This window comes from Lactuca sativa, chromosome 9 (genome assembly GCF_002870075.4).
Source record: "Lactuca sativa cultivar Salinas chromosome 9, Lsat_Salinas_v11, whole genome shotgun sequence".
Lineage (NCBI taxonomy): Eukaryota > Viridiplantae > Streptophyta > Magnoliopsida > Asterales > Asteraceae > Lactuca > Lactuca sativa.
In genome coordinates, this window is record NC_056631.2 from 218,158,067 (window position 1) to 218,230,155 (window position 72,089).

Consider the following 72,089-nt stretch of genomic DNA (forward strand, 5'->3'; position numbering starts at 1 on the left):
TTTTGTTTGATAATTTTTTTAGCAAAGGAGTTTGATTTATACTATCCCCTTAATTTTATTAGAGTATTTTATTTCCCATTACTAACACAATTGTTTGTTTTCTTATCATTACTTTCAGATTAGTTTGAGTAAGACCAAGAAGAAATAAGTAAAAAAAATGAACTCTAATTTCAACTGAGTATACATGTTAACTTTTTTTGTTTGTCAATTTTTGCTTTTTTGAACTCTAATTTCAGGTGAATCATTTGGAATTTTTTTAGGTAGTGTGTGGTGTTGTGCGAAAGCAGGATCTACCCATATGTGGCTGATTGTTGGGTCAAGAGTTGAGAATAAGCTCTGCCCATTAAAACAAGTATGTATATTTATCAGCTGATCAAAAATAATTGTGTGATTCTCCTTTGGTTCACTCTATTAGTCTCTTAGACGATTAGACGATATTGCCCCTATCCCAGTTTCATCTGTTATGGTGAATTCAACATCTTCCTTTAAGGTAACCCTACTTAACAACCCTATAGAGCTCCCAAGAATTTACCAATAATTGAATATCAAACCTTAGAGGAGTTGTATGCTTTTACTTTATTTTTCTGTTTTAGCTTTTTTTATCTATTGTTTGTATGTTTTCAAACACTTCTACTTTCTTCAGAGCAACATAGAGCAGCAGGTTGAAAAATTTTATGCATAAATTCTTTATGTCAAAGGAATTGGAGTAAAAAAAAGATGTGATAATGATTAACTCTTTAGTTGGAAAAATGTGAGGGGCGGATAATGGAGAACCAAAGTCACATGGTTTCTATTTATGAATTCAATGCAACTCATGTCTTTATTCTGTTAATTATTTTTTCAGGGTCGGTCCTGAAAAATGAAATATTGTTAAAGGCTCAGGATGAACAAGAAAAAAAATGATCCTTATCTTTACTTTAATTTTGTATTTTTAAATAAAAATATATAATAAAAAAAACTGGGCCATGTGCAGCTGCCCACTTTGCCCTCCCTCTAAGCTAGGGATGGCAAAAAAACCCGAACCCGACGGGGAAACCCGAAACCCGATTATTTTGGGTCGGGTAACGGGTCGTTATCGGGTTTTTTATCGGGTTCGGGGCAGGGAGTGGGTTATCATCGCCCCGACCCGACCTGCCCCGATTATATATATATATATATATATATATATATATATATATATATATATATATATATATATATATATATATATATATATATATATATATATATATATATAAAAGTTGTACGCATTCAAAGATAAAATACTTACTGTGGACAATCTTTTTAATTATTAACAATCCAGTGTGAATGATTATTTTTTATGTTTTGACGTAATACACTAAAATTAAATCAAATAATTTTTAATATAACGTCGAGTTAATTTTATTAAAGTGATTTATCATATTTTTAATTTAAAAGGGAGGCTAGAACACGTATTTTTTATAAGACATCAGGATACACTAAAACGGAATAAAGTTTTCATTATGAATTGTTGTAAACCCGATAAGATACCCGAAACCCGACGGGAAAACCCGAACCCAATGGGGCACCCTGATAAGATACCCGAAAGATATCGGGGCGGGTTTGAGAAACCATGCCCCGCCCCGAACCCACCCCATTGCCATTCCTACTCTAAGCCCCCTATGTATTTTTTGATTATGAAGATAAAATGATAACTATGTTTGTTTTTTATTTTGATTATTATTATTATTATACTATATATTAATTTTCTCCATATCCATAGCTACCCTAAATTTGTTAAGGATGGAGCAAAACTGATCCTTCTTTATATATACATTTGGTAAAATAGGTCCTCTGTTTTTTTGGGCAAAATCGGCCCTTCCTTTATGATTATCTGTTCTTTTTCAGCCTATTTTTGTGTGGAGCTTTTATGGCATTTTTCCTATTTTTTTATGGTCAGTTGTTGACACGTGTTTCTTTATGGTTATGTCCACCGTTTTTTCCCAGTCATCTTTGGGCTGTCCACCGCCAATTTCACCTTTCCACCGCTCAAATAATTTACCTTCCATCACCGGCTCCATTCGATGCTTCTCGATTCTTTAGAGAACCACCCCACCTCGAATTTCCTTCTCACCTGTCTTTGCTTTTGTCACCGGCGGTTTCCTCTGACATCTGCGTCGCCCGACCGTTGTTTTTATCCCTGACTTCACCGGTGGTCTCTCTATCCGAAAGCATTGAAGAAACCACAACAAGAAAACGGAGACACGAAACCTAGAGGCGCCAATGGATTCACCCCACCTCTTTTTCCACAGTTCATCAATCTCTTCCATCTACTGTAAGGTCTTCTAAATTCATTGAAGCGGTATGATTTTCTTTCTATTTGAGTTTGATTTAGCATCCTTCTTCACCATATGACGACCGTTGGATAATCAACTTACTCGATTCTTCTTCTCTCATCTCTATTTCCTTTTCAACGTTATTGCAGCCTATCCTTTACATTCGACAGCTTCTCCCTTTTCTTCTTCATTTGGATTTCATCGGCCATCCATAGGGAAACATCTACTGCGACGTATTCGAAGCCGGATGATCATCGACTTCATTCCCATCCATTCGTCATGAATCCGCTTCCATGATCGGTGCCTCAACGCTCTTCTACCACAGATTCCATCGTCGCACACAACAAATTGTAGAATCCGGTTCGATTCTATAAGCCCTACATCCAAAAATGGTCCCCGTTCCTCGAATTACCGTTTTCTCCAAATTAGGGCTTTCGTTTTTAGTAGTCGTTAGTATCTTTAGCAACTCTTTCATCTTTATTCCTTTCCCTGTTGTTCCTTTCCCATTTGTTGATTGACAATCGCTACTGAACCTTAACCCCTTCTTTCGATCGATTTTTCAACCACAGAAGATCACCATCTCTGCAAGGGACAAACATACAAAACCGATGGAGTGGAATGGCGAACCCCAAAATTCGACTTTTCCCGACAAATCAGGGATGTAAATCATTAACAATTTATAATTACATACAAAAACCATATATGGTAACTATCGGTTCGTATGGACTAAAACACACATCGCTCTCTTTGAACCCTGCTTTTCGTATGGGCGTATTTTTCAAATTCTTCTATATTTTCGTGTTTTATATAGTTTTAGTATAAGTTTTTCATTGTTTTTTCCCTTTGTGTTGGAAGGTTTACAAGGAGATCATAAACGATGGCATCAATGGTGGTGGAATTGAAAAAAAATCTGATTTGCATACCAAGTGTTTGTTAATTTGTCTCAGTGAACTTTAGTTACCTGATTCCAAAACTTCTGATTTGCATACCAAGTGTTTGTGACAGGTCCCACCTGGGCATACGGGGCTGATTTCGGAAACTGTGTTGATATAGAAATTCTCCAACTTCAGGTAAGCTTCCATACTCTATTCTTCCTTTTTTCTGTATGTATATTGGATACTGTAAGATGTCATCAGGTGCAAGAAAAGAAATTTTCTAAGAAATCTGGAAACTGGTCAATGGCAATCACTAGGTTTTTAGCTTTTCATTTGTTTCCTTTCTTTGTAATTTTTTGCTTTTGCTTTGTTTCATAAATTTTGCTTTTGCTTTCTTTCTTTTTTTGTAAGTTTGTTAGCCGTATTCATTAAATTTAGGGTTTCTTTAGGTGTTATTTAACTTCAAATGAAGTTATGTCTTAGATGAAGGTCTCTTTTTATATGTTACTATTGTAGTACTGTTCAAATCATATGCTTTAGATTGTACTTCGTAGTCGTAGCTGTATAGTTGTTACATCAACTTGGTATTTTTTTGGCTAATTAGCTAACATTTCTTCACAGACCACCATGCCACTGTGAAATGTGTATTTTAGATTTAGGTTATTTTAGTGTTATACTTTGCAACTTTATTGAATAGTTTATAGATTTAATATCTTTTACTTAAAATTCCCCTGTAGTGAAACGTGTTGGACACCCAGGCAGTCACGATTAGAACAAGGAAGTTCATGACAAGCAAGCTTCTATCCAGGAAGTAATACGCCCAATGTCCCCAAGGTTTGAACTTTTTGTTAACCCCTTCATATATGATTACCCCTATTACTGTTTTATTTGTTTTTATCTCAATTTTAGTAACCTTTATGCAGTATTCCAAGATTGTTTTCTATGTTCACTAAATTGGCTTGCTGCTTCTTTTCTTCTTGTGTTGAGGGTCAAATTGAAGGAGAAGTTGGCTAGAATATTCGTATGAGGTGAAAGATAAAAATTCCATCTTTGTATTCAACTTCAGGACTCATTTTGGTGGTGGTAAATCAACAGGTTTTCGTTTGATATATGATTCTGTTGAAAATGCCAACAAGTATGAGGCAAAATATAATAGACAGCGAGATGATAACAACCCTATGTCTATCATTTCAGTATATAATGTGAGTGTTACTCACCACATCATGGAATTTAAATCCTGTTTTAAACTATTCAGGGAATTGAAATGCTTTCACCTGGTTCTTTCAAGACCGATTCTATTCTGTTGTTGCTAAGTGGATTCTTTTTTAATAATATTTTATGTTTATTTATATGGTTTTCCAATAGATTTGTTGACGTCATCGTTGAAACATGAATGAATAGTAATTTGAAATCTATGCAAATACTTATATTTTTAGTCATCTAAAAAAAAAAAAAAAAAAAAAAAAAAAAAAAAAACTAACTAACTAAATTGCTATTTCCTGAAATTTACCTTTTTGTTTATTGATGGGTATTAGCAATGTGGTAATTTGTTGTTCTAACACCTTCCATTTTCGTCAGTTTAGTAATTAACCTTATATTTTGCTATGGAAAGGATCAAATGGGAAATTAAAAAAAAAAAACAAATCTATAACTAATACCCTTCATGTGCTTATGTTCAAGAGTTATATATTCTCTACACGTCAACTCTTTATCCTTATTTTTGCCATGGTAAGTCCTTTATCAGGATGTTATACATGTTGACTTTACTTGGATCATATTTATTTATCATAATATTGATGGACTGATTTAACACTTCATATCAGATACATGTGCACAACAGCAACAACGTTTTCAGCATGACATACTTCCAAGAAATGAAGAAACCATTTCTAAGCCACCACAAGTTGAACCTGTCAACTAATCAGTTGTAAGCTTTTTCTTTTTGCCTTCTCCTTTTCCCCGGAATCACCAATTCCTCTGTAGGGCAGAATCATTAATTCTGATCTTTTGTAGACTCCTTATTATGGTGCGATGATGGCAACTTATGGTCAACATTTTGTGAGAATCTTGATTATTTCTTCACTATAAGGGATTGTTGCATAAAAGGGACTTGATGAACTTTATCTCAAACCCATTTATATTTTGCATATCCAGTACCTTTTCATTTTGTTCAGATCTGTTCGGTTTTCACATTGACATCGACTGAGTAAGCATTTTATCAAACATATCTTCTTTTTATTTAATGTAGATTATTGTTTTTGTATTTAAGAGTTTTTGTATTTTTTTTTCATTTTCCATTTCAATTTTACGAGACATAGTCCATTTCATTCATTCTTTCTTTATAGTCCTATTATATGTATTCCACAAATTATTTGCTTGAACATTGATAGTATTTACACCTAACAGGACACAACATCTAAAGAGAATATCAAGGCAAATGATGTGAAAAATCATTCATAGCATTGGCACAGTCTCATGTAGATGATTACCGCAAAAAACCTAAAAACACCACAAACCTTTTGGAAATCGTTTAATCGAAAACGCGGGGTCACTTTTCTAGTTATTATTATTATTATTTTGTATTTTGTAGATTCTCTTGTAATGTTGATTATTAATGTTTTACGGATTTAAATTAATGTTTAATGTTAGTTTTTTATGACAATTTTTTGTTTTTTTTTCTGACGAGTAATGTCAAGCAAACATTTGAAGTTTCTTTACGCTTAGAGTTCATTGGGTTTGATATAAATTGTTTTAATACTATTTTAAAAATCCTAATAATAGATATAGTTATCATATCCTTTAATACTATTATTTTCCAAATAACGAAAAACACAAGATACATCTAGATTAAGTATTAATTCTTTAATAATTAAAAATATGGAGTAACAAGTTCACCATGAAAATGGAGATTGGAGAACATAAACTCTGTTCATACATATGGTAGCAATGTGCTACTTGGAAAGCCAAATTTAACGATAAAACTAAATAGCAACGTATGTTTATTTTAAAAACAATATGACATTAAAATTTTAAAAACGATACGACTTAATATTCAAAATTAAAAACTAACACCATTTTTTAAAAAGATGATAAAATATTAAAATAATTAAAATGAGCGATTTTTGACATAATTTATGTTTGTTTTGTTACAAAGTTTGACTTATATTTGATTAGATAGCTTATTTTTAGAAAACGTAAACCTTAAATTCTAAGTCTAAAATCCTAACCCACACATACGAAACATGAAATCTATACTCTAAATTTAGAAAATATTCATCGATACACAACATGTTCTTTGTAATTAACACGTTTCTGAAAAATTACCATTCATCGAAAGAGGACTACTTGCTAAAATAAAACTAACGTCCACCAAAGACGGACTAATTTTCGAAATGAATTATAATCGCCTCTAGAAACTGATTTATGAAAGAAGTAATTCACCACTTGTCGCTTGGCACGGGTAAATAGCTAGTATATATATATATATATATATATATATATATATATATATATATATATATATATATATATATATATATATATATAATTTAAATTTTTTATATGTAATTGTATTTTGTTGTATTATATATTAATTTTTATATATAAATAATAAAATTTAAAACCCACAACATTTAATTACCCAAACCAAATATTAGCTTATTTTGAATCCATAATTAATGTAAGGAATCTGTAGTGTGTATTTGGTCATGTTTAAATCACTCCTTGTTGTAGGCCTGTCAAAAAAACCCGAAACCCGTTCTACCCACCCGACCCGTTTCGAATTCGGGTAGAATGGGTCGGGTAGAACGGATAACGGGTATGAACATTCGAGTAATAAGTTAACCTGATAATAATATAGGTCGGGTTTTAGGTATGGATATTTATTTTCGGGTATACCCGAATACCCGAATTCATTTTTTAAATAATACCAAATATACAATGCAGTCATATACGCACACTTCAAATTAAAAAAACCCTTCGTTTCCTTCTTATGAACGACGGCTCGACAGTCGATGCAAACTTGCAAATGGAATACGACGTTGAAGCTGAAGTCCTGAACCGTCATCACAATTCTCAGTTTCTCACTATCGCACGGAATGGAATTAAAAAAATACATAACATTTTATAATGATTTGTATTGTTATTATATATATACTTGTTAATTGAATGAAGTATTTTCCTACCCGATTCTTTATTAAACCAACCAACATGTAAAAAAAATTATCAATAAGTGTCATTTAAGAAATTTTCGGATATACCCGATAATTACCCGACCCGACCTCAAACTCGAATACCCGAAACCCGAAAACCCGAATTACAATATAGGTCGGGTATCGGGTATTATTTTCTTAAGGAAATACCCGTTCTACCCGACCCGTTCTACCTGAAACCCGAAAATTTTACCCGTTCGACACCCCTACCTTGTTGAGCTTGATAAAAGTGACATTTGCTTCCACATTTATTGACAAAAGTAGTCTTCAACTAATAAAAAACATATCAAATATTTAATTTTTACGTTACCTGCTTGTAATGAATATGAATCTACACTTGGAAGAATTATTTTATTAACTTCAAAAATGTTAGCAAGTATGTTTTGTAATATATTTTTCTAATTTTTTAGCCTAAAATTTGATCTGATATGATTCGGTTAAGGTAGTTGGCTGGGTATGGAGATTGGAGATCCTTCCCCTATTTCAATTTGTTTTTCATTTGAATATGTATGTATGTATTCTTGTCGATTTAGCATGTTTAGCATATTCACTCACTTGTGCCACTTTTGTGGGCTAAAAAGACTTCAGATTTGCAACAAATATGAAATGACCCATCCAAGACTAGAAATCAATTAAGAAATTACTCTTTTAATAGTGTAGGTTTTTTTTCTAAATTAGTATAATGTGCTCGACTAAAATGGGCCTGAAAAACCCAAACCGTGAAACCAAACCGTTAGTAACGGTTTGGTTTGGTTCGGTTTTAATTTTCAACGGTTCGGTTTCGGTTTTCGCATGACAAAAATCGTTACTAACTGTTTGGTTTCGGTTTGACCTAAAAACCGAACCGTGAACACCCCTAGTCAAACCAATGAAAGAGATCAGTTTTTATTTTATTGTATCTCCGGCCTTTTTTTGTTTTTTCACAAGATTTCAAAACTTAAAGTTAACTGGGCCACTTGGCTTAAAAACTCAATTAATTTTATTTCCTTCATGTAATTTCTTTTTTCTAAAGTCTTGTGAGTTATTAATACATATGCCGATCCCTAAACAATACTACGAGTATCAAGACATATGTTTTTTTTTGTGAATTATGTATTTGACTTTATCTATCTATCACTTAATAGTTGTTACATATATACGATGCATATATGAATATTATCACAAAGAGACAATATATAAGTTTTGTGTATGTACAAAATATGCTTTTTCCTGGTTTCTTGTATTTGTAAAGATATTAGTCATCCTTGTGTTGTTTTACCTGCAAACAGCGGATAGTATGGTTATGTTTTCTAAGCATTTGTTAAAATTTTATAAAAAGAAATAACTATTTAAAGATTTTTTTCAGATGCAAACCCTACCCCCCAAACATTTCGACCAATATGCCTCATGTACATGAAAGGTAAAGTGATGCTCTTACTTGAACTAAGTGAGACATATTGATGGATTCCTACCTCATTACTAGTAGAGAAAGCATACAAAAACCTTTTGAACACACACATACACACATACCTTAGTATCCCAATCAATATGACCTACTTACACCTAAAATACCAAGTCACCATTCTTCAACTGTCATATATATATATATATATATATATATATATATATATATATATATATATATATATATATATATGGGTTAGGTTATTTTATTTATAGTAACTTTATGTGCTAGAATGCACAGGTCTAGACCATCGGATGGAATATAATCAAAGGTCATGATCTGAGGGTCTATGATAGTACAATAAGGTAACATGTATCATATAATCACACAAAGTTCAGCATAAGAGCATTTTAGTCAATTGAGACAAATTTAAAAAAGGAAAAATCGAGATGTGTAGGATAATTAATGATTTTGATTAAAAAAATCTGATTTTTTTTTTCAAATTAATTCAATTTCAAATGTAATTTGTAAGCATAAACCGATTTTATTCTATCAGAATGTTATTTTGTTAGAATGATATTCTGTAATTCTATCAGAATGGTATACAACTATGAACATAATATAATAAAAACATATTATAAAGACCAATAATTTTTAATGAATATAAATTTTATATAAGACGAAGTTTAATAGTTTAGTATAAGTAATTACATTCATTATTAAAGAATACAACTATAAACATAAATTATATTCATTCTTGAAATATCTTGCAAAAAAAATATCAGCCAGTGGCGGAGCCTCTTGAGGGCCAGGGGAGGCCATGGCCCCCCTGATTTTTGTCATGTTTAATACCAGATTCTGTAATATAAAATTGGTTTTATTTATTGTCTAATTCCTGGCCTCTCATCTTTAGTTGTAGAAATAACTAATCAACTATAAAAAAAAAACAAAAATATACATCTTATTTGATTTGATTATTTCACAGGAAATATAAAGATTAGGAAAGTAATAAATAATTAACAAGAATCCAAAAAATTACGGGATACATCCAAACGAACTCTAACGAAATTAAGATTTTTATAGATTAAGAAACAAAAATTCTATAAAAACTCATTCTAATATTCAATCTATTAACTCAATATTTAGAAAATACAAACCCTAGATCAATCTTCCGGAAAAACAATGCTTCTCACCGGAAAACATAATACATCTGTCGGACTTCTCACCAGAAGATATTGTTGTTGCGTGTTGCCTCCGCTGGAGTACTCACCACTCCACATCTCTCCGGTCCGCCATTATTGATTGATGTGGCTCTGTTTCTCTAGTCTATTGTTTCAACAACCTGCAATTCCGATGAACAACTTCCGACAGTCGGTTACTTCCTGTGTCTCCATTTCGCCTTCCGTCGAACTACAACTCCGACCAGCGACTCATTGGTGTTCATCGCTCTACTCAACCAGATTTGTGAGGTAAGTCTTCATCTCTATTTTTCTCTTACTAAAAGTATAGAACTCTTTTAAATGTTAAAAGATATATATTAGTCTGAAAAGTATTAAAAGATACACCAATTTTAATATTATTTAATTTATTAGTTTCTAAATATTTTAATCTAATTTAATGTATAAGAAAACTTATAAAAGTTACAGAAAAAACTCAATTAATAACTTATAATAATTTAATATATAGTAACCATATGGTAACTTTTTTAATTTTTGGTATTTATTGATTGTTAAAATGTTGGTAAATTTTAGTATCTTTTAATTACCTTTAATGTATAATTACAAACTGTATAAACAATATTAAAGTCAATGTAATTAGTGTGGTCAAAATGCAATTATAAATTGTTATTTTGTTAACTGTTAGTAAATTATATTTTGTAGTCTACATCAAAATAGAATAACAAAATTAATGAAAGAAAATACATGAATAGACACCATCTTTTTGAATGCTAATGCCTAGTGTTCATAAAATTTAACCAAATAATATATATATATATATATATATATATATATATATATATATATATATATATATATATGTTATTGTTTTAACATTTTGGGTTTGGCCCCCTTGGTTATAAAGCTCGAGTTCCGCCCCTAATATCAGTATTCTTGAAAGAATCATCATTCACTTTCTTGTTTCGTTTCTAGATGTCTTGTGTATGTTTGACCTCTTAGCCACTTCAAAATATGCTAGCATTCTATGAGATTGACATTTTATGAGATTGGCATTCTGTCAGAATTGTATTGCATGAGAATGATTTTATACAAGGAGCTACAGAATTGTGAGATTGGCATTCTGGCAGAATCATTCTTATGTGATTCTCCAAGATTATAATACTCTTTACACATTATTCAAATAGAAGAATACATTAGACACATAATATTCCAAAAGAATGAAATAACTATTCTTAAAGAATGAAACAATTAAAGATAAGAATAAACACCCAATGATGAGGAAAGAAAGTCATTCTCATAGAATTAGCTTAATTAGCTTAAACTGAAAAGTATTTCATCAATCGATCAACAATTGGTCCATCTTTTGTTGCAACTAGAAGCTTGATTAGTGATATTTTAATTAAAGCAATACAAAACATAAAACATAAGTAAAAAGTAGTTAGAATAACTATTATACAACATACATTAGAATAAGTAGAATAATTTTAAGTGAACATTTTACCAACCAACATACATAGAATAAATAAACGTAAACCACAATGCTTAAAATATTTAAGGTATACATAACTTACAATATCTAGAATAAATCAAAAGAAATCATTGTCACATAAGAATATCTAGAATGTTTAAGGAAGAATGATGCAATGTTGGCATTATGTCGAACACCTGGTGGGTGGAAGTTACACTTTCACATTACACATAGCAGATTAACATGTCAAAATCAACATCAGATTCAACAACAAGGTAAACATCATGTATAATTTCAGAAAGCAATTAGATTCAAGGTGCAAAATCAGAAATCAATTTCACAACCAATCAATCAACTCAAGTTGCAAAATTATAAACCAATTAACATCATATTCTAGACACAAAATCGATAAGTAAGACATAGAAAAAAAACTGAGATTTAAAGTTACGATTGATGTACCGAAAGAACTAAATCACCATCAAAAAACCAAAAAAAATCAAAACCGAAACAAAGATGGGTGAAAAGAGGGAAACGGGGGTGTCCATACCATACAGGTGCCGATCGGAGAACACTGTGATGGATGCAAAGAAGGAAACAAGCCCGATGTATCAAAGCGCAATGGTCGACGATGGCGCCAGTTGCCAAAGGGAAGAAGAACGGCGACTTGCTTGATTTCTTTAATGGAACCGATTTGGGTTTCAAACCTGTTGACGAGTCTTGATCGCAGTGGTTTTTGGAGTGAAAAGATGGAGGTCGGGGAAGATCGCGATTGTCTCTTGCTTCATATCAAGTACCAAAAATATCCTTGATCATAATACACTCGCTGGATGCGATTGTCTCCGATGAAGAAAGATACATCGGTGGTTCCGATTTGGTGTTTATCGACGGCTACTGTGGGGAAAGAAGACGTTGATTATTTTTGTGTTATAGTGGTTTTTGTAAGGTATAAAACCGATTGCAATTTTATAGGGATTTGATTGATTTTAATTTTGGAATTTATTTAATATACATGCAATATTACTAATTTACCCTTATTGATTTATTTAAAAGTTTAATTTGTGCTAAATTTTGATTGGTCCATATGTGCACATAATACTTGATACTTGTTGAAAATATTTGAACCTAGTTCATATATATATATATATATATATATATATATATATATATATATATATATATATATATATATATATACCTTAAGAAAACATTTAGCTATATTAGGACAAAAAAAGTTTTAATTTTAAATTGTACAAAATTTAAAGCATGAAATACAAACGTTTTTTTTTTTGCATAAATCAGATTAATCTTTGAACATCAAAATTAAATTATCCTAAATTAAGGAAATATAATCAGTTGAAGTTGACCACATATTAGTATAGTTTAATGGCCATTTTATCTCTTATTAGTATAGCATTATGTTCTCATTCCCATATAAATTTTTTAAATTTAAAGTCCTTATTTATACCTCTTTATCCCTTTATTTCGGCTCCATTCTACTATATATTGTAAAAAAACCTCACGATCACATTTTAAACTCTCTCTCTATGATGTCTTTCTTTCCCATTTCCTATGTATCTTTCATATGCAGGGGTCCTAATTTGTTCTTATTTTTGTGATTAGGGCTTGATGAACATGAGTAAATTTTCTAGCTTTGATTTTTTGTATTTTACTTTCCATATGCACTCTAAGATGCAGAATCTACAAATTGTTGTTTAATTTCCCAGGTTTGAGTTATGCATGGTGTGTGAAGGTTTGATTATACCATGAAAGGTAAGAAGAATGCGGTATTAGTAACTGCATCATCAATGGACAAGTTGAAGATTTCAACACTCACGGAGCTCTCCTCATCACCATTCATAGAGGGGGGTGCCGATGAAAGAGATCATTCCGACTCATCAGTAGATTGTTGAAGGCTACAATACATAATCATAAGGCTTAATCTCTCCAACCTTTCAAAAACGAGGACATCAACATCTTAGTACTAATGCATAAGGTGAGAGGTAGTTGGGTAAAGATAATTGATGCTTTAAAGGAACAATATCTTTGTTCCCTATTGCAAATTTTATTTCTTTATTTTCTACAATTTACTTAAAGAAGAAAGAACATCATAGGTAATGTTTTATTAATATGTTTTGCAGGTTGCATTGAGGTTGATGAAGATAAAGAACGGTTGTTTATTTATGGCATAAATCACTACCCATTCCCGACTTCAGTATCAATGATTGCCCCTGTTTTGCTGTTGTACTGCTTACTCGTTTCCATTCCATCTTGCATTTGAGGAACCGATAGCAAACCAACTTTCTCATTGAACCCATAAACTACAAATTAAGAATATGTTGTTAACTTTGTCACCTTCTCCAAGTTGTTTTATGCTCCAGTTGAAATCTTTCCTAATATTATCTGAAATCATGAAAGTTCAAATTTTGAAACAAAGATCAATGGTGACAATTTGAAGTTGTTGAAAAATTAAAAACATCACTTATTCATAATACACAAAGCCTAGAAATTTAACTCGACATTGTAACCTTAATTTTTTTTGTCTTTTGCAGCACAATGGCTCTTTCTTGGTGGTCAATTGAAAGTAACATCCATATTTCTATGGTTCACTGAAGGTGACTTTACAGGATTAAAATATTTTTTGGAGTAAATTATACGAATGGTCCCTATGGTTAAGGGTAATTTGCACGTTTGTTCCATAACTTATTTTTTAACTCGGAAGGTCCCTAAAATTTGTTTTTATTACGCGCTTGGTCCCTGTCTTACCTAAAAAGACTATTTTGCCCTTGATTTTTTAATTTATTTAAATAAACACACCCCAACCCCACTTCCACCACACATTACCTGTAGCACCTGGTTCCTGGTACGTAAAAATTTATCTATGTATTTTGCATTTTGGCCTTGGACTCGGCGAGTTGTAGGTCCGACTCGCCGAGTAGAGACGGGTTTGGGAGCACGCTTAAGTTGGCGACTCGGAGAGTCCACATTCTGGACTCGGCGAGTCCCCGCTGTCTGGTGAAACCCTAAATTTCAAGGGTTTGCACCCTATTTAAACCAACCTTATGCGCCCCAACCTCGCCCCCTTCACCCTTAGAGCTCCCAACATCGTCCAAACCTTTATTCCTGGAGAGATTGAAGTGTTTTGGTGTGTTTCTTGAAGATTTTGAGATCAAGAAGAGTAGATCAAGAAGAGAAGAAGGAGGCCAGACATCTTGGTGTTATTTCAAGTGATTCCCTTGAGGTATAACTCAGTTTCCCTCTGTTTTCATGCTTGTAGACCTTTATAGCTCCATTAAAGTCCTTCTTGAGCCAATTCCAAGCTTGATTATGAATTAGGGTTTGCAATAAGTTGATTAACCCTTAGATCTAGGCATGATTGAGCTCCAGGAGCTCAGATCTACTGCCTTTATGGATCCATATTGCATGAAAGCCCTAGATCTACTCTTTTAGTGCATTTTGAGCCCTAAAACCTTCATTGGTGTTTATTTACACGTAAAGTTGGAAACTTTACGTGTTGGAAACTTTACGTGTTAACCAGGCCCTAGAAACCCAGATCTATGTATGGCATGAGTTGGATCCAAGCAAAATCGAATATTTAGTGTTTGCATGCGATAGACTCGGCGAGTCGAGTCGCGAGTCCCCGAGTTTCCCCTTTTGTGTTTGCGGAGTGGAGTAGTGAGTCATGGGGTGTGACTCAGTGAGTCGGAAGCCAGACTCACCCATGAAGGAACTCGGCGAGTCAATGCCCTGACTCGGCGAGTCCAAGGAAACCTTCTTGCCTCAAGAACAGACTCGGCGAGTTGTTCATACAACTCGGTGAGTCTCAGCATAGCATGTTCTTCGGATGAAGATGAACTCGGTGAGTTGTTCATACAACTCGGCGAGTAAGATGAAGGACTATTGGACCTTGGATTAAAAGGAAAACTCGTCGAGTCAACGCCTAACTCGACGAGTAGAGACGAGGTTATGGTCAGACAAAAGGATAGGGACTCGGCGAGTTGGTAGGCCAACTCGGCGAGTCGGGTCAACTGGAAGTTGACTTTGACTTTGACTCTTGGCTCGGTTAGGGGTAAATGGTCATTTTACCCTGAGGACGGTTAGCAGTATTTGACTGGGTCTTTTGTGGGGATTTTAGCCGGAGGACTTTCGGGACAGCAGCAGCAGAAGACAGTCAATTCCCATGCAGATCAGCAGCTACTTTGAGGTGAGTTACCTTCCAGTAGCGGTGGGTCTACGGCCACAATGTCGGCCCACCAGTAGGAGTTGTATGTTAGATGATTGTCTATGTGATATCATCTAGGTTTGCTACTACCTGATATGTTATATGCTAGCATGGTATGTTGTATGTGATAGTAGTAGAGTTCGATTGTTAGGACCGAAGGGTAGTCAGACATCCCAGATACGTCTGACAGTATGTGACGATATGTTTATATGCTGGCATGTTATGTTATATGTGATATTGGTAGTAGGAGGGGAATAGTCCCCAACTTTGGTCGTTAGGACCGAAGGGTAGATCGGACACCCAGATATGTCTGATAATATGTTATGTTATGATATATGTGATAGTAGCAGTAGGGGTGAAATAGTCCCCGAGGATCGGTTGTTAGGACCGATGGGTAGTCAGCACCCCAAAATGGCTTGACATGGGTAGTCAGCACCCCATAACGGTTTGACACGGGTAGGTCGACACCCCAGAATGGCCGTACCGGGTAGGTCGGGCACCCTAGAATTGTCCGGCAATGTGTATGATATGTGATTGTATGGTATGTGGTAAGATGGGGGAACTCACTAAGCTCCGTGCTTACAGTTTTCAGTTTTGGTTTCAGATACCTCTTCTTCGAAAGGAAAGGAGCCGGCATGGTAGCGGTACATCACACACACGCTTTGTATTCCGCACTATGGGATCCTCCTGGGGTTTTGTACTCTGATAGTATTATGTTTTATGAAATGGTTTCCAGACAAGCAACATCTTTTATGAAATGACATGATCCGTGAATGTTTTATTTCTAATGTTTTGCAAATTGTATGTTTTAAAAATGAAATTTTTGGCTCCTATTTTTGGGATGTTACATTAACTTACCTTACTTATCTTATTTCTAATGTTTTGCAAATTGTATGTTTTAAAAATGAAATTTTTGGCTCCTATTATTGGGATGTTACATTAACTTACCTTACTTATCTTATTTTATTTAAATAAATTAAAAAATCAAGGGAAAAATAGTCTTCTTAAGTAAGATAGGGACCAAGCGCACAACAAAAACAAACTATAGGGACCTTCTGAGTTAAAAAAAATAAGTTAGGGAACCAACATGCAAATTACCCCAAACCATAAGGACCATTTGTGTAATTTACTCTTTTTTTTTTGCAAAGTTTCAAGCTAAAATTGTTTATCACTTCATAGTCATGATGTTATCTTTTTTCTTAATTCTTCTTATAGCTTTAGATCCAGATAAGACTAGACCCAAATATAAATTTAGTTACACTTTAGGTTGCAGTCTACTGGTAACCCCATTTTTTGTTCATGTTTGGCAATAAATACAAAGACATAAAAGATTAACATTTCACATTGGTTTTGGGACATGGTGTTAACGAACTTGCAATGTTGCAAATCAGAGATTCTCACATGTCAGGTCCATGAAATTGTGCTATAATAAATGGAAGTTTTGGTATTGTGACAACCGTTTCGATCCACTGTCTGGCTAGCCTTTTCTTCTTTATCCAATAGCTTGCAGACTTATTGGATTTCTTTTATAATGGATCACCCAAATTTCTATATGTGGTAATGTTGAGTATTCAACAATAAAAACGTATCACCATTTTAGTTGATGTGTAATTTTTGGTTCCTTCTGCCAATTACTTCTAATGGATGCACCAAAAATTAAAAGAATCCTAATTTTTTTAAACTTGACTTGTTACCATTGAATTTAGCAAGAAAATATGTTAATACTAAGAATCCTAATTTTTCTAAACTTGACTTGTTACCATTGAATTTAGCAAGAAAATATGTTAATTACTTGTTTTGTATTATTTAACCACCAACAAATTCCCTGGTTGTTTTGTATCTCAAGTATTTGACAACATTTTTTTGTACTCTGAGCAGAACGAAAAAGAATAAGCTGGGGTGAGAGAGGCTCGAACTCTCGACCTCAGGATAACTCAGAAGCTATGAGACCTACGCGCTAGCCAACTGCGCCACCACCCCAATTGTGTTTATTCCTAAGTTTTATCTTACTTAACTAAATTATAAGCAATTAAACATTATGCTAAATGTTCTGACGAATAGGCATAGGCATTTATTCAACTTAAAATGCTCGATGCATAGGCATTTTTTTTATTCACGAATTGTCAGATAACAATTCTAATTATGGCCAAAACACAAATATCTTTTTTATAATCCTTGTTACCGTTTTAATATTTCAATTTAAACCTTATATTTGTACATACTATATAGTATATGTCTACATTTACATAGCTATGAGTTAGTATCCTTGCAAATATTTATGAAGATAAAATGATCAAAGATCCAACATTACATAGATCAATGGTAATTATCATTTATTCATGTTAATCTCTACACCTTAAAAGATTAAAAAAATTAAAGTTTGTATCTTCGAAAACACTAAACTTTAAAGTTTGGAATTGGATTTTCACCTCTTTACTACTAGAGCAAACATACAAAGATTTGTTTAAACATGATTATATGTATGTACATTTTATGTTTGTAATACTATTACTTTATAAAAAAAAAAAAAACATGAATGAAGTCATTGACGAGACTCCTCCTCGATAGGAACACTTGTGTAGGTGATAGTATGATTCTCAGGCTCCACACCATTTCCTTTGTACTTAGTCCATGATATTTTCCATATTTGCAATAAGCTTTTCCTATAATAGAATAACATCAAATCCATGAGAGAAAATAAAACTTTTCAAACAAAGTCAGTTACCAGTTGCCAGTTACCAGTTACCAGAAGAAGATATACCTCTCGGATATAATATCTCTCTTGGCAAGCATAAGTGTCAAAAATACGGGAACCATTGCAGCAAATAAATGTTTGATGGTGTGTCCACTAACAATTTGATGAGTCCATTTGTAAATTGGATCATCTGCAGCTTCTTCAACCTTAGCTAGAAGATAAAACCCTGAAAGTTGTATATTAAAAATCAATATTTGAGATTATTTTATAGTGTTATTTAAAAGATGAAGTAGCAAAATATTAAACCTGCAGCCCATAACCAATATGAAGAATGTGTGTACATGGGTGGTAACAAGATGGCCATTGCAGGAATGGCAATACAAGGTACAAATTGAACCAAAGCATATGGTCGAAGATCATCATAAAACCTATTAAAAAAAAGAATAATTAATTTTCAAAAAGAAATGAAAACTAATTTTATGTAAAAGAATATGTTTACCTCCAGTAGAAAATGCTTACTACACCAACCAAAAGCAGGGGAATGATGGCGTATGTTCCCTTGCGTTCATCGATTCTTTCAATGATAAATATTGCAATTATAGAAGTGAATGCAATGGTCATCTGGTTCATTTAAATCAGAAAAAGAAAAGATAGAAAACATGAGTTTATTTATTTATATATTGAAATGTGATAAAACTATGATGAATGAGCAAACTTACAGGCAAACGATCCCAAACAAGGCGAGCATCATTTGGTTTGAGGTGATAATAAGAGGATCCAAAAGCAACAGCAGCCACACCAATGTAAAAGCATGTCCAACCACAAAGCTCACCTTGCAGACTTGGGTAACAAATATGCATAACATAAATTATCACTTGTAAAACCATGTCCAATAACTTAAAGATTCCCTGTATAACTTAGATCCAGAAGCATTACCTCAACTTAAAGAAGTTTCTATGATAGCAAAGCATGAGCCCTATGACACCAACAATGAAGAATGGCACATTTGAAATGACATTTAGAAAGTTAGGTATGCCTGAAAGTGAAAAACATCAAGTTTATAACAGATGTAAACAAACTATAAAGTGATAAACATTATGCAACTAAACACCAGAACCAAACACATAGGCTCGCATTTCCTTATCATTAATCTGGTGGAAGAATAAACTGTCTGAAGTCTAAACAATCACACCAGAATCCAACATTGTAAACAAGTTAAATTAATCATAAGTTCATAACTAAGAGCATACAGACCATATACAGCTGTATTAGTCCCCTTTTTCAGAATTTCCTTGATTTGGGATGTTAGATAGATGATTTTTCAACTTCAAATTTTAAATGGACTTCAAACTTTCTGATAAAAGTTGCAAACTCCATTGAACTTCATATATAGTAACACAGAACAATGTCAGAGTAATAAATACGCAAACAAAAAAAATTCCATACGAAACTAGGTCTGAACTTTTAAGCCCAGAGTACATTTTTTTCTCCGAACAGATTGAGCCGCATCTATCCGTGAAACGAACAACTGATAGATGCATCTTTACGATACTATCAACAAAACATAGCAGCATAAAATTAAAACGATAGAAATTATCGCCATGAAGTATGGCCAGTTACGAAACCAGACGAACAGAAGGAGTTGAATCCACTACTTAAACAGTATTCAAATTAAAAGTATTTACCGAAGAATTCACGTTGATCCGCGAAATCGTGGTAATCCTGATCTTGAGGGATGGTCGGAGTAACAAACATCAACACTACAAAGCATACTATCGCAACTATCCATACCAATACAGTCCGATCAGCCATAATTACTGCTACATGTACGAGTGTGTAATTTGGGCAAATAAGATGGCTCCAGCAACTGTTCTTGAGTCTGGAATAGTATTCGATTACCGGCGAGTTGGTTGTCAGAGATAGAGATTCGTCGGTGAATGTATCAGGTTTGACTGATCTCGTAAACCGGTGTATTAAAGGCAACTGAAGGGGTGAAAGTGTAGTTTTCAGTATTCGTTGGACTAAGTTTGTACTTTGGCTTGTCTATGTTACCATCCGATGATTATCGTAAAACCACCCTCCACTTTTAGTATGTTTCCTTTTGACCTTTTAACATCCCTATTCTAATAAAAGAATAAGTTGATTGTCCTTTTGACGTGTGTCATCTTATTAGACTTTATAATTAATGTAATGTCGTCAATCTACTGATTATCCATTTCAAATTTCAAAATTTAAAATTTTCACTCTAATTACATTAAATTAAATAAGATTAAATAAAATTAATACATATTATAAGTTCACATACTTATTTAAATTAACGATTATAATCTTATATAACTAAAAAAAAATAGTTTTTAATTAATAATTTATTTAAAATAATTGATTAATAATTTTGAGTTTTTACTATGAAAGTTTAATTAACTTTTTAACCGTGGTTCTCACGGGTTATAAACTAGTATTGTTTTATAACAACATTGTAGCATGGATAAGGATTTGCCTAAAGGTGCCCTTAGATATATGGATTTAAAAAAAATATTATCATTTCATATAGTTATATCATATATAAGCATAATTTGAAGTCCATGACATCATGATTTGGTGTCTCAATAATCCATGGGTTTTGATATAAGTATTTTATCTTCGAAATTAGTAATGACAGACCTCTTTATTCTAATCCAACTAGTAATCACACTCTGGAAACATGGATAGTGCATTTACCACAAGTGAAACACCTATCATACACATAGATGTCGCCCCAATGTTAGAAACACCAACTAGGAAATAAGACGAGAAGATGAAAGCCTTTATATATTCAAAAGCTTCCAAAAGATATATCATGGTAAAACAATAGTAAACCATGAGATAGAAGTTTTACATGTTGAAAAACGAACAGCAAAGCAAAAGCAAAAGTCTATTGTTATAGAGACAAGCTCAAGTTCTAACATGCGAAGGCAAAGCAAAAGCAACATAATAAGCCACGATATATAATATGAAACACAACAATTAGGACTAGAAATTTATTATAACATCCCAAAAAATCCAGAAAAAAATTTCATTTTTAATTCATTTCAAAACATCCAATAATCATGTCAAAACAACTGAATGTATCGTAGTGAAATAATATCAAAGTACAAATCATAAAATCACATAATGCGGAAAACATGGACGGATGCGGTGCAATCAATCTAGGCCCTTCCCTTTCAAGCAGGAAGCACCTGAAACATAAAGTAGAAACTGTAAGCACAAAGTTTAGTGAGCTCCCCCAAAATACCTCATACCATACATACATAATAGTCAAAACATAATTGGGTCTATTTCATCCCCATCTATCCTTTCAACTTGTAATGGGTATATTTCAACCCCTTCGGTCTCTTTCAACCGGTATTGGGTCTATTTTATCCCCTTCGGTCTCTTTCAACCGGTACTAGGTATATTTCAACCCTTTCGGTCTCTTTTAACTGGTATTTGGTCTATTTCACCCCCTTTGGTCTCTTTCAACCGGTATTGGGTCTATTTCACCCCCTTCAGCCTCTTTCAACCGGTATCAAGTCTATTTTACACCGTACAACTAGCATAGAATCATAACAACAAGAGTTACAAAGATAACATACAACATAGCAGGAGATTGTCACAAAGACAACTACCAACCTCTAGACATAATTCAGTGGGCCGACATTGGTGCCTTCGACCTACGAGCATAGTGAAGGAAGCTCACATCTCGGTCTAAACAAATAGATGAATAGGTATCGACTTCAAATATCAGCTCTACCCGTCACTTATTCTTGAAATAGTGACCAATCTCAAATATAACTCAAAAATAACTAAAATACTCTCAAGTCAAACTCTGGTCCAAGATAAAAGGTCAAAAAGTCAAAAGTCAAAGCCAACGTTAACTTTCCACGTCGTGATAGTCCTTCACCATGTCGTGGTCCCTAAAGGACAAAACAGACAATCTGACCCCCAGTCGTCACAACGTGGTGACCTAACACCACGTCATGGAAACGGGGTCCCAAACAGCTTAATTGATTATGTTGTTTTCTCTAACCTCTCGGGCTACAAAGCTTAGATCTCAATTAAAACATGATCTATAGGGATAAAGTTTCTAACTTTACCCTTAAGACCATCCAAAAGGTCAAAAACTCAAACCCTAGGTTCATAAGGTATGAACTTATCCATTAAGCACTTATTCCTTTAAATCTGAAGTCCATCTTCTCCATAAGAGTTTCTAATACTAAAATCGACATGAAGTTGGTGCTTTATAGACATGTATGCCCAAAACATGTCTAGAATCCAAATTAGGTCAAAATGGGTAAAAAGGTGACCAAAACTCATGTATGGGTGTCAAAACACAACCAAATCTCATATCCATGAGATATAATATTCTTGGGACCCTTATTTAGTTACAAAGTTGCAAACTTTATCTATTATATCTTGCCTAATGTAACCAAAAGTCCAAAATGTGCTAAAACTATAGATCTATGAAGATAACACCAACAAGAATGGATCTAGAAGGCTCACCAAAGGTCCAGAGAGTAAACACAAGGAGTGAGATGGATCTCTATCTGAATCTTGCACCACGCTTCCTTCTTATTCCTTCAAGGATCACCAAAAGCACCAAAATGGGCTCATAATGTGCAAAGGATGCAATGGTCAGGTTTCTGAGTGTTTGAGGGTGATGGAGGCTGATAAGGGATGAAACGCTAGCTACTACTTCCTTTAAATGGGGCTCAAAGTCCAAAAATTAGGATTTTTGCTCAAACAGCCGCCACCACGTCATGGCCAAATTTTTCCACACCATGGAAGGTACTATTTATACGTGTTTTTCCAGCACACTACCACGGTGTGGCGATCCATTCACCACGCGCGTGGCGATCCATTCACCACGTCGAGGTCAACCCAAAATGACAATTAAACTTCATTATTAGTGTAACGACCCAAATTTTCGAATATTTTTTTTCATTTTTAATTAACCAAAACATTCTCATAAAATATGAAATCTCAATGACAATCATTTTCAAAATCCATAACATTGACATTTTATTTCAAATATCAGAGTGTCCCATCAAAACAAATATTGAAGAGTGCATGACGCGCAATCCAAGCCTTTCCCTTGTGTCACAACTAGCATTTTAGCTAGGAAATTCTAGTCTCATGTAATCATTCAACTATTGTAAAACATATACTATAAGTAAATATCACCCAGTGCTCATTTAAATTCACCTTTCATGTTCAACAAAGAGTCTGAAAACCTTAAGAATCCCAGTTTGAGTCCATATTGGACTAGGATTTCCTTGTTGAGCCTAATGGACCAATAAGCATTCAATTCAACTATTTTGGGCTTGGAAACCCTATTTGGATTCTAAATGGACCCAATTCACAAATCTATAACATTTTGGATAATTTGGGTCTAAAATGATTCATTCTAACCCTAACGGGCCTTATTAGGCCATAACTAATCCAATTAACCTTAGTGAGCCATGAACCCATTCTTTTATTCTATTTGGGCCGTGAACCATATAATGATCCCATTGGGCCGAAAAGTAATAATTGGGACTCATGATTTCGAGTAAAGACAAGTAAAGGCCCAAACTACTCCACCCTATCTCCTAGCCCAAAATTATCGGCCCATGAGTAAAAAAATGAAATGGGGGTTGACTTTGGTGATGCCACCTCCATATTATTCACCATGTAACAAGACAATTGCATCTCATACTTCCATGCAAGCTTGTATGATCCAACATGCTTCAAGACTAGTCTCTTTCCCCTCTTCTTTCACTCTCGATCGAAGACACACACACACACACACTTCACTTACAAATTGCTCTCAAATAATCCCTCAACCACCCAAGAACACTCCTTCATTTCCTCTCTAATTTTAAAGATTTTAAGCATCTTCAAGAAGGTTTTCACCACTAAAAGTCATTATTCTCTTGGTAAGTCCTTACATATCCAAGAAATATAACTTCATTCTCATGTTAGATCACTCCTTCTAAGCAAGTTTTTGGTGATCATACTCCTAGAAACCTCCTAAGTTCGAGATTCACCCAAGAAATCTTGCTAGGATCAAAAATCTCTTCATCTCTTCTTCAAAACCGAGACATCAAAGCAAAGGTGAGTTCATACCCCCTTCTTTTCAGTTTTCATATGATTTTTGGGGGATAATTCAATTAAAATGTGTAGATCTATGTGTTATATGCATGTATTGTGTGATTTCTTAGTTTATTTTGTAAAAATGTGTTAGATCTAAACAAATATCGTCATTTTAAGTTATAACGACTTATATAGAGATTCAATACCAAATTTAACATTTCGAAGATTAACCCTTCAATTGTGTCAATACAAAATAACTTATTTAATGATACAAGAACCTCGACATTATTATAAATCAGAAAATATCGGATTTTCTGGGGAAATCTTCATATACAATTATCTAGGGTTGGCAATTCTCGACACGACACGCGACACGACACGAAATAAATGGATTTGGGTTGAGTTTTTCAACCCGCTAACCCGCCAACCCGTTTATTAAACGGGTCATATATGGGTTTCTAAAAAAATAAACGGGTTGACCCGCCAACCCGTTTATATTTTTAATAAAAAAGTTATTTTATTTTTAAATGTATTTATGTTTCAACTATTAATATTTAATAAGTATTATATTATATATACCATTGATTCATAGACCATTTGACTGTTTTGATATTTTGACTCGTGGTGGATGGTCTAAGGTCATAAGTCGTAACCTATAAGGTTAAGTCTGTAACATGTTTCTATGAATTTTTTTAATTTTCATTTGGATGTTTAAGAATTAAATGTCTAAAATTCGGACCCACGAACTCAAATCTGACCCACGAACTCGCCAACCTATGAACCCGTATAAATAAATGGGTTGGCGGGTCATATATGGGTTTATGTTCCAAACCCGCCAACCTGTGACCTGTATATTTAAATGGGTCGTGTTTGGGTTGACATATTTTGACCCGCCAACCCACGACACGCCAACCCGAATACGACACGATTGCCAGGCCTACAATTATCACTTACTTACAATACAAGAAATCTAAACTACATTCATATATGTTACAACTATGAAATTCACACATGCGTTTATACTTGGTTTTCACATCATTTTCAGACATTTTACAGAAAATATCGGATTTTATGGGTTTTTACGAAAGATACAAAGACTTTTACTCAAACATACTTATGAACTCACCAACATTATATATGTTGACCGTTTTCAAAATAATTTGTATTCTCATGTAATCGTTAAGCAGGAAGATTTTCAAGTATGTATAGATTTATTTTGTGTAACATCACTCATCGTATAATTAATACTTTGAATTTATGTAATTTATAACATTGTACTTAATGTGAACAATGTTGGTTGTTATATGTAATGTTGGTGGTGAATGTGTTATGTTTCATGTATATTCATTGTGATGATAATTCAATTGTTAGTGACGCGAGCCCCCGGACGTTTCTGCCGTTTGGTTCGGGGTGTGACACCTTGCCCTTAGGCTCATATGTACCTGAAACAAATCCACAAATTGTAAGCTAATGTTTAGTGAGTTCCCCAAAGCATGCCCCACACAATCACATAATCCATATTAGCTATAAAAGCTACATAAACCATATAAGCCATGCATACAACATATAAGGATGACATGGAAACCCTTCAAGGTTTTACACCTAGTGCCACTGGAAATCCCATGTGGTCTTAACTACCTGTCATGGGAACCCCTACATGGTCTTCCTGCCATGGTAACCCCCACATGGTCTTCCTACCATGGGAACCCCTCACGGTCTTTACTACCAAGAAATAACATACAAGTTACACATGCAAATATACTAGTTAGCCATGGAAACCCTCCAAGGTCTTATACATGAGTGCCTCGGGAACCCACTGAGGTCTTTCATGCGAGTATCACAAATAACTAGCATACCATATATCTCATAACCAACTAGCATATCACATAACAATTAATAGGCCGACATTGGTGCCTTAAACCCATTGGTATGGTGAGGAGACTCACATTCTCAAAATGCTGAACTCAAAAGATAAGATCGGATAAGTCCCAACGCGCAACTCCAACTCAGCTGCCTACAATCATCATGTAACCGGTCTTGTCAAAATCCCGAAATACCAAAAATACCCTCAAGGTCAAACTTGGTCAATCATGGTCAAAGTCCAAGTCAACAGTCCTTGTTGACCCCAACTCGTCGGGTGCATCTAGCAACCCGTCGAGTTCCTTTAGAGTCTAGAAAATCGAGACAAACCCTAACCAACTTGTCGAGTTGTCTCATCAACTCAACGACGGGGAAACCCGATCAATTCGTTGAGTTGCCAAGGCAACTCGTCGATTTCCCCCCCCCCCTGTTTGCTTATTCAGATGATATGTTGATTGCAGGGACTCTAGAGCTTAGTTCTGAAACCTAAAGGTGTATAGAAGGATGAAGTTTCCAACTTTATCCTCTAGAACCACTTCGAATGCTCTAAAGCCCTTAACAAAGGTTGGAAAGCTCAAAAGTTTAGCCATGTGGTTCAAGACTCTAGGGATTTGGAATCCCTCCTTTCCAGAAGAGGTTATAATCCTCAAAATGTTCCAAAGTTGGAGACTTTATGGACATGCATGTCCAATGCATGTCTTGGAGTCAAAATAGTCAAAAAGGGAAAATATACCCTAAATTCCATGCATACATGCTTGACCAAAAGCTAGATTCAGCCCACTATGGGACCATTTTGCACTGGAGATTCATAAAGTTGCAAACTTTATGAACCCTATGCATGCAATCAACAAGAATGATAGGAAATGAAGAGTAAACTCAAGATTTGGTCATACTTTAAGATAAAAACCGAGTCTTGAGTGCTTACAATATTCCACAAGATGGTCAAGCTCAAGAGTGAGGGCTTTGTTTGTTGGATCTTCTCCTTTTTCCCAATATCTTCTTCCTCTCAAGCTCCAAAAGTCACTCTAGCTCACAATATGAGAGAAAATGGAGATTAGGGTTTAACATTGGCGTTCTTAGGGTTTAGAGGTTGATGGAAGATCAGCCTCAAGGTTTTAAGGAGATTATATAGGGTGCAAACCCTAAAATTTAGGATTTTCCTTTACATCGCCTACTCCTCAAGTTGGGCCTTCCAACTCGTCGAGTAGGTCCTTAACCCCGCGTCCCACAATGACCTCTACTCGACGAGTTGGAGCTCCCTAACTTGTCGAGTTCTAGTCTAAAACCCTAAAATTCTGAAAAGAAATTGATACCTGAAACAAGCATTACAAATCTCCCCCACTTGAATTAGACTTTGTCCTCGAAGTCCGCTGATGTGAACAAATCCGGGTAGTGCTCTCGCATCTCATCCTCCGACTCCGATGTCCATTCAGAGCCCCTTCGGTGCTGCCATTGTGTCACACCCCAAAACCGATAACGGCGGAATACGTTTCGGGGTGGATGACGTAGTGAACAGTATCATCACAATTGCATAATAGTAGAAACAAGAAACATACAACCGTAGCATTTCATAGTGAATTTAATTACATGCGTGTTCTGTAATGTTTAACAATCACTCAAAAGTAATTCAAAAATGAGAGATGGGTCTTGTGTGCTCCACCTTCTCCAAAAATGTCGCGTCTGTACCTGTCTATCTTTGACCTGAAGATACAAGTTATTTTGAAAACAATTATCAGCATAAAGCTGGTGAGTTCATAAGAGTTTAGTGTGAGTTTTTGTATACAAAGCATTAGTATTAAAAATGTATCCTTTATGTTCATAAGTAGTAGAAATTCAGAAAATCTCATATTTTCCAGGAAATACATTGTAAGTGACAATCTGTGAAAAGTGTGCATTCTTTATCTCTTTGAAAACCATTTATTGCAAAGATTCTTTGGCCAATCTTCAAATAACAAATATATCAAGATAAGTTAAGCCCGTGATCCATGATAGAGGTACGAGCTTCCTTTAGTGATAGTTACTTGCTTACTTCGGGATGTGGTTTAACATTTAGTGTAGTGTTTTAGTGTAGTTGTAGGGTATTCCTTGTAATTTACCAATAGTGAGAATAATAGAGAATCCCATGACCTTCCCGGTCATGCACAGTGTAGTGAAGTAGTGGCATCCCTGGGCCTGTACGGCGCGGACTGAGTTAACAGTCGGGATGTAATAGCGTCTGCCCCCGTATAGATCTATACCTGTAGAGTCGTCTCCTGCTGGAACACTCTGGGCGTAGTGAATAGCGAATAGAGTATCTCGTAGCGGGTTAGTGTGTTATTGTTTGTTTAATGTTTTCTCTATGGTCATAGTGTAGTAATCTTCTAGTATTGATCATAGTGTGTTCTCTTACTAGTGTATCGTCTAGTATTAGTGAGTATTATAGTGTAGATAGTAATAACTTTAGCGAGTAGTAGCGGTAGCGACCCTAACCATACCTATTATGGTTATCTTAGTGGGGGTGTTTCTTAGCACGTTAGTGACTTTAGCATTTAGTGAGAGCAGTAATATTCGTATACCATACTGATATACAGATTATATAAGTAAGAAATCGACGACAGTCGGACGGATAACTACTACCCTAAGCCCACAATCAAACAAGAACAGGAAATAAGGCGAGATATCGGTCCTAAGTCCTCCAAGTCTTATTTATATAAATATATCAGAGTGGTTACATTTTATAAGCAAATTGATTTAATAAAAGTATTTTCCAAAAGAACATTTAAATTCTGAATCATGGTTTAAAAATAGTTTGAAAAGGGTAAAACCCGTTTTTAAGGCATAGGGACAAATCACATGTGATTTGAACTAAGGGTAGTGAATCACATGTGATTAATCCTTGTAACTCGGAAATCGTTCTGTAAAACTTTGTATAAATATTTATAAGAAACTTGTATCTCCCCCCTAAAACATATAAAACATTTGAAAGGTTCATTAAAGGGTATGAACTCACCTGAAATCGCGGAAATCGGGTGAATCGGGTAAATCGGGTAATAGTGTCGATTGAGCGTTTGGTACCAAATAACCACTTGAGCACCTTTTAGGACCCTAATGTCATATGAAATATGTATTTTACAAGAAGTTAATCATCTCATGCTTTTCATTATAGAATTTGGACATTCTAGTGTCGTTTTCGGGGTTTTAAGGCCTAGAAAGGGTTCCCGGGAGTGATACAAGGCCATGGATGATTTACGGGAGGGTCCTAGAGTTTATTCTCTTAGAGTTTATGTCCTAAAAGCCATTCATTGGGAGTTTACGGCCGTAAGCCCCCTAGGCTTGGCCGTAAACTCTTGTGACACTCCAAAATGTGTGTTTAAGGCCTTATCTCACTTCCTTGATTTATTGGTGTGTGTTTTGGACCAAGAGGGAAGGATTAAACATCTAAATTTGTGATATTTTAGGGGAGTTTACGGCCAAGACTTGTTCTTGGGCCGTAAACTCCTATAAGTCCTTTAAGGTGATGGTTTTACTTGTACAACATGGTCCCAAATGGCTTAGAAAAATCCTAGAAGGTCCTATAGTGAGTTTGGAGCAATTTGGCACATATTTATGGGGAGTTTACGGCCCAGGAACATCCTTGGCCGTAAACTCTTCATTTGGTGTCAAAATGAAGTGTTTAATGGTACAACACACTTCCATAGGCCTTAGATTAATTCCTTTCATGCATTAGGGTAGTTTAGGGACTTGTTTGACACAATTTCTTGGGTGTTTACGGCCCAAGCTTATGCTAGGCCGTAAACTCCTCTTTTTGGCCTCAAATGTTGATGTTTAATGCACTCAAGCCTTCCTTGGAGTCAAGTCTAATTCACCAAACACCCTAGAAGTGTTTTTGGGGCTTAAAACATGGATTTGTGGGGTGTTTGAGGTGTTTACGGCCTAAGCACATGCTTGGGCCGTAAACTCCTTTTCAAGCATCATTCTCTTGTTTTCTAAGGTCCAAACTCTTCTAGTTATATGCCTTAATTAGTATACTAACATACAAGAAGGAGAAACTTGGTCTTTGGCTTGGATTTGGGGGTTTACGGCCTAAGGAGCTTCTTAGGCCGTAAACTCCTCTTTGAATCTTGATTCCTATGGTTTTTGGCCCACAAATTCAATGAAGCATGTCTAGAATAAGATAGGGGATGAGTACTTACGTTTGGAAGTCGGAAATTAGCGGAATCGGGGTCGTTTTTGAGTCTAGAGAGAGAAAGTAGAGAGAGAGTGGGTGTGTAGTGAATGAGTGTTCAAATGTTGGGAACACCATTGCATATGTCTCGAGAATCGCGCCCGATACACGGCTACCCGATGTTTAAAGTTAACTGGGTTAAAACTTTTTACCCGGGTGAAGTGGTTGAGAAGGTAAAACCACTCTATTAGGTTAAACGGGGTTAACACCTATGAGACATATTACTTACAATGATATCAAACCATGCTTAAATTTAGATATTCGGAAATTGACGATTCCAAATATTACGTAAAATAACGTATAGTGACGTTTTCCGTTAGTGAAAATGGGATTTTTAACGGAATTAGATTTGGGGTTGTCACATCATCCCCCCGTTAGGGGAATTTCGTCCCGAAATTTAGAATACAAACAGATATGATATTACAATACTACTAAGCGAAGAGATGAGGGTATTTGAGTTTCATTTGATCCTCGCGCTCCCAAGTGAATTCCGGTCCTCGCTTGGCGTTCCACCGAACCTTCACAATTGGGATGCGACTTTGTTTCGTCCGCTTTACTTCACGATCCAATATCTCCGCTGGCTCTTCCATGAAGTTGAGGCTCTCGTTGAGCTCGATCTCGTCGAGGGGAATCACGAGAGTCTCGTCAGACAGACATTTCTTCAAGTTTGAGACGTGGAAGGTCGGATGTATGTTACTTAGCTCGCGGGGTAAGTTTAGTTTGTAAGCTACAGGGCCGATTCTGGCAAGAATCTCAAAAGGCCCTATGTACCTTGGGTTTAACTTTCCACGCTTCCCGAAGCGTATCGTGCCTTTCCAGGGCGAGACCTTCAGAAGGACCCGGTCTCCGACCCGGAATTCCAAGGGTTTCCTTCGTCTGTCGGCGTAGCTCTTCTGTCGATCCCTAGCGGCTTTTAGTCGTTCACGTATCTGTACGATCTTCTCGGTCATTTCTCTAATGATCTCCGGACCAGTGAGGGCGCTATCAGGAACTCGTCCTTTAGCCAACTGAGTGTCTCCCACCTCGGCCCAGCACAACGGGGATCTGCACTTTCGTCCGTAGAGGGCTTCGAATGGAGCTGCCTTGATGCTCGTGTGATAACTATTGTTGTAGGAAAACTCCACAAGAGGTAAGTGTGTATCCCACGATTTCCCGAAGTCGATCACACAAGCTCGCAGCATGTCTTCTAATGTTTGGATCGTCCTCTCACTTTGCCCGTCAGTCTGCGGATGGTAGGCCGTACTCATATCCAGCCTCGTCTCTAGTGCCTTTTGTAATGATTGCCAAAATCTAGAGGTGAATCTACTATCTCTGTCTGATATAATAAATATAGGGACGCCATGCAATCGCACTATTTCTTTTATATAAGTCCTAGTGCGCTTTTCCATCTTATCCGTCTCTCTGATGGGTAGGAAGTGGGCGGACTTGGTCAACCTGTCAACAATGACCCAAATGGTATCCAATCCACCTGCTGTCTTGGGCAGTTTGGTGATGAAGTCCATTGTGATTTGCTCCCACTTCCATTCTGGTGTTTCTGGTTGTTGGAGGAGTCCTGATGGCTTTTGACATTCTGCTTTGACCTTCGCGCAAGTAAGGCACTTACCCACAAAGGTAGCGATCTCCGCTTTCATGTTCGGCCACCAGTAAAGCTTTTTGAGATCCAGGTACATCTTATCTGAACCCGGGTGGACGGAGTAACGAGTGTTGTGTGCTTCTCTCATCACCAAATCCCTAAAACCTCCATGGCGTGGAGTCCAGATTCGGTCCATAAAGTAATAGGTTCCGTCACCCTTAACCTCCAGCTTTTTATCCATTCCGCGCAGGGATTCTCCCGCCACATTTTCAGGCTTCAAGGCTTCCAGCTGAGCCTCCTTGATCTGCGTGGATAGATGTGAATGTATAGTCATGGTTAGCGACTTGGTTCTTCGTCCGGAATACTCTTTTCTGCTCAGGGCGTCTGCTACTACATTGGCTTTCCCCGGATGATATCTAATTTCACAGTCGTAATCGTTAAGTAGTTCGACCCATCGACGCTGTCTCATGTTGAGTTCCTTCTGGTTCAGTATATGTTGGAGGCTTTTATGATCAGTGTACACCACACTCTTCGTCCCATACAAGTAGTGTCTCCATATTTTTAGTGCGAAGACGACCGCTCCTAACTCGAGGTCGTGAGTTGTGTAGTTCACCTCATGGTTCTTTAGCTGTCTCGAGGCATAGGCGATAACCTTGCCTCGTTGCATCAAGACACAACCGAGCCCCTGATTGGATGCATCACAGTATACAACAAAATCTTCTGTCCCTTCGGGAAGGGATAATACTGGTGCGGTGCATAGGGCTCGCTTCAGGGTCTGAAATGCCTTCTCCTGTTTCTCTTCCCAGTCGAAAGGCACACCCTTCTGTGTTAACGTGGTGAGAGGCTTCGCAATCCGAGAGAAATTTTGGATGAACCGTCGGTAGTAGCCAGCGAGGCCTAGAAATTGACGAATTTCCGTGGGCGTCTTTGGTGCTGACCAGTTCTTAATAGCCTTGATTTTAGAGGGGTCCACGTGGATTCCGTCTTCGCTGACCACGTGCCCTAAGAATTCAACTCTTCGGATCCAAAACTCGCACTTAGAGAACTTCGCATACAACTTCTCGGATCGCAGGGTTTCCAGGACTAGTCGTAAATGGCTTCTGTGCTCTTCCTCGCTCCGAGAGTAGACGAGAATGTTGTCAATAAAGACGATGACGAACTGATCTAGATACGGACGACACACCCTATTCATCAAGTCCATGAATACTGCGGGGGCGTTAGTCAGTCCAAAGGGCATCACTACAAACTCGAAATGCCCGTAGCGGGTTCGAAAAGCTGTCTTAGGAACATCTTTCTCAAGCACCCGTAATTGGTGATACCCGGATCTAAGATCAATCTTGGAGAAGTAACTGGCTCCTTGGAGTTGGTCGAATAGGTCGTCGATACGAGGGAGAGGATAGCGATTTTTGATCGTGAGTTTATTGAGTTCCCTATAATCGATGCACATCCGAAATGACCCATCCTTTTTCTTCACGAACAAGACCGGAGCTCCCCAAGGTGAGAAGCTCGGTCTTATGAAGCCCTTGCTAAGCAGTTCGTTGAGTTGACCGGATAGTTCTTGCATTTCGGCAGGCGCTAGTCGGTAGGGCGACTTAGCTACGGGAGTAGCTCCTGGGATTAGGTCGATTCTGAATTCAACCTGTCGTTTAGGAGGTAGGCCTGGGAGATCCTCCGGAAAGACATCAGGAAAATCGCATACCACTGGAATGTCATTTGGATCCTTCGATTTCTGGTTAGTGTCGACGACGTGAGCAAGAAAGGTGCGATATTCTTTGCGCAAGTATTTCTGAGCCTGAATACTAGAGATGATACGAAGGTTTGTACTTGGCTTATCTCCGTATATCACTAGGGTCTCTCGATTCGGAAAGTTCAGGCGAATGGCTTTCTCGGAACATAGGATGTCGGCGTAGTGAAGGCTTAGCCAATCCATACCAACAATGACGTCGAAATTTTTGATTGAGACTGGTATAAGGTCGATTAAAAAGGGGTGATCATCTAACGTGAGAGTACAACCTATATAGATTTCATTAGAGCTTTCTGTCTTCCCATTAGCCATTTCTACAACGAATGTTTCTTTTAGTGGTTGAGGGGTTTGTTTGAGTAAATGTTTAAAGTTTTGATTTATGAAGCTTCTTTCTGCACCACTATCGAATAAGACACAGGCATAAGAGTTGTTGAGAAGAAACGTACCCGTGACGACTGTGGGATCGGCTACTGCTTCATTGTGACCGATAGCAAGTAACCTTCCAGTTCCCCCAGCATTTGCAGTCTTCGGACAGTTCTTCTTAAAATGGCCCGCTTCACCGCAGCCATAACAAGTTGGGGTCACTCCCGTACCAGTAACCTGTGTGATAGGTTTGGGAGGGGCCTTGCAAAATCGGACAGTATGGCCCTTCCGACCGCAGTTGGAACACTGCAATTCACGGCATGGACCGTTGTGGTGAAAAGGGCACTTGGGACATTTAGGCAAGTTCCCACTGTAAGCTTTCGGTGGGGCTGGAGCAGCTGGTACGGCCGGGGTGGTGGCAGCATGAACCGCCACAATTTGCTGATCCCTGGAGGCGGTTTGAGTTTTCTTGCCCTTCTTCTTATCCCACCGTTTCCTTTTTCTGTCAGAGGATCCGGATGGTGCAGTGGTTGTTGTGGTTGTTGCTGCTGGAGTGGAGGAGATTTCGTGATTGATCAGACTCTGGGCCAATTCCTTGGCGCTGTCGAAAGTGGTAGGGCGTGAAGCCAGAACATTTCCTCGATACGGGGGCACTAAACCCCAGATGTAACGCTCAATCTTCTTGCTTTCAGAGGGGATCATGTTGGGACACATAGCCGCCAAGTCGCAAAACCTGGCCGTATAAGCTGTTATGTCGGTCCCCTTCATCTTGAGGTTCCAGAGTTCTTCCTCAAGTTTCTGAACTTCGCCCCTAGGGCAGTACTCTCCTCTCATGAGATCTTTTAGAGTGTCCCAGTCCATGGCGTTGGCTGTGACCAAGGAGAGTTCGTTGACATGGCCGTTCCACCATGACAAAGCCCTGTTAGTGAGGGTAGCAGTAGCGAACTTGATTTTGCTCTCCTCGGGACAAGAGCACATCTCGAATACAGCTTCGGTCCTTTCGAACCATTGGGACAACGCCAGAATTCCTCCGGTACCATCGAAGAATGTCACAACTGTAAATTTTGAGCCATGTAATCTATACATTCAAGTTAATGTGAATCCAAAAACTTCAATCAAATACAACATGCTAGAACTACAAATAGTCATCAAACAATTGGAGACCCTAGAAGTTCTTATTAAGTCTAATTTAGGCTAGAACTTCCTTATTGGATCCAAATGGGCCAATAAGCTTCCAATTAGACTATCATGGGCTTAGAACCCTAATTGGACTCTAATTGGACCCACACTTATTTATTTTAACATTTTAGGTCATGTTGGGCCTAGAATGAAATGGATTAAGAGCTTTGATACATGAGAAACCTAAAACTAGTTCAAGAAAAACATAAAAATCCTACTACATTCTCTTAAGCTTAAAACACACCCTAATTAACACTAATATTGGGCTTAGGAGCAAAAAGCCCAAAAATCTTTTTTTTTCCTTCCCATTCTCGGCCCAAGGCCCAAACCCAAGAAGGAGTTGACTTTCAAGTGACACCTCATCTTTACCCATAGGATATCCATGCATTATTCTCATTTCTCCATGCATTTCACTTCAAAGATCACTTCCATTCTTCCCTCTCCCTCCCCATTCTTGTTTTGGCCGAGAGCATCACCACACACACACAAAACACTCACAAACTCTCTCTAAAATTCACTCAAGACTTCTTCCTCTTCCCTCTCCAAAATCTCGAGTTCTAGGAAGCTTTCAAGAGGAAATCTCTACAATATTCTTCATCTAAGGTAAGATTATGCATAGATCTATGGTTTAAATTCTTTTGTTATCAAAATCCTTCCCTAATCTATACAAAAATCGTGATCTTACACCCTAGAATCATCTCAAAACTCAAGATCTTCATCAAAGGGAGCCAAGGCCAAAAACACTTCATTTTTCTTCCATCTTTTCTTCCAAAAACCGAGTCAACACCCCAAGGTGAGCTTCATACCCCCTATTTTCTGTTTTTATGAGTTTTGTGGGGGGGGGGGAATACAAGTGAAAGTGTAGATCTATATGTGTTTGTATGCCTTGTATGATTTCCATGCTTATATGTATGCTTTTATGTGTTTTTATGTTGGATCTAGCCTTAAAACCCATCAAAACCGAGATATATCTTGTGTTAACTGATTTTAGCTTCAAATGTATTTCTAAACACAAAGTGCTTCAAGAAAAATGGCTAAGTGGTTTAGTAACAATTTTCTTTGGGTTAAAAACACAAATTTTGGGCCTAAAATGTGAAAAATGCAAAAATAAGGGCCCAAATTGACATTTCACAGATTCTGATGGATCAAATGTGCCAAAACAGTTTCCATAAAACTATTTCTGGAATTATATTCAATTAGAGGATTAAAAACATAAATTTCAAGCTTATTGGGCTAAAAATGAAAATTTCGGCCCAAGGAGGCCCATTATGCGAATTTTTCTGTTTTGGAGGGCCAAAACTGTGAATTTCTATAAAACAGTGGACTATAAGTGTCCCAAATCCTTTTCAAAGGTTTAAAATGCTTTTTAAATTTAAAAAGGACCAAAGTTGCAAAAATTTTCCAATTTGGGCCAAAATTGTCAAAATTGCGAAAAGAAGGGCTAAAACCGAGAAAAACTGCATTTTCAGGGACTTAAACTGTTTTCTATGAAAAATATGCTGGAAAATATTAATTTCAATACTTTTTGGTGTTAAAATGTCAAGAAAAATAATTTAAGGACCAAACCGGGAAATATTACATAAAAAGGGTTGAAAATGTAAATTTTACAAATAATGAGGGGCTGAAAACAGAAATATTTCAAGGCTGATTCATTATGTACAATTTGATCAAATAATGACACCGTGACTATCGACGAAATACAACTCATTACATTACCAAAAGTCGTTGCTAAACGAATTGGCTCGGTCTCGAGCCAATGGAAACCTACAACTACTAACTCTTCGATACTACGATCATACAAATAACGTTTGGTAATACATATACATACGAGTGTGCACAGACGTCTACGCACCATCTTCGGGCCCCAAAAGTGTAAAATCTTGCTTGTTGGGCCTAGCTAGCCCAATGACCTGATCTTAAGGCCCGAAGACACATATTTCTACGAAGTGCTGAGTTTCACCGACTTGGCACAACGTGGAGTGACTTTCAATGGCTTGTACCACTGGTCCCCAAGGGTCCTTGGTATTGCTAGAAGAGTCTGCATATTTTACGAGGCGGGTCGGGGACCCCTCGCACGCATATTTTCCCCAACCGGTTAATGGAGTCACCGGGGTCTTCGTGACCTCTTTCTCTTCGGATGTGGGACTACACCTTGTCCGGGCGATTGGATAACGCGATTAGTACTGACGACGCCTTCGGGAATCGTTGGTATATCTACAAACTGGGCGTTTGCGTAACGCGGGTTTGTAGTAAATAATCCTGCTCTAGAACCTTCCAACGTCGCCTGGGACTGACACTGCTATCTTCGTAATGGTTTCAACGCAACTTAATGGATTCCAAAGGAACTAGGGGAACATCGGGTTTCCCTAGGGTTTTCAATACGTACAGATTTGAAATGCATACATTTTCAATGAACATTTTTTTTACAAGTATAGAAACAAACAAGCATACCTATGGATCTTCACAAACGTTTTCAAAAGCTTTTCTTTTCAGAAAATATCGGATTTTCTGGTGGTTTTTCAAGCAATACAAACATTCGATTTCAAACACTACTTATGAACTCACCAACATTTCATATGTTGACGTTTTTCAAAATACTTGTATTCTCAGGGAACCAGTGAATCAAGGGAAATCATATTCAGTGACGGTTGCAGTTTATTTTTGAACGAATGGAACAAATTAATTTTTGGGAATGTAATGTTTTAAACAATGTATGACATGTAAACACTACTGGTTGTAATATGAAATGAATGGTGACGGATGTTGTTATGTTTCATATATATTCAATGTTATGATATGCAATTGAGTCACGACAGCCCCCGGACGTTTCCGCCGTCTGGTTCGGGGGTGTGACAAAGAAAGCAGGTTTACAATTCATGAAGTCCTTATAAGTGCATCCCTGCACTCGCTGGTGGACTTCACCAAATCTAGAATTTCCACCGCTCGCATCACCCGAGTTCATTTGGGCCATGGCTGCTGTTACAGCCGCAGTCACAGCCGCTTGGAACAACACCGGATCGAACTGCGGAGGAGGAGGTGGTGGAGGAGGGGTTTGGGTTTCAGGTCTTCCTCTGCTGGGACGCTTTCGTGGAGGCATCCTTCACTGGAAGATCATAGAAATGATAGCAATAGTAAGAGCCTATTGCGAATATGAATAGGGTGTTTCATGGATTAAATCAACATAATCCAAGATCAGGGTGAGAGTTATAGTAATAGAGAAATCATCTGCCAATATACTGGTATTAATGATGCAATAGAAGTTCATGAAAATTGACCTAGCAGTAGGTCTTACATCATGCCATAGAGAAAATGTTGGCAGTTTAGAGGTTCAGATAGAGTACTTTTAAACTAGGAATGCTTACAGTCAAAAGACCTATGGAACATAGAGATAAAAGGTTAGTCCTTTAAACAAAAGAGTGAGGTAACTAGATGCCTTCTACTGGCGACGGCTGCTTGTCGGGCGAATCCTTAGATCTTCCAGTTGCCGCATAACTTCTTGAAGGTGTCGATCCTGAGTCCTTTGGCGTGCTCAGAGTTCCCTAATTTCAGCTCGGGATGCTGCCAGCTGATGCTGCAGAGCCTCGTTGGTCCTCCTTGTCCTGTCCATGGCTTCTTCGAGTTGGCGGATGCGAACAGTGTTGAGGTTTGAGTTGGCATCCACTTCTACCACCCGACCTATGGCAGCTTGACTTTGCTCAACATTCCTGGCAATTCTTCGGATCATGATGGGTAGAACCCGATCTGCTGATCCTCCTTCGCTTATGTTGTAGAAACTTCGGTCTCCATTGTAAGGCAAGGGATGACCCTGCTCCTCGCTCCATCGATGCAAGGACATTGCCCACATAGGAGTGGGGCCCTGAAATGCCGGTCGGGGGTTAGGGTTCGGGGCTTCAGGAGGTTGATTGTTGACTTCTGGCTCGGAGCTCGAGCTATCCGAGAAGCCTTCAGCATGATGATCATCCAAAGGAATAGGGTGATCGTCGTCAGACTCTTCTTCGAGCCACCCTCCATTGCCCTGGTTCGGAAAGTACGGATCACCGGGTAGGTGGAAGCCAGCCATGCTATCTACGCGAGAAGGGGGGGGGGAAAGAAGATTAATAGACGTACTATTCTAAGATACTTATAGGAGGAATCATTACCAGTTGACCCAATACTTGCATAGTGCATACCGATTACATGTAACCGAAGCAAGATAGTCCTTCGAATAAACCACCCTAACTTCAGACCCCCAATCAAACAAGAACAGGGAATGAAGCAAAGGCTGCAGATTCTGAGTCTATAGCGCCCCAGTCACATGTAATCGTGGTGTATCCACTTAGTAACTATTGTCCTACTAGTAACAACCCTTGATGATAACACATACGTATAATCTAGAGATACAGAATACTCCTATAGTATTCTTAGGTTAGCGTCATTGTGGTAGTGTTGGTAAGTTTTAGACTTGTTGCAACATCACAACCGAACTTAGGCACATGCTAGTCACCCTCAGGAAAACGTAGTTGATCAGGCTACATCATCCTGAATGTGACTATATGTCTCTAAACCCAATTGCGCTGTCCAACAATCTTAATACTTTTGTTTTGTTCTAGGATGATACTGATTCCTGTGTTTCATAGTGATGTGTGCACATATATACTTAGTTAGATCTTTTAGATACTTAACAGTATATATTTTTGGTCAGAGTGTTTTAGTCCCGAAGTGTTTATAGTTCGTATATCTTTTATAGGTTGATATACTTGATTCACTATAAACAATGCTCTGATACCAATCTGTCACACCCCAAAACCGATAACGGCGGAATACGTTTCGGGGTGGATGACGTAGTGAACAGTATCATCACAATTGCATAATATTAGAAACAAGAAACATACAACCATAGCATTTCATAGTGAATTTAATTACATGCGTGTTCTGTAATGTTTAACAATCACTCAAAAGTAATTCAAAAATGAGAGATGGGTCTTGTGTGCTCCACCTTCTCCAAAAATGCCGCGTCTGTACCTGTCTATCTTTGACCTGAAGATACAAGTTATTTTGAAAACAATTATCAGCATAAAGCTGGTGAGTTCATAAGAGTTTAGTGTGAGTTTTTGTATACAAAGCATTAGTATTAAAAATGTATCCTTTATGTTCATAAGTAGTAGAAATTCAGAAAATCTCATATTTTCCAGGAAATACATTGTAAGTGACAATCTGTGAAAAGTGTGCATTCTTTATCTCTTTGAAAACCATTTATTGCAAAGATTCTTTGGCCAATCTTCAAATAACAAATATATCAAGATAAGTTAAGCCCGTGATCCATGATAGAGGTACGAGCTTCCTTTAGTGATAGTTACTTGCTTACTTCGGGATGTGGTTTAACATTTAGTGTAGTGTTTTAGTGTAGTTGTAGGGTATTCCTTGTAATTTACCAATAGTGAGAATAATAGAGAATCCCATGACCTTCCCGGTCATGCACAGTGTAGTGAAGTAGTGGCATCCTTGGGCCTGTACGGCGCGGACTGAGTTAACAGTCGGGATGTAATAGCGTCTGCCCCCGTATAGATCTATACCTGTAGAGTCGTCTCCTGCTGGAACACTCTGGGCGTAGTGAATAGCGAATAGAGTATCTCGTAGCGGGTTAGTGTGTTATTGTTTGTTTAATGTTTTCTCTATGGTCATAGTGTAGTAATCTTTTAGTATTGATCATAGTGTGTTCTCTTACTAGTGTATCGTCTAGTATTAGTGAGTATTATAGTGTAGATAGTAATAACTTTAGCGAGTAGTAGCGGTAGCGACCCTAACCATACCTATTATGGTTATCTTAGTGGGGGTGTTTCTTAGCACGTTAGTGACTTTAGCATTTAGTGAGAGCAGTAATATTCGTATACCATACTGATATACAGATTATATAAGTAAGAAATCGACGACAGTCGGACGGATAACTACTACCCTAAGCCCACAATCAAACAAGAACAGGAAATAAGGCGAGATATCGGTCCTAAGTCCTCCAAGTCTTATTTATATAAATATATCAGAGTGGTTACATTTTATAAGCAAATTGATTTAATAAAAGTATTTTCCAAAAGAACATTTAAATTCTGAATCATGGTTTAAAAATAGTTTGAAAAGGGTAAAACCCGTTTTTAAGGCATAGGGACAAATCACATGTGATTTGAACTAAGGGTAGTGAATCACATGTGATTAATCCTTGTAACTCGGAAATCGTTCTGTAAAACTTTGTATAAATATTTATAAGAAACTTGTATCTCCCCCCTAAAACATATAAAACATTTGAAAGGTTCATTAAAGGGTATGAACTCACCTGAAATCGCGGAAATCGGGTGAATCGGGTAAATCGGGTAATAGTGTCGATTGAGCGTTTGGTACCAAATAACCACTTGAGCACCTTTTAGGACCCTAATGTCATATGAAATATGTATTTTACAAGAAGTTAATCATCTCATGCTTTTCATTATAGAATTTGGACATTCTAGTGTCGTTTTCGGGGTTTTAAGGCCTAGAAAGGGTTCCCGGGAGTGATACAAGGCCATGGATGATTTACGGGAGGGTCCTAGAGTTTATTCTCTTAGAGTTTATGTCCTAAAAGCCATTCATTGGGAGTTTACGGCCGTAAGCCCCCTAGGCTTGGCCGTAAACTCTTGTGACACTCCAAAATGTGTGTTTAAGGCCTTATCTCACTTCCTTGATTTATTGGTGTGTGTTTTGGACCAAGAGGGAAGGATTAAACATCTAAATTTGTGATATTTTAGGGGAGTTTACGGCCAAGACTTGTTCTTGGGCCGTAAACTCCTATAAGTCCTTTAAGGTGATGGTTTTACTTGTACAACATGGTCCCAAATGGCTTAGAAAAATCCTAGAAGGTCCTATAGTGAGTTTGGAGCAATTTGGCACATATTTATGGGGAGTTTACGGCCCAGGAACATCCTTGGCCGTAAACTCTTCATTTGGTGTCAAAATGAAGTGTTTAATGGTACAACACACTTCCATAGGCCTTAGATTAATTCCTTTCATGCATTAGGGTAGTTTAGGGACTTGTTTGACACAATTTCTTGGGTGTTTACGGCCCAAGCTTATGCTAGGCCGTAAACTCCTCTTTTTGGCCTCAAATGTTGATGTTTAATGCACTCAAGCCTTCCTTGGAGTCAAGTCTAATTCACCAAACACCCTAGAAGTGTTTTTGGGGCTTAAAACATGGATTTGTGGGGTGTTTGAGGTGTTTACGGCCTAAGCACATGCTTGGGCCGTAAACTCCTTTTCAAGCATCATTCTCTTGTTTTCTAAGGTCCAAACTCTTCTAGTTATATGCCTTAATTAGTATACTAACATACAAGAAGGAGAAACTTGGTCTTTGGCTTGGATTTGGGGGTTTACGGCCTAAGGAGCTTCTTAGGCCGTAAACTCCTCTTTGAATCTTGATTCCTATGGTTTTTGGCCCACAAATTCAATGAAGCATGTCTAGAATAAGATAGGGGATGAGTACTTACGTTTGGAAGTCGGAAATTAGCGGAATCGGGGTCGTTTTTGAGTCTAGAGAGAGAAAGTAGAGAGAGTGGGTGTGTAGTGAATGAGTGTTCAAATGTTGGGAACACCATTGCATATGTCTCGAGAATCGCGCCCGATACACGGCTACCCGATGTTTAAAGTTAACTGGGTTAAAACTTTTTACCCGGGTGAAGTGGTTGAGAAGGTAAAACCACTCTATTAGGTTAAACGGGGTTAACACCTATGAGACATATTACTTACAATGATATCAAACCATGCTTAAATTTAGATATTCGGAAATTGACGATTCCAAATATTACGTAAAATAACGTATAGTGACGTTTTCCGTTAGTGAAAATGGGATTTTTAACAGAATTAGATTTGGGGTTGTCACACATTGCACCTTCACTAGCTTTACCTCTTTATTACGAAGGACATTGACCTTCCTTGTAACGATCCAATTTTCAAGACCAAAAATTTCTTTTTAATTAACTGACTCATAAAACACTCATAAGAAAATACTGTGATATCATATCATCTCATAAAACAATGTATCATGTCTGAAAATCCAAGTCATAAAATAAGAACATGTCAGAGTACAATCCCATAATATCCATAGTGCGGAAAATAATGAGTGTGCGTATGATGTGCCGCTACCATGCCAGCTCCTTCCCCTTCGTTGAAGAGGTACCTGAAACCAAAACTGTAAACTGTAAGCATGAAGCTTAGTGAGTTCCCCTATCGTACCGCATACCATACAATCACATAACATACACATACTGTCAGGCATATCAGGGTGCCCGACCTACCCCTTCGGTCCTCTCGACCGGATGCTGCCTAGCATACCTGGGTGCTGGCCTCCCCTTCGGTCCTCATGACCGGATACTGCCTAACATATTTAGGTGTTGTCCTCCCTAGCGGTCCTCTTGACCGGGTACTACCTAGCATACCTGGGTGCTGGCCTCCCCTTTGGTCCTCTCGACCGGATGCTGGGGACTATTTCACCCCTCTACTAGTACCACATAGCATGTAACACATAACCATATTCTATCTAGCATGACTAGGTATAACCATCCCCTTTGGACCTATCGACCGGTAACCTTGGGGATTATCTCCCCTACTGCTACTAGCATTTAATATCATATCATACTAGCTAATAACATATCAGGTAGTAGCAAACCTAGATGAATATCACAAAGACAATCATCTATCATACAAATCCTACTGGTGGGTTGGCATTGTGGTTGTAGACCCACCGCTACTAGAAGGTAACTCACCTCGTACGAGTAGCTGCTGATAATCTGCGCGGGGAAACCTCTGTATGTTGCTGCTCCGGAAATCCTCCGACTATAATCCCCACAAAACACTCAGTCAGAAACTGATATCTACTCTTAGGGTAAAATGACTATTTACCCCCAACCAAGTCCAAGTCAAAGTCAACTTCCACTTGACCCGACTCACCGAGTTGGGTCATCAACTCGTCGAGTCCCTAACCCTTTATCATTCCTTGTCTACGACTCGACTCGTCGACTTTAGCAACGACTCGACGAGTTCCTCCTCATATGAACATCGAATGAACCTTCATCTGACTCACCGAGTTGTATGAACAAATCGTCGAGTTTACCTTCATCTGATGAACAAGTTCTGTCCTTGACTCACCGAGTTGTATGAACAGCTCGTCGAGTTCATCTTCAACCATAAGGAGATTGCCTTGGACTCACCGAGTCTGTTCTAGCACTCGTCGAGTCCCATGAACTCCAGGTCTAAGGCTAAGTCCAATACGTTAGGTCACTCCTTCGGTTCTTCTACAACCCTTCTAACACCCAACTGAGTTCTTTTGACCCTCAACAGATATGGGACTTTATGCCTTGGACTCGTTGAGTCCCAAGAACGGACTCGCCGAGTCGATAACGTCCATGCCCTATTTCCTTGATTTCTGATGTACAACCTTTGACCAAATGATAGATCCAAGCCCCTAAGCTCGATCTAGCACGTAAAGTTTCAAAATTTACGTGCATGCATGGGACTTTTGAGACTAAAAGGCTCTAAAATGGCTCTTATGTTGCATGGGACCTTCCTTGGGTGCAAAAGCAACCCAAATCTGCCTTGTGACTCCTCCCAAGACTTAGATCCGAAGTCTTGACCCCCAACCATGTTTGCAATCATGTTTGGCTACCTCATATGGCTTAAAAATCCCCAAATCTTCCCCAAAAAGGGATTTGACAAATGAACAAGCAAGGTACAGACTTTATACCTTTCAAAGATTGAAGATGATGCACCAAACTCGAATCCTTCAATCTCCTCTTGATCCTTCTATGCTCTTCCTTCTTCTTTGTGAACAAAACTACCATAATCACCACAAAAGCCTTAGATATTGCACCAAAACACGTAGGGTTTGCTATGGAGGGTTTCTGGGAGAAATAAGGACGAGTGGTGGTTGAAAAGATGATTAAATAGGGTGCAAACCCTCATATTAGGGTTTTGTCCAGTCAGAGCCTACTCGTCGAGTCCGGGGCCCGACTCGACGAGTCCATCACTTAAATCTCGCATCCCATCCCGCTTCTACTCGGCGAGTTGGTCCTTCAACTCGCCGAGTCCAAGGCCAAAAATGCAAAATACTTAAATATATTACATACCAAGAGCCAGGTGCTACATTCCTATCCAAAACCGTCACGGGCCGCTCAATGTAGTTCAATCTCTCATCCACCTGAATATCATCCAAAGATATAACCGCAGCTTCGTCTGTGACACACTTTCGAAGCTGAGACACATGGAAAGTGTTGTGAATTTGGCTAAGCTCATCCGACAGATCTAAACGGTAAGACACATTGCCTACCCGGACCGAAATCCTGAACGAGCCAATATACCGGGGCCCTAACTTGCCCTTCTTCCAGAACCGAATAACACCTTTCCATGGTGATACTTTTAGCAAGACGAAGTCTCCCACCTGGAACTCAAGATCCGATCGGTGTCGGTTAGCATAGCTTTTTTTGACGGCTTTGTGCGACTCGTAGCCTGTCACGCACCTGCTGAATCAACTCAGTAGTCTTGAGCACCAACTCGGTGCTCCTCATGACTCGGTGTCCAACCTCACCCCAACAAACAGGGGTCCTACACCTCCGACCATATAACATCTCAAAAGGAGGTCAATCGATACTAGCATCATAACTATTGTTATATGAAAACTCTGCTAGTGGAAGGTATGTATCCCAACTCCCTCCAAAATCCAACACGCATTCCCGAAGCATATCCTCGAGTGTCTGGATTGTCCTCTCACTCTGGCCATCTGTCTGGGGGTGGTATGCCGTGCTGAAAAGTAATTGAGTGCCCAGTTCCTCGTGGAACTTCTTCCAGAATCTAGATGTAAATCGAACATCCCTGTCAGAGACTATTGATACTGACACCCCATGCCTAACCACCACCTCTCGCACATAAACATCCACTAATTTCTCAGCGGAGATGCTCTCGTAAATTAGAATAAAGTGGGCACTCTTCGCCAATCTATCCACAATCACCCATATGGCATCCACACCCCTTGCTGTCCTTAGTAACTTTGTGATGAAGTCCATGTAATCTCTTCCCACTTCCACATAGGAATGGGTAGCGGCTAAACTTTTCCATGTGGTCGCTGATGTTCGACCTTGACCTTCCTGCAGGTCAAGCACCGCTCCACAAACCAAGAGATCTTCCGCTTCATGTAGGGCCACCAGTAGCTCAGCCTCAGATCTCTAAACATTTTTGTAGCTCCATGATGTATAGAGAACTTGGACTTATGTGCATCCTTTAATATCTTTTGTCTCACTCCCACAGTTACCGGCACCCACACCCGACCACACTGTGTCAAGAGTCCCCGACCATCCCGTACAAATAAGGGAAACTGCCCTCGAATCCATCGTATCTTCCAGTTCTCTTTCTTCAAACCCTCAACTTGAGCCTTCTTGATCATATCTAGTAGTGGAGAGACCATCGTCATCCTCAGACAAACGTTCCCAATTGGAGAACCTGCCGTCTTGAAGCTCAAAGCATCAACCACCACGTTGGCCTTCCCAGGGTGGTACAAGATCTCGCAATCATAATCTTTTAATACATCAAACCACCTCCTTTGCCGCATGTTTAGATTCTGCTGATCCATCAAATACTTCAAACTCTTGTGATCCGTGAAGATGGTACACCGAACTCCATACAAATAGTGCCTCCATATCTTGAGGGTAAACACCACTGCCCCCAATTCCAAGTCGTGAGTGGGGTAATTCGCCTCGTGAGGCTTCAACTGCCTCAAGGCGTATGCGATCACATGCCCTCTCTGCATCAATACAACGCCAAACCCCAAGATCGACGCATCACAGTACACTACCAAAATCATCCAGCCCCTCCGATAACACTAAAATCGGGGCCTCACATAACTTATGCCGCAAGGTCTCGAAAGCCAACTGCTGGTCCGGTCCCCACCGAAAAGTCACATTCTTCTTTGTCAAACGGGTCAATGGTACGACGATCTTGGAGAAATCCTAGATGAATCTCCGATAATACCCCGTTAGACCCAACAAGCTACGAACCTCATATGCGTTCTTCGGTACTTCCCACCGCATCACTGCCTCAACCTTGGCTGGATCAACCAAAATACCCTCCCGGTTGATGATGTGCCCCAAAAACTACACCTCTCTCAACCAGAAATCACACTTTGAGAACTTGGCATAAAGCCTTTCCGTTCTCACTGTCTCCAACACCTCCCTCATATGTTGTTCCTTAGTCTTAGAATAGACCATAATATCATCGATAAACATGATCACCGACCGATCCAACATTAGCCTACACACCCTGTTCACGAGATCCATGAACGCTGCTGGGGCATTGGTGAGCCCAACTGGCATCACCACAAACTCGTAGTGCCCGCACCGAGTTCTAAAAGTTGTCTTCGGTATATCATCATCCCTAATCCTCATCTGACGATACCCCGACCGAAGATCAAGCTTGGAAACTAAGATGTACCCTGCAGCTGATCGAACAAATCGTCTATCCTCGGGAGCGGATAACGGTTTTTCACCATTAGCTTGTTCAGCTCTCGATAATCAATACACATCCTGTGTGACCCATCCTTCTTTTTCACGAATAGGATCGGTGCTCCCCACGAAGAACTACTCGGACGAATAAACCCCTGGTCCAGTAGCTCCTGAAGCTGCGTAAATAGCTCTTGCATCTTGGGCGGAGCTAGTTGGTACAATGCCTTGGCTATCGGAGCGGCACCCAACACCAAACCAATGCGAAACTCCACTTGCCTCTCCTGAGGCACTCTAGGTAACTCCTCGGGAAAGACATTCCGAAACTTTTGTAAAACCGGTACATTTGTAACGTCCGGGTTTCAGGGCTAAGCATTTTTGACAATTAATAGTCTAGGTCAACTATTGTAACTCTTTTTGAAGTAATAAAGATGAAATATTTGAGTATTATGTGAATTGTGTGTAATTATGTGCTTATTATTTAATTATAAATGTATAATTAATAAAGAATAAAAACAAGCGTCAAAATTAAAGTGTGAGATAAGCCTGATATCTTTACATAAACTTGTAGTGGTCGAAACAAGGATTTCGGGGATATAAAGAACATCAAAATCTGAGTTATAACGAAGAAGTTATGACCCGTCGAAGTTTTACGGCAAAACCGGTACGACACCGGGAGACGTAAATCGTGAATTTACGAGGGAGGACTTTTTAGCCTAGTGATCTAAACCAAAGTTGTAGTATATGTTAAACCGATAACATCCACAAAAATAACGCCCAAGTCTGACTTCGTATGAGGAAGTTATGATTTTTCTAAGATTCGGCTTAGCAGTGCACGACCCGAAACTCGAATTTTAGTTCAAGCAGTTTTTGGCTTACGCGACCTAAATGAGAGTTGAAGATCTCATTAATAGGAACTCAATGGTAAAAAGTAGACGAAAACGGATTCCGTATGAAGGAGTTACGAATTCTTCGCGGTCATTTAGCAGTCTAAACTCCTCCTACTGTTAAATTTAAGATCGGTCGAGAATTAGCCGACGGAGTCTAAATAAAAGTTGTAGATCTTATTTTTACCTACACGTGGATATAAAGAACGTCGAAAACGGAGTTCGTATGCGAAAGTTATGAATTTTTGAAAATCGGCTGATTTTTACCCTGTATGCGATGCCACGTGTCAGCACCAGGCTGCGCCTGGCTGTAGCCAGCCTGGCTCACGACGTGAATATTAAAAATTCACGACGTGAACCTTCCTCCAGCCCCTATAAATAAGCGGTGAGGCCTCCATTCATTCCTCACACCTCCCCTCACTTCCCCCTCTCTCTAGAACTTCTCTCTAGCCCCGAAACCCCCCGAAACACCCCGAAAAGCCTAGGGAACCTCCCTAGCGTGAGGCGGAAGCCCCGGAGTGCCCGACGGCTCCGAGAAGAAGACCCTTTTGGCTCGGGAACGTTGCTCCAGCAGCGCCCGGTTTTAAGAAAAACCCGCTGTAAGTAAGCTACGCCTACGCTATTTTAATATAGCTCTTATTTAATTATAGTAACGTTATTAGGAACTTATAATAAATACTTGGGCTATTATGATGGGTTATATAAGTATTGTTTAAAGCTTATATAATAGTAATAATATCTAGACTATTAATTAGTCGCGGTTATCGTTAAACTAAACCCTAGTGGTATTGGTACTAGGTTTTAGCGAAGGAAAATTGTTTTGAGAGTATCGAAGCGTTGTCCGAGTGCTGAGTCACCACCTTTCAGGTGAGTGCATAGTTACTTTCAGCTTACACATAGATATAAAGTATTTTATATAAATTACGTGCTATGTGTGCATATTATCTGAATACTTGCTATCTATGCTGGATGAACATTTTTATACATGTTTTCAATGATTTAAACTATATATGTATTTTATATCTACGAAAATATTGGGGTAAAACATTGGTAGATGTATTAGTTGTTGTGTGATAAAATGAAATAATGAGAGGCTTCGTTATAGATGTTATTGATGATCCAGTCATCTAGCGGAGTATAGATGACTACCACGGACTATTCTAGACAGTCCAGTGGAACACTAGCAAGCTCGTAACCTGTAGGTGTTTATTTGAACTGTGTGCTCACCAAGTGTACTCTATCCCCCACATGGTTGCCTTAAGGACATTTATTGCTGAGGAATCCCCTTAGCAGTAGTGTCCATCCCGATGATAGTCCTTAGACAAGGTCCCTTGTGTTAGATGTTTTAGGGACGTAAAGTGAGGATAACGGGAATGGGTAATCGGGTTTGTTTGGTTTGATAAAGTTAATAAACATATTTATTGTGGGTTGAAAACCCTATGTGCTCACCAGACTCCCAAGCCCGACCCACTCAGTTTCTTGTATTACAGGTAGTGGCGCATAAACATAGATTGCGATGTCTTGGGATGAGAGATTAATGGATTTTAGGCCTGTAAATACGGAATAATGTAGTAAGGCCTATGCTATATTGTTTATGCTTATGATATGTATTGAACATGACATCCCGAGTCCTTTTCATGAAATACATTTCTATGGAAATGCTTTTGATAAATCTTTATCATATTTTGTTTTGGGACAAATTCCGCAACACTTTTATTTAAAATGTTACTCTGATTTTTAAACAAAGCATAAACAAAATCGGTCTTTTCTGGCCGTGAAAATGGGGATGTCACAACATTGCCCAAATCCGTCGAGGTCTTGGCCCTTGTATCTAAGATATAAGCCAAAAATCCCGAACAACCCTGCTGAAGAAGTCTCCTAGCCCTCGCATCTGAACAGATGGTTGGCCCCTACAAAGCCCTCTCTCCATGAATAACAAAAATCAAGCAAGAATATAGCAAATTTCGGAGTTCAATCACAAGATAGAACAACAAAAACAAGAGAAATCAACAACAAAAAACAAACTCAACACCAAACAACAAAGTGAAGAAATATTTTTGGAGTTCAAACACAAGATAGCAGGTTTTTAGGGCTTGAAAATATCAATTGCACAAAAATCGATCAGACAAGCACAATAACACAACAAGAACAAAGAAAAATCGATCATAAAGATGCTTGAAAAAAATAGACCATAAAGTTGCTTGAAAAAATCGACCATAAGAACACAATAAGAAAACTTACCGAAGAAGGGGGAGGTGGATCGGCGCCGTCGGAGGTCCGATGGCAAGCTGAGAATCGACGGTAAGAAGTAGAGAAAGAGAGAACGTTGCTCGATGGGAGAAGAGGGGGAAGAAAAAAAGGAGACATTTCTTTGGGGCCAAGAGCATCAGACGGAAAATTTTCATCTAGACTTCTCAACATTCTCAACATATCTGACCATTCAAGTCCCATTTTTTTTATGTCTGATTGATTAAAAGGTTAAAGAAGCTTCAACTGAACAATCTGAATCTAAATGATCCAAAGCCAACTCTTTAGATGACGAAGAGGCCAAACAAAAAGACCCTAAATAGAAAATGATCCAAAGCCAACTCTTTAGACGACGAAGAGGCCAAACAAAAAGACCCTAAATAGAAAAGTAAAGGGTAATACTTTTCACCGAGTACATCTAAGGGGACCTAAACTCCAAGTACGTCTAAGGGGACCTAAACTGTAACATTTATAGTTTGTCCCCGAGTACCAACACTACTCTTTTTATAAACCCAAAGCTATTGTCCTGCCGCCGTCAAGAGCAAAACCCTCAGTTCATCAACAATGTCGCAGTCATTGGAGCTTTTGCTTATTCAGTTCTTGATGCCCGACAATGATGCACGGCGGCAAGCGGAGGACCAAATTAAGAGGCTGGCTAAGGATCCACAGGTGGTTCCGGCACTCGTTCACCACCTACGAACGGCGAAGACGCCCAATGTCCGACAGCTTGCCGCCGTTCTCCTCCGCAAGAAGATCACTGGTCACTGGGCTAAACTCTCCCCTCAGCTTCGCCAGCTTGTCAAACAATCTCTTATTGAAAGCATCACTATGGAGCACAGGTTCGGAATTGCCATTGTTAATTAATGTTTATGTTATATCAAGCTATTTCAATCTGTAGAATTTATTGTGAATGTTTCTGTGACGATTCTAATTGTAATTTAATTACTCCAGTGGTCCCAAATCAGATTTTTTTTCGTGAAATTGAAGAAATCTTCTATCTTTTTGAGGTGGAAATCACCAAACATCTCAAAGCATTACGTTTGAGTAGTTTTATAGAAAGTGAAACATTTGTTTAAAGAACACGCATCAATTAGGTTTCTCCTTCATTTGTGTTTTATGCATTCTGACACCTTGTAGTTCTTCTTCTTCATTTTGTGCCCCTTATTATCTAATCAACAAAGTAAGACTAATTTTGCCTGATGGATGTCTTCTACTGTCAGTCCACCTGTGAGGAGAGCTAGTGCAAACGTGGTGAGTATCATTGCAAAGTATGCCATTCCTGGTGGAGAATGGCCAGATTTGCTTCCATTTTTGTTCCAGTGCAGCCAGAGTGCGCAAGAAGATCATAGAGAGGTGCTTTACCTTTTTTGATTTTGTATCTTAATTTTGTTTTAGGAATACCAATGTACACACATACATGTACTATAAGCATCATATGATTCATATCCACAGGTTCATGTACTTTTTCAGCAATTCTTTCTTTTTCTATGATGCCAGGTGGCATTGATATTGTTCAGCTCCTTAACAGAGACAATTGGTGATTCTTTTCGACCATATTTTGCTGATTTACAAGCACTTCTACTCAAGTGCCTACAAGATGAGACTAGTAATAATGTTAGAGTGGCTGCCCTCAAGTAATGTTCTATGTCATTATCTCTCCTTTTAAATTTGGTTTTTAAGAAACATATATAATGCTGACATCATCTTGAACAGGGCTGTTGGCTCTTTCATTGAGTTCACTCATGATGCATCTGAAGTGGTAAGTCTATTTGTTCCCTGGAGGGTAATATTGTAATTATTCTACTTGTTCTAAAGCTACATCCCTATCATATACACACAGATTAAATTTCGTGAATTTATCCCAAGCATATTAAATGTTTCAAGACAATGCCTTGCATCTGGTGATGAAGATGTTGCAATAATTGCTTTTGAGATATTTGATGAACTGATTGAATCTCCAGCACCTCTTCTTGGTGACTCAGTCAAAGCCATAGTCCAATTCTCTCTTGAAGTTTGCTCAAGTCCAAATTTGGACTCCAGCACACGACATCAGGTTAGCAGTGCAAAAGACGTGAATGCCCTCAATTCATTTCATGGCTTCCTGTTAACATAATTCATGTTTCAGGCTATTCAAATCATTTCATGGCTTGCAAAGTTCAAATCCAGTTCCCTCAAGAAACACAAGTTAATCGCTCCAATCCTTCAAATCATGTGCCCACTGCTTACAGAGTCCACCAATAGGGAAGAAGACGATGATGACCTGGCGCCAGATCGTGCTGCTGCAGAAGTTCTTGACACCTTGTCATTAAAGTTACCAAAACATGTTTTCCCAGGCGTCTTTGAATTTGCTACTTTAAGCAGTCAAAGTGTTGACCCGAAGTTTCGTGAAGCTTCAGTGACAGTTTTGGGTGTTGTTTCAGAGGGGTGTTTGGAGTTAATGAAAGAGAAACTTGGACCAATTTTGCAAATTGTGTTAGGGGCTTTAAGAGACCCTGAACAGGTTGTAAGAGGAGCTTCCTCTTTTGCATTAGGTCAATTTGCAGAGTACTTGCAGCCTGAGATTATTTCACATTATGAAAGTGTTCTTCCTTGCATTCTAAATGCCTTAGAAGATTCTTCTGATGAAGTCAAGGTAAATAGATATTATTACAAAGTCTTTATCTTCACATGTTAATGAAATTCAATTCTATTTTTTTTCAGGAGAAATCATACTACGCATTAGCTGCGTTTTGTGAGAACATGGGTGAAGAAATTCTTCCATTTCTTGATTCTTTAATGGGAAAACTATTTGCTGCATTGCAAACCAGTCAGCGAATGTTACAGGAAACATGCATGGTAAAAACACAATCTTTATGTAATTATATTGTAAATGATTTGAATTTGATAACATTAATGACATTCTAGAACTTTCTATTTTCTTTCTACAGTCTGCAATTGGTTCAGTTGCATCTGCTTCAGAGCAAGCATTTCTTCCATATGCTGAACGAGTTTTGGAACTCATGAAATCTTTCATGGTGCTTACAAATGATGAAGATCTTCGTTCAAGGGCAAGAGCTACAGAGCTTGTAGGAATAGTTGCCATGGTTGTGGGAAGGGCAAGAATGGAACCGATTTTACCTCCTTTCATTGAAGCCGCAATTACCGTAATACCCCTCTCTTTATGGTTTATCTCCATCTAAATCTTTATATTTTCAAGCGTTTTTGAGTTTGATTAGTAATTTAAATATACAACTTAGGGATATGGGCTGGAATATAGTGAACTTCGTGAGTATACTCATGGATTCTTCAGCAATGTAGCAGAAATCTTGGAGGATGGAATGATTCAGGTATTTGAAAAAAAAATTAAAAAACTTGTGAATGTGTGTATGTTAGTTTGTGTTATGTGTGACATAACTTTATATCATAAAAAACAGTATCTTCCACATGTTGTCCCTCTGGCGTTTTCTTCATGCAATCTTGATGATGGATCTGCTGTTGATATTGATGATTCTGATGAAGATGAAAATGTGAATGGATTTGGTGGAGTTTCATCTGATGATGAAACTCATGATGAACCAAGAGTGAGAAATATCAGTATAAGAACTGGTGTTTTAGATGAAAAGGCTGCTGCAACTCAAGCTCTTGGTTTATTTGCCTTACATACAAAGAGTGCTTATGCCCCGTATCCTTTAGATTTATAGTTTTGTAAATTTTTTTTTTATAAAGCAACTTAACTGTAGCCTGTAGTTTCTTTAATAAAATTCAAGATATTTGGAAGAATCATTGAGGATTCTGGTGAAGCATTCTAGTTATTTTCATGAAGATGTTCGACTTCAAGCCATCACTGGCTTAAAACGTAAGTGTACCAACATCCATAATTACATATTGAGATTAATATTGTTATATACACATAAAAATACAAGATACGAGCTATTTTTGGACATTACATTTTCCATTCCAAACTGCATCTAAAAAATATATTTTGGTTGTATACATTGTTCTTTCCAGATCTAATGTTTAGTTGGTTTTGAATGGCAGATATTCTGACAGCTGCACATGCAGTCTTCCAAGGTCATAGTGTAAGCATTTTCCTGTCCATTTTTTCTTTTACAAATTATTTGTAGTTGTTTTTTGGTATTTTGTTTGTTCATGGAAGATACATCTTTTGTGTCCCCATCTGTCAAATTTTTTGTGTTTTTTTTTTTCAGGATGGAGCATCAAAGGCAAAAGAAATTCTTGGTGAGTAGTTGACTTGTTATGGCAAAAATAAACCATATGACTTTTGGAATCTCTAGATTTTGACTCTGTTCTTTGATCTTTTCACAATTTGATAAAATTCAGATACAGTGATGACTATTTATATAAAAACAATGAATGAAGATGATGACAAGGAAGTTGTTGCTCAAGCTTGCATGAGTGTAGCAGACATGATCAAGGATTTTGGATATGTTACTGTCGAACCATGTATGGAAATTTTTAGTTTTTTTTTTTATTTTTTATATGAAACATGTTAATGTTTTTTAATTAAATTTTCTTTTATTATGAAAACTAACTTGTTAAATGTTCTCATCAGATATGCCTCAGCTTGTAGAGTCAACTCTGGTCTTGCTTAAACAGGAATCAGTTTGTCAACAAATAGAATCAGATAGTGATGTTGATGATGATGATACTAGCCATGATGAAGTGCTTATGGATGCTGTTTCAGATCTTCTTCCTGCATTTGCTAAAGCCATGGGGTCCCACTTTGCACCGATCTTTTCCACTCTTTTTGAGCCTTTAATGAAATTCGCTGTGAGCTTTCTTATATGTATCTATTTAGTATATACACATGACGAGGGAGGGTATTTTGGTCATTTAAATTGTTGTCTTGCAGAAAGGATCACGACCATCACAAGATCGGACAATGGTGGTTGCATGCCTTGCTGAAGTTGCTCAGGATATGGGTGCTCCAATTGCTGCCTATGTTGATGTACTTTCTTGTCATTTTACATATTTTTCAAATTCCATGTTTATCAGTTTTCGTTTTTTTTTGAATATTTCATTTCATGTTTCAGACCATAATGCCCTTGGTACTTAAAGAATTAGGTTCATCAGATGCAACTAATAGGAGAAACGCTGCATTCTGTGTTGGGGAGTTGTGCAAAAATGGTGGTGTCGCCAGTCTCAAGTATTTATTCTTCTACTTTCTTCATACATAAATGATGTTTAAACAAATATTTTGTAATGATTTATTTTATTTCTCTCTTATGAATAAATCAGATACTTTGGTGATGTGTTAAGAGGCCTTTATCCATTATTTGGAGAATCAGAGCCAGATGATGCAGTAAGAGACAATGCTGCTGGAGCTGTTGCAAGAATGATTATGGCACATCAGGATTCCATTCCCTTAAACCAGGTTCATATATATAAATATATATATAAATAATAAACAAAACAAATAAATGAAACTAACTTGTATTTATTTATTTAAATATTTCTAGGTGCTACCTGTTTTTGTCAAGGTTCTTCCTTTAAAAGAAGACCATGAAGAATCCATGCCTGTTTACAACTGCATTTGCAGCCTTGTTTTAACATCAAACCCACAGGTAGTATTTAAGTGTTTATTTACGGTTTAGCCCCTGAAGTATTGTTTATACCGATTTGGCCACTAAAGTTTTGTTTTATTTTAAACAGATTGCTCCTTTAGTTCCGGATCTGGTTAATGTTTTTGCACAAGTGGCTTTATCTCCAGTTGAAACTCCAGAAGTCAAAGCTCAAATAGGAAGGGCTTTTGCTCATTTATTATCAATATATGGTCAACAAATGCAGCCTCTGTTGAGTAATCTTTCACCTACACATGCCAATGCTTTGGCTGCCATTGCACCAAAGAGTTGACCCAAGAGTTGACCGTAATTAAGTGCAAGTTCATGTCCAATTTGGCATCTTGTGGAGTATTCTTCTTTTTTTTTTTTGAAAGTTTTCAGCTTGCTAGAAAGACCATCATTTTTCACTCAGGTATGATGACTTTCATTTCAATGGAGTTAATAATTCCATTCCTTTATTAATTGTTGTATGTATGATATGGTGGATGCAGGTTTTTGGTTTGACTTGGTCAACCAGAACGTCTCCAGTTTTCCCTAATGGAGGTGCATGGTTTTCTTGTTCCAGTTTTGATGTGTGGTATTATTTATTATTTTTCTGTTCTGTTGATTTATTTATAAAGCTTTTACATATGGTTGGTTGTGTTGATATAGTGAGGATACAATTCTGGTTCATCTCATTGGAGAGATGTGTATTTAAGTGATGGGTTTTAGGGTTTGATTTATTTAATATAAAGTGTGATGAAAGGTTTGGTCAAGTCGCATACTCTTGTATTATTTCACCTCATTTTACGGTTTTCATTATGATTTAGCCAATAATTTTTCAAAATTTGTAAATAACCACCTCGTTTGAAAATTGGTTAGATTTAAACTCACATTTTGAGTTGCTATGTGGTGTAGCTCTTAACACCATATCAACACAAGTTTCCAATCACTTACACAGGGAAATACTCAACATTCTGTCATGCCAATACACTTCTAATTTTTTAATATAAAAATAATAAGAGAGTTATGAAGTATTAACAGGGGTGCCATGTCAGCATACCTTGTGGCGCTTTAGCACCTAAAGCACCATGCTGCATAGCCTAACATGTTTTTTGTTAGAAAAACTAGGTTCTTGAAAAGTACTTATTCTAACAAAAATGTATTTTAAGCGTGTGTATACTTATAATGGTGTCAAAACAAAAAACTATTTTTTTAAAAAAGTAATTTAATTAGCTTATCCCGTGTAAAAATGCTATAAGTTGATAACCTATTTTAGTGTTTGGTAAAATGACTAAAAAAAGCATTCTGGAGATGTTGGACAATTATAAGTTATAAGGAGTTTTGATAAGATAGAGGTGAATAATTTATCAAAAATGATTTATCTAAATACTCATTTTAACTTATAATGGTGTGTAACTGGTAATATGTTAAAAAACTCAATTTTTAAGTTTAGCCAAATACCCTCTAAAACTTTTAAATCTTCAAACTAGAGTTTCTAATTTTTTTGAATGCCAAATCTAATGTACTTCTAAAATACTTTTGAATCCATAAATCTAATCTATTTCTAAAATGCTGCTTAATCCACAAATCTAATCCAATATACGACCTCAAGAATCGAGGACATCACCTAATAAAACACTTTAATTAGAGTTTGCTAATTTATTTATGAATTTCGAATTTGATTATATCACCAATTTCAAACTTATTAATGACTTTTTCAAACATGTTCTTTGTGTTTAAATGATAACAAATCGTATTTTGCATTGAAATGCTATTGTTATCCAACTTATTTTGTTTTTTCTGTTATCCCAAAAGTTAGCTCAAGCACATCGACAAAAATGTAGTTTATTTTTGATTCTTTACGTCTTGTTCCTGAGTTTTTTTGTAAATTCATTAAAAGAAAGGGAAATAAAATTTTGACGGAAAGAAAGGGAGGTGAAGGAAAATATTCATTATTCCGTGTTCCCGAGTTCGAAGGAAATGAAAGAAAAATTTTAAGCTTTTGTGTTTCCGAGTTAGGAGGAAAAAGAAAATAAAGCATAAAATTTTCCTTCCCCTCACTTTCTTTCCAAATCCAATCCGTTCAATTTGGGAGCAAAATTTGGAAGGAAAATATAATTTGGAAGGAAAATATAACTCCAAAATCCTTCCGCTCCCCTCACTTTCCTTTTAATAACTCTGAAAACTCGGCAACACCATTTTCCTTCCACACCCTAACTTTCCTCTCCGTATCCTTCGATTTCTCTCCTAGAACTCGGGAAGAAGGCGTTAAAGTGGGAGCAGTGAGCAATCAGCAATAAGCCAAAACACAAATAGAAAGAATGGTCGCACTGTTATCCTCTGTTAGCCACGCGATTTCTAACGCCACCACTTCCACACTCCATCGCCGGAGCGTCAACCAAACGCACTCTTCCCGACTTCATTCATCCTTTCAGTTGTCGGCGTTCGGTTCTCGTGGTTCACACAACGATGCGGTTTGCATCCGTAGTCGGAAGCCACTCTCACCAATCACCTATTCTTCCAACTTCGCACCCGTCGCTGCAATACCTTTCGACCTCTCTCCTCCTCCGATTGACCACGACCTTTATGTAAGCAGCTATGAATCACAAGTGTTTAATTTCAAGTTTTCTATTTTGTAACAATTCTGATGTCGTGTAGAAGTGTTCGATTAAAACCTATTGATGGTATCTGAGATTTAATTTCGTCTTATTGCGTGTTAAATGTAGTACTAATCATCCAAAATTTCATTTTTAAAGTTTAGGTTATTCTATTTGACCGACTGTTGTAGTGATTTACTGCTTTCCTTAATTTACTTCTTCAAGTGATGAGGTTGTATGCTTAATGCTGCTTATAAATGATCTTAAGTCTGTAAGATCATTTATAAGTATAATTGAACAGCCAAGATGACATTTGCTTTATCCATATCTTTCTTATTAGATTTAGAACTCAGAAACCAGATAATTATACACTAATGTTCCTTCAACTTTAAGCCAATAAAAATTGAATAATTTGGTTCTTGTAGGATGACATGGCTATAGCAGGGGCAAAAGTGTCAGAAGATTGGATTATTGAAACATTCAATAACGATGAAGATGCGCTAGATGCAGTTGACAATGGCACTGTGGTGGGTACTAACAGGTGCTTTATGCTTGTCATTGTTAATCTTCTTGTATCCTTCACATTGTAATGTTTTATACATTTTTCAGAGTAATTTTACTTTTTCCACTGTTTGCAGGTTGTTGATCTTTCCCATTATGGTAGAATAAGAGGTAAACTTTCACACAAAGGTTTTCTACATATTTTTTATAATCTCTCAGAATTAATTATGTAGTATTCGAATTTCCAAATTTCTATTGATACACAGTGAGTGGAGAAGATCGCATCCCATTTCTTCACAACCAAAGTACTGCAAACTTTGAAGCACTTTCTGAAGGAGGGGTAAGCCAGTCTTTTTGTTACTTTGTCTAATCTTGGTTTTGATTATTTTAAAACTGAATCTTGTAGGGATGTGACACTGTCTTTGTTACTCCAACTGCTAGAACAATTGACATTGCACAAGCATGGATCATGGTAATTTTATTAATCCCAAAAATGTCGTATTACTTGATTAAAAAAAGTTGTTTTATAAATCTCACAAGTGTTTCTATTTTGTAGAAAACAGCAGTTACACTAGTTGTATCACCATCGACAAGTAAAAGTATCAGTGAAATGTTAAATAAGTAAGTTTTTTGACACATTTTATAACAGAATGTAACCAACTTTTTTGACAGTTAATACATAAACAACTTTCTTGAATTATTGCTTTGTATTAAAATTTAGGTACATATTTTTTGCTGACAAGGTTGAAATTCAAGACATTACTAACAAGACATGCTTATTTGCATTAATTGGACCAAAAAGCAATCAAGTATGGCTTCCATGAACTTCAACTTTAAGTGTTTTTTTTTTTAAAATTCCATTATTTATCTTCTCAAAGTGCAATGATTTTAATAATTCTGTATATGGTATTTTGACAGGTAATGGTGGATTTGAATCTTGGTGATCTTATTGGACAACCTTATGGCTCACATAAGCATTACAATGTAAGTTATTTCTGTATGCAGTTTTATTAAAGTAATAACAAAATTATTATTTTGCTAAAATTGGTGACTATTTAGTTGGAGAATTTATTTAAAAAGTTTAAAATTCCAGGTCAGCGGTAATCCAGTAACTGTGGCAGTGGGAAGTGTGATCTCTGAAGAAGGTTTCTCACTGATGATGTCACCATCAGCTGCAGGAATGGTTTGGAAAACTCTTTTAAGTCATAATGCAACTCCAATGGGTTCAAATGCATTTGAAACATATCGAATTCTTCAAGGTCAAATTAAAAAAAAAAATAGCAACTTACTTTCATAATTAAAAAAATAAATTAAAAGTACAATGCTATAATCGGATAGATTCCTCAAATGTACAGGAAGGCCATCACCTGGTAATGAGCTTACCGATGAGTTTAATGTTCTGGAGGCTGGTCTTTGGAATGCAGTGTCCTTAAACAAAGGTATTAAATATTTTATTATTTTTCTTTTAATATTTTATTAAAATAAAAAAAGTAAAAGGTAAAAAATCGTATCAGGTTGTTACAAAGGGCAAGAAACCATATCCAGATTAATCACATACGATGGCATAAAACAGAAGTTATGGGGCATTCAACTTTCATCCCCAGTGAAACCCGGTACTCCAATTACAGTTGAAGGAAAGAAGGTATAATTAATTTTTTTTTTTAATTCAAAATTAAAAATAAAGAAACCATGATATGTTATAATATGTTTTTTTGTAGGTTGGAAAGTTGACAAGTTATACTGGTGGAAAAGGGGGAAATGAGTATTTTGGTTTAGGGTATATCAAGAGAAAAGCTGCTTCAAAAGGGGACAAAGTTGTTGTTGGAGATGATGTTATTGGGACAGTTGTGGAAGTTCCTTATCTTGCACGACAGCAGCCATTGGCGTTGAGTTCAAAATCTTAGTATGGATTAAAAAAGAAACAGTGTTTGTTCATAAACACTTTATCCAATCCTTAACTTCCTAACATCCTTTACTGGAAAGCTATAATTTTTCGTATACTGAGTTTTAACTTCTATTATCTATGAATCAGAACCATATCATTTATACAATTGAGAATCGTATGATGACATTATCGATGTAAATTCTGAAACATAAGTGAAGAAGGATACCCGGATATACAATTATTTGAGTTGAGACACTCGGCATCACTTAACTCAAAAACCATTCATTTTAAAAAGACAAAATATGTGTAAATATACTGTAGTCTATACCTTACATTCAAAGCTAAACCTGTAATAAACTTGGGAAAATGACACTTTAGCACATGAAAGTTTTGGTATTTGTCAAATTTGGTTACTAAAGTTTTTTTTTGGTACATTATTCAAAAAATTAGACGGTTTACCGGTTCCGATACTTATGTGGCTGGGTGATGTGTCCAATAAGCTTATTTGTAACACGTATGTGGGATATTGATGTGTCGAAGAAGCTGATTCGTCCAACAACCCTTTTTAATTGAAACCCTGAATTAGACCATTATTCAAATCTTACTTACCCTTTTGTGAAAAGTCAAATCCTCTCCACCGACTTTTGCCATCCTCAAAAACAATGTCTTCCAGCTTGTCCACTTCAAGGAATCGGCTACAAGTGACTTGTGTTCAAGTGCGAGAAGGGGTAGAGCTTTGCGATTGCAACGTTCTAGCTAAAGTACGAACGTGTTGGAAGATAACGAACCCTAGGAGGCGTTTCTGAAATTGTCAAAACAGTTTGGTAGGTCCCGATAATCCCAATCATGCTACCTTTGTATTTTAGGGTTTGACTGTGGTGTTTCTTCGTGAAAAGCCAATCATGCTAGATTTGTATTTTGAAAAAAACCCTAATTTTATTTTCTTCTTGAGGAATCTTTGTGATCATGAATCAAACCCATTTCGTTAATACATTAAAGGCATTTGATTTCCTTAATCTTTATTTACTATCTAAATCAAAGCATTTTCATTTTTTTTAATGGATTGGCTATTTACACACTAGGCTCAAGAAATGTAACTTCTTTGAATGGAAAGACGATGAATAGGAACAAGGGCGCTACAAAAACCTTTTATATTCTCTGAAGCAAAAACTGGATGCTAAAGAGGATTTATCTGAAATGAACAATTTGAGGACAACGATTGCTGTAGTTGAGTTCCTGCTGTCACAAGAGAAGTGTAAGGTGGCAAAGAGTGAGAAAGATGTTTCTGATTAAAGGAAGGAAATATGTAGATACAAGATGATATTTGCATTGTTGTTTGTTGGCTTGGTATATTGCGTTTTGATGTTAGGGAGTGATTGTAGTTAGTTAGGGGGTTGGTGTAAGCTTTTGTATGTTTTTGTAAAGGCATACTAGAAAACTCAATAATGATTGGCATTTTGTATGTTTGGAAGCTGCTTTTAGTTAGAATTTGGGGGTGTCAACCTTGGTGTGTTGATGTTGTAAGCTGGTAAGTCCCTAATGAAAGGGCATTTTATAACTATTGTAAAGCCAAATTGAAAGTCCCAATTGTAGGGCATTTTGTATAATTAGATGTTGGAAATGTTTATGTTATTAAAATATGCATGCCTTGTTTTCCTTTTATTATATATAATTAAATTGGTTGCAGTGCATGGTATTATATTATGAATAAAGTAGAAAGTGGTCCATATGAAAAGTACACTATGTATGGGGACCATTTTCAGTTAATAGTCGGTGGATGTTTTTATAATGGAAAAATGGGACCTTTCAACCCATTAAGAGCAATATCCAGGACCATATAACACATTCACATGCATGCACATGATTCTAAAATTTTCCATGCAGAAATATACAAAGCCATCTGTCGTAAAGACCACCTTTATCACATTCACATGTATGCACAAAATACCCTTTTATGTCATGACTTTACTTAAAAAGACAACGTACTTTCATAAGTGACCAAAATATCCATTCATGTCATTAATTTACTTAAAAAGGAACCATACTTTCATAAGTGACCAAAATACCCTTTTATGTCATGAGTTTACTTAAAAAGCAACATAATTTCATAAATGACCAAAATACCCTTTTATGTCATGAGTTTACTTAAAAAAAGGCAACATACATTCATAAGTGACCAAAATATCCTTTTATGTCATTAATTTACGTACAAAATGAAATATACTTTAAAAGTTCACTCTAAAACTTTACCAAACTACCCTTTTTGTCCTTAATTTACTAATAACAACAACATGGAATAAATATGACCAACATAACCTTTTCACATCACATGTACAAAACAAAGACAATTACCTTAAACTCAAACAACAATCTAGATACACATACATTAAAATCAAATGAAAATTACCATCATCCTAATACACATACAATAAATCCAAATAACACAAAGAAAAATTCAACACTAATCAATTAGAAGAGCTTTTCCCTCAGAATTTCCTGGATCATCAACACCACCAATTTTCTCGCCTAATTTCAACTTCAAGATTCCCTCTGACTTTCTTCTCCTTATCTTCTTCAAAATCTTTGAAATGGTTTAACTCTACCCTACTGAACATGGACAATAGGAACAACCTCCTACATTTGAACATTAGCAACAACTTAGACATTAGGAATAACCTCATCAACTTGAACATTAGCACCAACAACATCCTCACCCACAACACCCTCCTCAACCTCAACAACCTCCTCACCCACAACACCCTCCTCACATTTATAACTTCTAGGTGGAGTAACTTGCATATATTGACTAAAATCCCATGTGCTATTGGATTCAACAACATTAGGAGTAGCTTGCATATCATTTTGAGTAGTATCCATATCAATTGGAGTCATTTTGTAGCACCTGGTTCCTGGTACGTACTCCTTATGATTAATATTTTAATTTTATGCAATTTTTGCCTTGGACTCAGCGAGTTGAAGGAACAACTTGCCGAGTAGGAGCGGGATAAGGCGCGGGGTTTGAACTTTGTACTCAGCGAGTCGGTCCCCGGACTCGGCGAGTAGACCCTGTTTGGACAAAAACCCTAATCCGGGCGTTTGCACCCTATTTAAACGCTCTAACTTGGCCTCCTTAGTCCCTAACACTTCCAGAGAACTGTAGAAAGAAACCCTAGCCCCCATATTGTTCTTGAGAGTGATTTTGGCTTTGTGGAGAAGGTTTGGAGCTTAGAGGAAGGAAGAGGAGGTTGAAGTGTGCAAGGAGGGGAGGTAGATGCGGAATCTACACTGTGAGAAGCTTCCATTCAGGTAGAAAAGTTCTTACCTTGATCATTAGTTCATTAGATCCCCTTTTGTCCCAAATTAGTGGTTTCAAGACCTAAAACCTCAAATTCCATGTATTTATGCTTTGAGTTCTGAAGGGACTTCAGATTGGGATCTTATGGAAATCCTAGAAGTATAAAGTCTCTGTGGTTGGGATTATTGAGGTCCCTATTGAGTGTATTCCCCATTAAAGAGCTTGGATTTGCCTTCTTGAGCTCATAGGTCCATGCATGCATGTAAAGTTTGCAACTTTACGTGATAAGCATGCTCTAGGAGCATAGATCTATGGGTTAGAAGCGTTGCATGTCTCAGTTTTGGTTTGTATGGGAAGTGGGTCGAAGGGACTCAGCGAGTCCCAAAGTGGAACTCGGCGAGTTTTATGAAGATGGTCTTAGACTCGGCGAGTTGGATTAACAACTCGGCGAGTCCTATGAAGATTGCCTAGAGCTCGCCGAGTCGTTCTTCAAACTCGACGAGTCATATGAACTTTCACTGAGTAAGAGGGGTTTAAGTGTTGAAGGTCCAACCCTTCGTCTCTGCACGCGGAATTAGCAGTGTAACGTAGCCCCAAAACCCCAAATCCTCTTACGGGATGTTTTGGTGAGGATTGAAAGCGAGTAGGGGATCTGCTCGTGGAACTCGGCGAGTTGCTCTCGGACTCGGCGAGTTGGATCACGAGTCGGTTCCATAGTCCTGAGTAGTGAGTCAGGGGTGACTCAGTGAGTGGAAAGAGAGACTTGGTGAGTAGGACCGGGTTAGTAGGAGAAGGACTCGGCGAGTCTGTGCCACGACTCGGTGAGTCCAGTCAACTTAGAGTCGACCTTGACCAAGGAGTTGACCTTGGACCAGGGATGAGCCAGTCAATTGACCTAAGGATATTTATGAGTGGCTAATCTATGTGTATGGGTTTGTAGTGTAACAGCCCAAAATCTCAAGTATTGTTAAATTGCATTTTGGGGTGTTTTAAAGGGGAGACTCGGCGAGTTGGAGCCAGACTCGCCGAGTAGGGTCGCAGATTTGGTCGCGGGTTCGCGACTGGACTCGACGAGTCCAGGTATGGACTCGGCGAGTCGACGCTGTTCAGCGGAAACCCTAGCCGTTCAGTATTGGGTTGTATATAAGGGTTATTATGCCGTCATTTCACGACTTTTGATCGATTGGGAAGAACCCTAGGCGACTGGGGCGGCTAGAGCAAGCTTGAAGGCCATTGGTGACCTTGAAGGAATTGTGGTGCAAGGAGGAGAAGGTTTTGGCTAATGGGACAGCAAGGGAATCACGTTTTGAGGCTTGGGGACACTGAGAGTGCATGATTCAGGTAACCTTTCGGATTATTTTCTGTTAAGTGAATGTGTGCATGGATTTAGGGTTTGTGAAACCCATTTGGAGATTAGATGGAGTGTTGTGTTGTTATCCAACGTTTATAACCCTGTATTAGTACCCTTAGAGGTCCAGAAGGTCCTATGTTTGTATACTCGGGAAAATATGTATCTCAGGAAACAGTTTGATCGACTGCATGGCGTGGACTCGCCGAGTCGGATGATCAGACTCGGCGAGTAGCTTGAAGATTCACTGGGACTCGCCGAGTTGTTCTTCAGACTCGGCGAGTGGAGTCGGGGTGGCCCCGCGATTCTTCCAGGAGTGACTCGTCGAGTCAAAGAGGATACTCGACGAGTAGAAGGGGAATCTTAGAGGATTGAAGGACGACCAGACTCGCCGAGTCGCCAGGGAACTCGCCGAGTCCAGTCGAGCTGACAATGGACTGTTGACCAGAGTTGATTGGTGTGATTTCTTAGGGTCAGTTAACGTGGAAGATAGAAGTATTAATAAGGGATATATGATGTTACAGGGAGCTTGTAGCTCGGAGGATCAAGTGCAAGGGATTTTAGGAGTTGCTATCTTCCAGTGTCCGCGAGGTGAGTCTTCTCACTATACCTCACCCGGAAGGGTTTGATTGTGTGACCGGAAGGTCAAGTATGTTGTGTGTTATGTTTATATGCTATAAATGGAAAGTTAGCTGCTACGCGTGATATACATGCTTATATATGGGCCGGAAGGCAAGGTATTATGTGACAGAAAGGTCAGGTATGATATATGATATATGTGCTTTATGTGTTAGAGTATTTGTATTATGTGTTATATATGTGTATGGGCCGGAAGGCGAATATGTTATGGGCCGGAAGGCGATATGATGTGTGATGGACCGGAAGGTCGGCGTGGGTAAGGCCGGAAGGTTTACCCAGCAGGGACGGAAGTCCCCTGAGACACATGGACCGAAAGGTCCGGGCCGGAAGGCGATGTTATGTGGACCGAAAGGTCCGGGCCGGAAGGCAATGTTATGTGGACCGAAAGGTCCGGGCCGGAAGGCGTATGTGCGTAAGGTATATTGGGGAACTCACTAAGCTTCGTGCTTACGTTGTTATGTTATGTTGTTTCAGGTTCTTACAGTAACGCGGGATGGCAACGGTTCGATTGTACACACTGAAGAAAGAGTTGTGTTTTGGAGGATCCTGGTCTTCTATTATAATGAAAATGAAACTACGTTCTGTAATTCGAATGTGAATAAGATTTTAAACAAGTGTTTTTAATATCGAATTGATTAATTAAATGAAAATTTTGCTTTGAAAAACATGGTGTTACATGTAGCCGGAGGATTACCGGTACAACATCCAGACGTCTAGCAGTCGGACTTTCGGTAGCTACTCTTTCAGGTGAGTTTCCTTCCAGTAGTAACGGGTCTAAGGCACCAAGGCCGGCCCGATTAGACGATATGCTAGTGTCGGAGTGTGGGTAGAGCCCGTATCTCATGGTCAAGTTTGATTATGATATATGCCAGTATGATAGATTTGTCTATACTCGTTGTCTGTGTGATTCTTGTATATGGGTTAGCAGCTGAGTGTGGGCGAGGCCCGTATCTCTCTGATAGTGGAGTGTGGGCGAAGCCCGTATCTCTCAGATAACGGAGTGTGGGCGAGGCCCGTATCTCCTAGCTAGCGGAGTGTGGGCGAGGCCCGTATCTCTTAGCTGTTCATTGAATGTTTGTATGGTATGAGGTATTATGGGGGAACTCACTAAGCTTCGTGCTTATAGTTTTCAGTTTTGGTTTCAGGTACCTCTTCTTCGAAGGGGAAGGAGCCGGCGCGGTAGCGGCCCATCACACACATGCCTCGTATTCCGCATTATGAGATCTTCCTGGGGATTTGTACTCTGACATTATTATGTTTATGAAATGTCATGATCGGTGACGCTTTTACTTCTAAATGCTTTACTAAGTATATGTTTTAAAAATGAAATTTTTGGCTCGTATTTTTGGGATGTTACAAGTTGGTATCAGAGCCCTGGTTTGAGGGATTCGGAGACACTTTCGGGGGTGTCTGAACTCAAATCGAGGGATTAAAAGATTTTAAAGCAGAAAATATTTTCTAAAAAGCTAAGTAAAGAGTTTTAAGAAGAAGTGTGTGATGTGTGCGACCGGCCGAGCTCAAGTAAGTATTCCCCAAAGTACCCATACCAACTTATGTTATGTTTATCAGTTTCAGTAGAACAACATGCTAGAATAGGACTAAGGATCTAGGAGTGATGCCTTATGCGCCTGCTTTATATGTTTCAGTGTATGAAAATTGCATGCTAGAATTGAGTAGACATTTGTAGGATAGCCTGATAGGGTTATGCCTGATAGTATAAGTTTAGCATGGTATGCTAGTTCAACTTTTCTCTATGAGGACAGATATGCTTGAGAATGTTCCCTTTTTGTCTGAATGCTGCTTGCTTTGTGCTTCGTGGGACTCTGAGTGATGGGAGTTAGAAATTAGGTGAATACGTCACGTCACATGTGGTCAGGGTTGAATAATCTTAGAGTGCTGGATTTGGCCCTATTGCGTAGCTCTTGTTTGAGTCTAACCGTTGAAGGGCCGAGTCTGTTACTCGAAGGATTATTTGAGCCTCACCGCATGTGATGGTATTCAGGTAATGACTAATTGACATTACAAGGAGGCCTTCAGCAGCTGAGGACCGGGTAGAGTGGAGTTAGAGATTTTCCTGGGGCAAGCCTAGGATGAGTATAGCAGTGATTAGCAGTAGTGAAAGGGACCTGGTGGAGTCAAGGCAGTCCTTGGAGAAGGTACGGATAGATGTGGAAGGTAGTATGGGCCCGTACTACTGAAAGCAGAGGATCCGTACCTGAACTAAAGAAGGCTGAGACAAGACCAGGGAACTTGAAGTAAATGTGACCCTTTTAGAGGTATCAGTATCACTAATGGTTGTATGTGTGTATTGTAGAATGGTGGTACTATGCCAAAGGCCAGCTGGTGGCAGTTCTGGAGAGGGATCGGGTTCGGGATCAGGATCCGAGCCAGTAGATGAGAGGCTACGTGAGTTCATGGCGTCAGAGATCACCAGGGGCATCCTTGAGTCGACCCCCATCATTTTCGGGTCGATCAAGGAAGGGATAGTTGAGCTGATGGAGGACCGCCTCAAGGCGTTCAGGAGTGACATGGCATCTGGCCAGTCAGGATCTCGTACACTGTCCTTTAAGGACTTCAGGGGCAGTGGTGCGTCGGATTTCCATGGGGCGAAGGACCCCATTGCTGCCAGACGATGGATTGCGGACATTGAGTCCGCACAACTGACCAACTTCTGCCCCGAGGGGTCGAAGGTGAGATATGCAGCGGGATGTTTACGAGACCGAGCTAGGGATTGGTGGGAGTCCGTTGGTGACTCGTTGGGAGCCTTGGTTGTCGAGGCTATGACCTGGTTGGACTTCATGACCAGGTTCAGGGCAGAGTTTGCGCCGACTGTCGAGCTTCAGTAGCGGGCCAGAGATTTCTTAGACATAAGACAGACAACAGAGGCTATGGCGGAGATCACCGCCAAGTTCCGGGAGAGAGCATTGTTGGTGCCCCAGTATGCGGGAGATGAGGATATGAGGAGGACCCGTTATCATGACATGCTACGGGCCGACATCCGGGAGCTTGTCAGCTTTTCAGCTTGCCCTACCCTGGAGTCCATGATTGCCAGGGCGAGGGAAAGGGAGATTGATTTGGAGCACATTCGAAAGAGAAAGGCAGAGACGGGGCAGGTGGTTGGGGCTTCGGGGAAGAAGCCCAAGGGATCAGATGGTAGGCCGAAAGGCCAAGGGGGCCGGGCCGCTGCAGAAAATGCGGCAGGTCGCATGAGGGAGCATGTAGGTTGGGATCATCAGGCTGCTACAAGTGCGGCAATGCGGGGCACTTTAGCAGGGATTGTACTGCCCCTGTCTCGGTTGTTCAGACATCTGAGTTGCTGTGTTTCCACTGCAACCAGAGGGGCCACAAGAGGGCCAATTGCCCCCAGTTGACGACATTATTAGCGCCAGTGAAGGCACCAGCTCCAACGACTCTGAGGATCACAGATGGCCGGCAGGGCAAGGCAGAGGCTCCAGTGGTGAGGAGTCCGACGTTTCAGCTGACGACAGAGGAGGCACGCGCCACACCCGATGTGGTGACGGATATGATTCTTTCCCTCTATCTTATTTTTATGATGTTATGATATTGATATGTGCTCTGTGTATATGCGTTAGGATCGTTCCATGTGAACGGTATTCCTGTTCAGGTGTTGTTTGACTCGGGTGCCACCCGATCATTTGTTTCCCTTGCGCTTAGCAAGAGGTTTACTGTCTTCGGGCAGGTTGGATTGCCCTTTAGAGGTGGAGATTGCCAATGATTGACCGGTGCGAGCGTTGGCAGTATTCAGGGATTGTGTCCTATTGTTATTTGAGGAGCGCTATTTGGTGGATTTGGTTCCCATCCCTTTGCGGGGGAACAAGGTGATTATAGGCATGGATTGGTTGAGCCCTAATGGGGCGGTGATAGATTATGCACAGCAGTTAGTGCGGATCAGGACCCCAAGTGGGGGAGAGTTGGTGATCCATAGCGAGAGGCCAGAGCGTGGACCCATAGTATGTTCAGCAGCAAGGGCTAGGCGCTACCTTCAGCAGGGTTGCGTGGGATATGTCGCGTACGTTATGGATACCCGGGAGGCAGGTAAGGCGACGGTGAGCAAGGTTCCAGTGGTGCGAGACTACGCTGATGTGTTCCCGGAGGAGCTTCCTGGAATACCTCCGGAGCGTCAGGTAGAGTTCAGGATCGACCTAGTTCCTGGTGCGGCTCCGATAGCCAAGGCACCCTATTGGTTGGCTCCTCCCGAGATGCAGAAGTTGTCTACGCAGTTACAGGAGTTGCTAGACAAGGGATTTATTCGACCAAGCAGTTCATCCTGGGGAGTCCCGATCCTGTTTGTGAAGAAGAAGGACGGGTCGCATCGGATGTGTATTGATTACCGGGAGCTGAATAAGGTAACAGTGAAGAACCGTTACCCACTCCCGAGGATTGATGACCTCTTTGATCAGTTGCAGGGAGCATCTTGGTTCTCCAAGATCGATTTGCATTCAGGGTATCATCAGATGAGGGTCCGAGAGGAGGATGTACAGAAGACCGCGTTTCGGACGCATTACGGCCATTATGAGTTCGTGGTGATGCCGTTTGGGCTCACCAATGCTCCTGCCGCGTTCATGGACCTCATGAACCGCGTATGTAGACCAATGCTGGATCGGCCTGTGATAGTTTTCATTGATGACATCTTGGTTTATTCCAAGACGCACAAGGAGCATGAGGAGCATCTGAGAGAAGTTTTGGAGACCTTGAGGAGGGAGAGCTTGTACGCCAAGTTCTCCAAATGTGAGTTTTGGTTGCGCGAGGCGCAGTTTCTTGGGCACCTCGTCAATCAGAACGGGATTTCAGTAGACCCGGCCAATGTGGAGGCCGTGATGAGATGGGAGGTTCCGAAGTCTCCATCCGAGATTCGAAGTTTCCTGGGATTAGCGGGCTACTATCGGAGATTCATTCATGACTTCTCCAAGATAGACGTACCCCTGACGCGGCTGACGAAGAAAGTTGTGGTCTTTCGATGGGGGCCTGAACAGCAGGCAACATTCGAGGTTCTGAGACAGAGATTGTGTGAGGCGCCAATCTTAGCCCTGCCAGAGGGCGTAGAGGATTTTGTGGTATATTGTGACGCATCCATTTCGGGGTTGGGCGCGGTACTGATGCAGAGAGGGCACGTCATTGCCTACGCTTCGAGGTAGCTGAAGCCTCACGAGGCGAACTACCCGACGCATGATTTAGAGTTGGGGGCGGTGGTCTTCGCCCTCAAGATGTAGCGACATTACCTCTATGGGGTTCGGTGTACCATTTACACGGACCACAAGAGTTTAAGGTACCTTATGGATCGGCCGAATCTGAACATGAGGCAGC

At 38.5% G+C, this 72,089-nt stretch overlaps 3 protein-coding genes, 1 long non-coding RNA gene and 1 other non-coding gene across 16 annotated transcripts; 3 read left to right on the forward strand and 2 right to left on the reverse strand.

Annotated features, from left to right (window-relative positions):
- The first annotated feature begins 1,904 nt into the window (after window positions 1-1,904).
- LOC111882843 (uncharacterized) lies at window positions 1,905-5,834 on the forward strand. 12 transcript variants are annotated; one of them, XR_002847256.2, is made up of 8 exons: window positions 1,910-2,323; window positions 2,447-3,367; window positions 3,910-4,006; window positions 4,096-4,200; window positions 4,268-4,374; window positions 4,996-5,099; window positions 5,186-5,378; window positions 5,579-5,834. It is a non-coding gene; the product is annotated as an uncharacterized LOC111882843 (long non-coding RNA). The 12 variants fall into 12 exon arrangements; XR_002847254.3 differs by having other exon boundaries at window positions 1,906-2,323; window positions 4,268-5,099; XR_002847252.3 differs by having other exon boundaries at window positions 1,907-2,323; window positions 4,096-4,900.
- An 11,693-nt stretch (window positions 5,835-17,527) lies between these two features.
- On the reverse strand, window positions 17,528-17,612 carry TRNAM-CAU (transfer RNA methionine (anticodon CAU)). The gene is given in 2 exon segments: window positions 17,528-17,563; window positions 17,575-17,612. It is a non-coding gene; the product is annotated as a tRNA-Met (tRNA).
- Window positions 17,613-18,030: 418 nt separating this feature from the next.
- On the reverse strand, window positions 18,031-20,281 carry LOC111882854 (uncharacterized). The gene is made up of 7 exons (XM_023879227.3): window positions 20,013-20,281; window positions 19,264-19,363; window positions 19,047-19,167; window positions 18,827-18,948; window positions 18,634-18,755; window positions 18,394-18,553; window positions 18,031-18,295 (listed from the first exon to the last, which is right to left on the reverse strand). The coding sequence occupies exons 1-7, from the start codon at window positions 20,137-20,139 to the stop codon at window positions 18,175-18,177; spliced, it is 873 nt and encodes a 290-aa protein (XP_023734995.1). The 5' UTR covers window positions 20,140-20,281; the 3' UTR covers window positions 18,031-18,174.
- Window positions 20,282-51,428: 31,147 nt separating this feature from the next.
- LOC111882842 (uncharacterized) lies at window positions 51,429-57,272 on the forward strand. Its single transcript, XM_023879216.3, has 21 exons — window positions 51,429-51,795; window positions 52,177-52,309; window positions 52,454-52,590; window positions 52,670-52,715; window positions 52,797-53,009; window positions 53,082-53,588; window positions 53,657-53,791; window positions 53,884-54,099; window positions 54,193-54,282; window positions 54,370-54,617; window positions 54,703-54,791; window positions 54,974-55,014; window positions 55,144-55,174; window positions 55,277-55,399; window positions 55,509-55,726; window positions 55,809-55,904; window positions 55,990-56,102; window positions 56,195-56,330; window positions 56,416-56,520; window positions 56,609-56,929; window positions 57,009-57,272. The coding sequence occupies exons 1-20, from the start codon at window positions 51,521-51,523 to the stop codon at window positions 56,807-56,809; spliced, it is 3,153 nt and encodes a 1,050-aa protein (XP_023734984.1). The 5' UTR covers window positions 51,429-51,520; the 3' UTR covers window positions 56,810-56,929; window positions 57,009-57,272.
- A 1,408-nt stretch (window positions 57,273-58,680) lies between these two features.
- Window positions 58,681-61,648, forward strand: LOC111882847 (putative transferase At1g60990, chloroplastic). The gene is made up of 12 exons (XM_023879220.3): window positions 58,681-59,087; window positions 59,522-59,623; window positions 59,735-59,768; window positions 59,864-59,937; window positions 60,004-60,069; window positions 60,154-60,218; window positions 60,319-60,406; window positions 60,516-60,581; window positions 60,691-60,856; window positions 60,953-61,036; window positions 61,112-61,239; window positions 61,316-61,648. The coding sequence occupies exons 1-12, from the start codon at window positions 58,821-58,823 to the stop codon at window positions 61,499-61,501; spliced, it is 1,326 nt and encodes a 441-aa protein (XP_023734988.1). The 5' UTR covers window positions 58,681-58,820; the 3' UTR covers window positions 61,502-61,648.
- Window positions 61,649-72,089: the final 10,441 nt, after the last annotated feature.

Excerpts from the sequence above, each read along its gene's own strand:
- LOC111882854 (XM_023879227.3), bottom strand. The coding sequence starts at position 20,139 with ATGGCTGATCGGACTGTATTGGTATGGATAGTTGCGATAGTATGCTTT. Across the intron at positions 18,756-18,826 it reads GTAAGCATTTTCTACTGGAG|GTTTTATGATGATCTTCGAC; the intron begins GTAAACATATTC and ends TTTTTTTAATAG. Across the intron at positions 18,296-18,393 it reads AGAGATATTATATCCGAGAG|GAAAAGCTTATTGCAAATAT; the intron begins GTATATCTTCTT and ends ATTCTATTATAG.
- LOC111882842 (XM_023879216.3), top strand. The coding sequence starts at position 51,521 with ATGTCGCAGTCATTGGAGCTTTTGCTTATTCAGTTCTTGATGCCCGAC. Across the intron at positions 52,591-52,669 it reads GTTAGAGTGGCTGCCCTCAA|GGCTGTTGGCTCTTTCATTG; the intron begins GTAATGTTCTAT and ends CATCTTGAACAG. Across the intron at positions 56,521-56,608 it reads TTTTAACATCAAACCCACAG|ATTGCTCCTTTAGTTCCGGA; the intron begins GTAGTATTTAAG and ends TATTTTAAACAG.
- LOC111882847 (XM_023879220.3), top strand. The coding sequence starts at position 58,821 with ATGGTCGCACTGTTATCCTCTGTTAGCCACGCGATTTCTAACGCCACC. Across the intron at positions 60,857-60,952 it reads AACATATCGAATTCTTCAAG|GAAGGCCATCACCTGGTAAT; the intron begins GTCAAATTAAAA and ends TCAAATGTACAG. Across the intron at positions 61,240-61,315 it reads TTACAGTTGAAGGAAAGAAG|GTTGGAAAGTTGACAAGTTA; the intron begins GTATAATTAATT and ends GTTTTTTTGTAG.